At 38.2% G+C, this 72,089-nt stretch overlaps 2 protein-coding genes across 9 annotated transcripts in view; both read left to right on the forward strand.

The window, feature by feature from the left end:
- Nucleotides 1-3,519, forward strand: part of LOC128639494 (protein TsetseEP-like) — a 6,049-nt gene extending 2,530 nt beyond the window's left edge. The window contains exons 2-3 of one of the 2 annotated variants that reach the window (XM_053691635.1): nt 2,074-2,103; nt 3,299-3,519. In XM_053691635.1, the coding sequence (XP_053547610.1) occupies nt 2,074-2,103; nt 3,299-3,354 (86 nt within the window). In that variant the 3' untranslated portion in view covers nt 3,355-3,519. The remainder of the gene's footprint in view (nt 1-2,073; nt 2,104-3,298) is intronic. The other variant, XM_053691636.1, reaches the window with a different exon arrangement.
- Nucleotides 3,520-11,162: 7,643 nt separating this feature from the next.
- LOC128639845 (sperm-specific protein Don juan-like) lies at nt 11,163-39,381 on the forward strand. Of its 7 annotated transcripts, none has more exons than XM_053692052.1 (4): nt 11,163-11,309; nt 36,454-36,625; nt 37,494-37,550; nt 39,191-39,381. In XM_053692052.1, the coding sequence occupies exons 2-4, from the start codon at nt 36,524-36,526 to the stop codon at nt 39,287-39,289; spliced, it is 258 nt and encodes an 85-aa protein (XP_053548027.1). In that variant the 5' UTR covers nt 11,163-11,309; nt 36,454-36,523; the 3' UTR covers nt 39,290-39,381. The 7 variants fall into 7 exon arrangements, with proteins under 7 accessions (XP_053548027.1, XP_053548025.1, XP_053548026.1 ...); XM_053692050.1 differs by lacking the exon at nt 39,191-39,381 and adding an exon at nt 37,852-38,894; XM_053692055.1 differs by lacking the exon at nt 11,163-11,309 and adding an exon at nt 14,836-14,862.
- Nucleotides 39,382-72,089: the final 32,708 nt, after the last annotated feature.

The raw sequence follows: 72,089 nt of genomic DNA on the forward strand, positions 1-72,089 counted from the left end.
GGGTGTGGCTATGCATGATAGGACAGTGGTAGGGATGGACAATAAACATGCTCTTCCTGAGCACAAAAGGGGCGTAAATAAAAAGATTTGGGTGTTTTGAACTTCTGCGCACCCTAACAAAACTACCTTCTGACTGACAGCTCTTAAATGTGCAGGTGTAATTTCCCCAACTTCTAGTCCACCACCAGATGCCATAGCGTAGATTCACTAAAACACCTTCCATTTTATATGGTTTATGGAGACACAATTTACTAAATTTTATTTAATGGGTTCCATGCAATAACTTAAGTAGACAGGATACTTAAATGGACAGTAATGTCATAATCAAATTTCATTGTATAGAGCGTGACATTTTAAACAACTTTCCAATGTATTTCTATCATCAATTTTGCTTAGTTCTCTTGGTATCCTCTATTAAAGAGTAATCCTCTGTGAGCTCAGGAGTGTGCAGCAGTGTTTGCAACTATGTATAACATTTCTATAAACATTGTTGCAAACACTGCTTCCAGATGGCTAAACACACGCGCAAGCTCCTGAACTCACCTAAGATTACACTTTAACAAAGGGATACCAAGGCAACTAGGCAACACTGGTAATAGACATAAATTGGAAATTTCTATCTATTGCATGTTCTATCTGAGTCATGGATGTTTAATGTTGACTTTACTGTCCTTGTAACTTGTAGGGACCTTTATTGAATCTACATCATAGGCTCTAAAGATATATATTTTAAAACCGACCCCTCCTTTAGTAGTGTTTATATTTTAACTTATATTTTTATTTTGACACAATATTATTTATCCTAAAGGAATGTTATTTTAGAACAATTGCTAAGTGTCAAACGGAGTAAAGTCTTCACTAATTACAAAATCATTTAACTTATGAAAGTAGTATTAGGATATATTTGTTCATTCTTATAACAAGAATTATGATATTTGAAAACAGAGCAATTTTTACAAATATAAATAAAAAATAGACCTAATTAAAGGGATATGTAAGTAAAAAATGAGTGTTATGATTAAAGTAAAGTTGTATGAATAAAGTAGCGTGAACAATAAAAAAAAAATCTTTCCAGTTTACTTCTATTATCAGATACACCTTTCTCTTGATATCCTGAAATATGTCCCCTTCCATGAGAGCATACTGAGTTAAGATCAGAAGTGTGCATGTGTCTTAAAGGGTTATTAAAGTCACAATTAAAATGTTATGGTTCAGTCAACACATGTGAATTTTAACAACTTTCCAATTTACTTCTATTAAAAAAAAATATGCATTATTCTCTTGGTATCCTTTGTTGAAGAGCATACCTAGGTAGACTGATGATTAGAAATGCACTAATGGAGGCTAGATGCTAACTGGTGGCTGCACATATATGCCTCTTGTCATTGGCTCATATGATGTGTTCAGCTAGCTCCGAGTTGTGCATTGCTGCTCCTGATCCTACCTAAAATTAGGCTTCAGCCAAGGATACCAAGAGAACGAAGCCAATTTGATAGTAGAATCATAAAAGTTTCATTTTGACTGCATTGTCCCCTTAAGCACTATAACAGTAGTATGTTTATAGTATAGTCTTTCTAAATCATAAAACTTTAGTTTTTACTTCTATGTCTTTGTGTCTAAGCAAAATAAATGCTAATATTTGTAGTTATTAAAGATAGTGTTTTATTTCCACTAGGAAACTAAAACAATTTTCTTCTTATTTTCCACTAATAAAAAAATACCACCCATCTTTTCCCAGGCCAGGGAGTTGAGGTGACCTGTGGTCGGTATCCTCCTGGTGTTTGTGGGCAGGGCCAGTGATGTCATGGGCAGGATCAGGTTGTGTTTGACGTGTTCTGGGCTGGGCTACATTCCAATAAACTGGGGGGGGGGGGTAACTAATAAATATATAAAGTAATTGATTTATCCATTAACTCTACACTGCTAAAAAAAATGAATAAAGCAGATTAGACATTTGGTATTTGCTTTTATAATTGATGCTTTTATGTAAATAAAGAGGTAAAAAATTTCTGTTTGAAACCCAATGCCCCAAAACATGTTATTTATTAACTATATTTCTCTTCTCTTTCTCAGAAGTCAACCCTGTGCCTGTTGTGACACCAGGTAATATAAAGCAGCTCTTAAAGTTTAGAATCTCTTGTTTCTATATATAAGATACATTTTTAAATACAGCTCACTATAGAGTCTATACATTCAGTATACCCAGCCTCTCCAATGTTTACTAATTCCTATGCTATATTATACACTGATGCATGCTCATGTATCCATTCTTTAGTGAATCAGTTGCATAGAATTAACATAGGAATTGATGGAGCTAAAACAACTGGTGAAGTTAGAGACACTGGAGAAACCGCTTAGTGAATTTGGTCCAGTATCACAAAAAATGGAGCTTAAGCATAAGATTATTTCTGTACTCAGAAGGAGGTCAAATATTTATTTGTTTACAATATCTTTAAAGGGAATCAACATTCTGTAGTTATAGAGAACAATCAATATCCTTATTTATTTTCTTAGGTAACATTGACCCAAGTTAGTATAGCCAAAAAACCTCACTCTTCTTTTCATTAGTTTTTGCCTTAAATCTAAATTATGAGGTACTGTTAGACCCTTTCATAAAATGATACAGCACTGGTACCATCAAATTCTTATTTTTAATATGTACTTTGCTCTTAACCTCACACATTGTATGTGTGGTCTAACCTACATAAATTATTCCACACAGGCATTTAATTGAACATAATCAGTGGTGTAGATAAAAGGGTGCATTATTATGGACCCCTAACAATAATATTAGAGATAGGAAACATCCATTGTGTTCAATTTATTAATTCTTTCGCATGTAGAATAATGGAGCACTAACCTAGACAGCTGGGACCATTCATCTGTGCACAAGTGTTGACCATTGCTATTGTTTATTTTCATTTTCTTTATCAGCATATTAATTCATCTTTCAACTCCCATATAACAAATGAACACACAAAACAGTAAGAAATCATTGACAAAGCAACCTTGATATACCTCAAGTCTCCATCAAAACTGGAGACCCCAGTTAAAATAAACTATTATTGCATCCACTAAATGATAAATAAATAAAAATATGAAAGGACAAAGGAAAGTTTAAGACTTATAATCAAAGACTTTTACTTTGATATGAGAGATAATACATTTTAATTGTGTTTAATTCCATATTTCATGCAAAATATTTACGTTTCACTCAGATATCAGGTTACTATAAATTATTGAATGTAAACTTTATGTTTTTCATATGATGTATAATCTGTATTTTTTTTTATTGTAGCACCTACTCCAGTGCAACCTCCTAAGGGTCAAACCAAGACTGGAGTTAAGAAATAAAGACGCTTTGTGAACACGTCTGAGGACGGATTGAACAAGCTATAAACAATATATAATAATTATAGCTTTGTATTGCATGTCTGCTGATTAATTTCATTAAATTATGTTGTGTGCAACTCTGTAAAGATAGAGCTCACAGCTCATTAAATAAATCATATCGCTGCATCTCGTTGGCTCCTGTCCTATATTTGTGCATTGAAAATATTGTCTCTTAAATGCTCTTTTTCTGCTTGGTAATCAAAAGAAAACACATGACTTCTTTCTAGAGTTCTTGTATATAGATCAAATATTGTTTTCTTGTTATTCAATAGTAGAAAATAAATTCCCCACAAATAGATAGATAGATGACAGATAGATAGATAGATAGATAGATATATGATAGATAGATAGATAGATAGATAGATAGATATAGATAGATTATATTTATACTATTTTCTACACTCATTATTCTACACTATAACTTTATTCTTTATACTACACACACCATAAGGAATAGTGTAATATCATTGATAAGTGTTGAATAAGAGGGGTCAGCTGAGGATACCCATAGATAGATTTACACTTGGATAGGTGATACCCAATCAAATTGTGTTTACAGAATCATAATTGTGTTTATTTCAAATTATCCTACTGCATTGTATCCATATTTTTGTATGCACAGCCATCAGACACATTTTTATCATGAAACAATTAAGCCCCTATCTATTTGCTGTATTTTTGGTGTTTCCACACATATACACAAAATAGCCCAAAGACAATTTACACAAAGGACTTTTGCTGTGTGAAAACTCCAATTAATAATTTTAAGCTTTCAACAGCAGAAATGTAATTCAACAGAACCGTAGTTTGCACAGCTTTTCTCTTAAAGGGACACTGAGCCCAATTTTTTTCTTTCATGATTCAGATAGAGCATGCAATTTTAAGCAGCTTTCTAATTTACTTCTATTATCAATTTTTCTTCATTCTCTTGTTATCTTTATTTGAAAAAGAAGGCATCTATGCTAAGGAGCCAGCAAATTGTTGGTTCAGAACCTTGGACAGCACTTGTTTATTGGTGTTGTCCAATTAGCAAGTACTACCCAGGTTGTTCACCAAAAAAGCATCTAAACTTACATTCTTGCTTTTTCAAATAAACATACCAGGAGAATGAAGAAAATTTGATAATAGGAGTAAATTAGAAAGTTGCTTAAAATTGCATACTCTATCTGAATCACGAAAGAAAAAATTTGGGTTCAGTGTCCCTTTAACACTAGGATATACCTTATCTAATCATTGACTACTTGAAAATCCACTTGTCCCTACTTCAAAATACATAACTTAGCTGTTCACCTGACTTTTTTCATGTTAACATTTTTACACAAGCTCTGTTCAACTTTATATAAACACAATTATTCCCCAGTGTGACTAAATACACTACTACTTTGTAACCACTGAAAAGCAATACAAGACCCAAAAACTTCAGAACATACAGTGTGGTTATGTTAAAAAAGCAATTTTAGTAAATATACAATTATTTATAAATAAATCATCCTATTTACTGATTAACACACTGGTATCAATTTAAGATGTTTAAAAGTTCACAAGACCAATTTTAAAAGTGATATTACATGTACTGTACACAAACACATAAAAATTGTATGCTTCAAAGATTTCTAAATATAAAATACCACATAAAAAACATTTAATCCTAAAAATTCCATTTATTGCCAAAAATAAATATTCAAAAGTCTATAAAAGTCTCACTATTCAGCAGTGCTATATTTTGAGTGGAGAAGCAGTAAAAATATCCAAACCTCCCTTTTCAAAATTCAGTAAGGTCACAGAACTTAGTTTCCACCAATCAATGACCAGAAAAGATAGTCGTATGAAAACATGAATGGATAGTCGGTTTTAGACTACACTTTTGTGTCATGTGACCTCTATGTAATCAATCATTAATTAGATACAGCATATGAATGAAAAAGTCAACAACTTTTGATGTAATTGTTGAAATGTCTATTATGTGCACATAATGTGTATGCAGTGATGCTATAGCATAAGGGGAGTCTGCCTAAAAGCAGGCTGAAGTAAAAAAGTGAGTCATTGTGAACCTCATTTGCATATTGTACCCAGAATCATTTGCTGCATTGGAAACAATGTATTCAGAGGTTTTCTGTGGGAAAAGCAAGTCCTCTGACTTGTCTAGATTTGTAAATTAACTACGCAATGAGTTATTTTCTCTACATTTTGTGCTTAGTGGAGGATTTTAAACTCACTTTTCGCCTTCTCATAATTTTAATTGTAGAAAATATTCATAACTACCTTTGGGTTAAGCTGTACCATTCATTATTTTATGTGCACATAATAGACATATCAATTATTAAATCAAAAGTTGCAACTCATTGATTCATATTCATTGACTGTTTTTTCATTCATACTCTGTATCTAATTAATGATTGGCTACATAAAGTTCATGTGACTGTAGTAAACACCAATGAGGTGTCTGGAAACAACTAGACATTCATTTTTTTTCACATGTCCGTCTTTTCTGGTCATTGATTTATTTCAGGCTATAAACAGTTTTTAGGATTAATCATTTGTAAGCGGTATTTCGGGCTAGATTACAAGTGAAGCGCAAACTGTTTTGTGCAAGCGATGTCTTTTTAAAAAGCCATTTTTCATTGTGCTGATATTACAAGTTGAGCGAAATCGTGACTGCGCTAGCGCAATTGACATTTACACTTCAATCCTTACAGCAATCTCAGAGCTGTGGTTAAATTTTTTCTGAGACAAAAAAGTTGCACAAAACATATCAAAAATACATTGCAAAGTACACTTACACTCATATTAACACATATTAAAAAAATATTGCACAAAAAAGTTAAAAGGGTTCAAAGACATGAGGCAGGCAAATGGCTTTAAAATTGAGACACATACATATATATTGTTAAAGATGTATTTATATATATATATATATTTATAAATGTGTAATATACAGTATATTAATGTATTTATATTATTATTTGTGTATATATTTATTTACACTCTATATACACATGTAAAAACATTAATTATATGTACACATATATAGACCTATATGTTAGTGCATTAGAGCCCATTGCCATTAAAGGGTCAGTGTAGTCAAAATTAAACTTTCATGATTCAGATAGGGCATGCAATTTTAAACAACTTTCCAATTTACTTCTATTATCTAATTTGCTCAATTCTTTAGATATCCTTTGTTGAAGAAATAGCAATGCACATGTGTGAGCCAATCACACAAGGCCTTTATGTGCAGCAACCAATCAGCAGCTACTGAGCATATCTAGATATGCTTTTCAGCAAGTGATATCAAGAGAATGAAGCAAATTAGATAATAGAAGTAAATTAGAAAGTGGTTTAAAATTACATGCTCTTTCTAAATCACAAAAGAAAAAAATTGGGTTTCATGTCCCTTTAAGTAGATGAAAACATGATAAAAGATATTAATGCAATTTTCATATTTAATAAAGATTTTAACTATGTATTCACTGTAAATATTTCATATTTGCTACAGCGAATATGCTATGTTATTTGCGAGATGGGTGTTTTTTTTTAACAATTTCTTTTTCTCCATTGACTATGGGAAATGCAATCGTGTTTGTGTGATCTCGGGTGTTAGTTTTTTTCTCTACTTTTTTTTTGCTTTGATTTATATGGGGGAAAACCTGAACGCGCACGCAAAAAATTAAGCTAGGAGTTTCGCTATATTGGGGTTAACGCTAGCGCAAAATACGTTTTTGGGGGACTTGCTATTACGAATGCAACCTAATTAGCAAAAAAAAATGCCTAATTCGGAGTATTTGCGATCGCGCTGCTAGTAATCTAGCCCTAAATGTTTAGAAATCTTTGTAGCATACATTTTTTATGTGTTTGCTGTGTTTATGTATGACTTTTTTTTTACTTTGTAAACATCTTAAACTGACACAGGTATCTTCAGTAAAACATGCAATATGTGCTCTATTAATATATGATTAATTAATAAATAATCATATGATATTAGCAGAATCTGTATGTTTGTGAAGGCTGTTGAATTAACACTATTTCCTGGAGTTTAGTGTTTTACAGATCTGCAACATTTGAGATAGACACAACTAGGGTTTGATCTATTTTTTATTAACAGTGGGGTAATGTCGCCACCTGCAGTTTAAAGAAGGAATATTCTCTATAGAAAACAGATCCAGTGGAAACTGGAGAAATATGCCTCAAAAAATATCTAAAAAGAAATCTGTAATATTTAAAAGGCTATCCTAAAGAATAATGTTCTAATTCATTAGAACGTGTCATTTTAGCACTACTGACCCTGCAAGTGTTTAACCCCTACAAAGGTGTTATAAACATAGTTGCTGGTCCAAAGTAGAAACTACTGGTGACCCAATTAGCAACAGTAGCTATAGGACACAGTTGTGCAATTGCCGCTGGTCCAGAGTGATATTGCAGGGGTTAAACACATAGCAATGCAGGGTCTCTAGTCCTAAAATTACATGTATGTGATTTTTTAACTATAATGGTTCTTTAAATTGTAGATATATTAGATATATAGATAGATAGATAGATAGATAGATAGATAGATAGATAGATAGATAAAAAGCTAGATAGATAATATATAGAGAATAGACAGAAAGAGAGAAAGATAAATAGAAAGATAGATAATATATAGAGAATCGACAATTAATAGATAGATAAATAGATAGATAGATAGATAGATATAGATTATAGATAGATAGATAGATAGATAGATATATTATATTTATACTATTTTATACACTCATTAAATTACACTATATACTACACTATATACTACACTATATACTACACTATACACTACACTATATACTACACTATATACTACACTATATACTACACTATATACTACACTATATACTACAATATATACTACACTATATACTACACTATACACTACACTATATACTACACTATATACTACACTATATACTACACTATATACTACACTATACACTACACTATATACTACACTATATACTACACTATATACTACACTATATACTACTCTATACACTACACTATATACTACACTATATACTACACTATATACTACACTATAACTTTGTTATTTGTACCACAGACACTATAAGGCAATAAGGAGTTGATGATCGAAAGCTCTTGTCTAATGAGGTTATCTACAAAGTCTCATGGACACCTCAATGTCCCACAAACATTTTTAGAAAAACTAATTTTAGCCTGACAGTTTATCCCACCATGCGGGTTATGGATGTAGAGAGACATATACAATACAATAATACTCAACTAAGAACTCTAAAAATGTTGCGTCATTTCTTTCCATGATGCCTAGTTTTTAATCATCAGGCCTGAGCCATTTTCACACTCCTGCACTAAAGTTATTTGGCACTCCATATTTTGTTTATTTAAAATATCTCATGCAATTTAAATTATTTTCTGATTTCCAATTAATATGCTAATTATACATTGTATGCGTGTGTGCCTCTCTCTTTATCTCTCTCTCTCTCTCTCTTTCTATGGGGCAAGCAGAAGTTATGAAGCAGTGGTCTGCTCTGAGCCCGCGGACAGAAATCAACCCAATCTAATACGATCGGGTTGATTGAGACCCCCTGCTAGCGGCCGATTGGCCGCAAATCTGCAGGGGGCGGCATTGCGCCAGTAGTTCACAAGAACTGCTGGTGCAATGATAAATGCAGACAGCGTATGCTGTCGGCATTTATCAATGTGCAGTGGACATGATACGCTACATCGTATAATGTCCGCTCGCACCATGTTAAATATACCCCTATATATTTATTCTTCAGTCACATTTACATTTTACCTGTTACAGTTAAGCCCCTGTTAATATGCTGCATTTTGGGTGCTCCCAAGCACATAAAAAAATGCCCAACCCTGCTCTAACCTACAGTTTTATAGCAATAAATCAGTTGCCATTCTATAATAATACCTTATGAAAAGAAAACTTGTAGCTCAGCTTGTTATTGGCAGATAAAGTTTCCAAGGAAGTTAATATTGAAAACCTGTAAACAAAAAAATATTTATTTGTTCAAATCTTCCATCTTCAGTCTTCTGGGCTGTCTGCCCATTTTATTTAGGGTGGGCGCATGTGCACTTGTGCACTTGCTCTGTCCTTACATCTAGTAGTGCTCACTTGCTACTTACTGTAAGCTCTGTCACAGAGTGACCAAATACCAACCTCATATTGCGCTGAGCACCCATATCTGCCCCAAGACCAGCCAGACCCAGTTGATAGCCACTCTCCTCAAGCCCCAGTCCTGGTTACTGAGATCTGGATGTTTCAGTGTAGGAGCAAAATTGTAATGTTTCACTGTACGGAACAGGATCCTGTAAAATCTTTGGAAAAGGGTGTTATTTCTGCATCATAGTAATTCAAAGGACCGTTGTATTCAAAATGTCCCTTTCATCCATATCATATAGCAGCATTTAACCCCTTAAGGACCAGGCATTTCAGACTAAAACTTCCCCAAAAGACCAGAGCATTTTTAGCATTTTTGTCATCACTACATTTAAACAGAGCCTTTTTTATATTTACATATCAAAACTATATATTTTTTAGTAGACAACCCAAAGTATTGCTCTAGGCCAATTTTGGTATATTTCATGCCACCATTTCACTACCAAATGAGATTAAATAAAAAAAAATGTTAACTTTTTCACAAACTTTAGGTTTCTCACTGAAATTATTTACAAATAACTTTTGCAATCATGGCACAAATGGTTGTAAAAGCTTCTCTGGGATCCCTTTGTTCATAAATAGCAGACATATTTGGCTTTGCCATTGCTCTTTGGTAATTAGAAGGCCACTAATTGCAGCTGTGCCCCACACATTCATTATTCCCAGCAGTGAAGGGGTTGATAAGGTAGTTTGTAAGGTTCATTTTAGCTTTAGTGTAGAGATTACCCTCCCATCTGACACTTCCCCCCCCCTGATCCCTAGCTGACCCCTCTCAAACAGCTCTCTTCCCTCCACACCCCCCAATGGTCACCCCCATCTTAAATGGACACTCAAGTCAAAATTAAACTTTCATGATTCAGATAGAGCAGCAATTTTAAACAACTTTCCAATTTACTTTCAGTAAAAAAATTTGCACAATCTTTTTATATTTACACTTTTTGAGTCACCAGATCCTACTGAGCATGTGCAAGAATTCACAGAATATACGTATATGCATTTGTGATTAGCTGATGGCTGTCACATGATACAGGGGGAGTGGAAATAGAGATAACTTTGAAATTTGTCAGAAAAAAAAAAATCTACTACTACTGTCTTTTTATCATGTATTTGTGCAAATCTACTTTATGTACTGGTCCTTTAAGTACTGGCAGAAAGTCTGCCAGTATGAAAATATAAGGATTTTTTTAATACATTTTTATTTTTATATTTTCTGCAGTGTAGGATCCCCCCAGCCTCCCTGACCCCGCCCCCCAAACAGCTCTCTAAACCTCCCCCCTCTACCTATTAGCTGCCATTTTAGGTACTGGCAGCTGTCTGTCAGTACCCAGTTTGCTATAAAAAAAAAAAAAAAAAAATCTGTATTGTAGCTGCCTCCCCTCATTACCCTCCCCCTCCCAGATCACTTTCCCACCCTCTTATCTCCTTTCCACTGTAGGAGCCCCCTCTCCCTCCTTCCCCCCTTCTTCCCACTCACTGCCTCTGTAAACTTTTTTTCCATAACGTAGTGGTCCCACACGCTCCTGCCCCCTCCAGCGATGGGCCACCCACCCGCCTCGCTCCTAACCCTCCCACGCCACCAACGATTGGCACCACAGCTGTCTGATGCAGAGAGGAACACAGAGTGGCCCTTTCTGCATCGGTAACTCTGCCCGTCTATTTCTGCACTGCCACACTCATGGGACATACAGAAATAGTACAACGCTGGTCCTTAAGGGCATAATGACCAGCATCGTACAGGGTAAGTCGCTGGCCGTTAAGGGGTTAAAGAGACATGAAACACAAATATTTTATTTCCTGATAGAGCATACAAATGTAAACAACTTTCTAATTTACTTCTATTATCTAATTTGCTTAATTATTTTGTATCCTTTGTTGAAAGAGCATCAATGCACTACTGGGAGCTAGCTAGCTGAACGCAAATCGAGGCACATATTTGCAACCACCAGTCAGCAGCTTCTGAGCCTACCTAGGTATTCTTTTCAACAAAAGATACAAAAAGGAATAACAGAAATTAAATAATAGAACTACATTGAAAAGGTATTTAAAATTGCATGGTCTATATGAATCTTGAATTAAAAAAAAGATGTGGGTTTCATGTCCCTTGAAACATGAACTCAAATCTATTTAAATGTAACTAATATATTGGTATCAGTTATGTACTACCTACTAATTTATTGGTTTATAGGTTTTTCATACTAATGCCCAATGAGAATTAGTAGGAAGCCAGTGAGTATAATCAGTACATATAGTATAGATATATTTCTGTTGATGAGATAAATAAATACATCTTAAATGGACACTAAAGTCAATATATTTTTTTTAACTAGCTACAATGTAACTATTAGTTATATTGTAACTAGCTTATGGTTTATTTTATAGGTAAGTATTTAGTTTTAAATAGGAATCATTTAGTTAATGATAGTTATTTTATTTATATTTATTTAAATTATATTTCAGTTGGGGGGTTTAGGGTTAGACTTAGGTTTAGGGGTTAATAACTTTAATATATTGGCGGCGACATTGGGGGTGGCAGATTAGGGGTTAATAAGTGTAGGTAGGTTGCGGCGACATTGGGGGTTCATAAGTATAATGTAGGTGGCGGCGGTGTCCGGAGCAGCAGATTAGTGGTTAATAATATAATGTAGGTGTCGGCGATGTCGGGGGCGGCAGATTAAGGGTTAATAAGTATAAGATTAGGGGTGTTTAGACTCGGGGTTCATGTTAGGGTGTTAGGTGTAGACATAACTTTTGTTTCCCCATAGGAATCAATGGGGCTGCGTTAGGAGCTTTACGCTGCTTTTTTGCAGGTGTTAGGGTTTTTTTTCAGCCGGCTCTCCCCCATTGATTCCTATGGGGAAATCGCGCACAAGCACGTTCAGCCAGCTCACTGCTAACGTAAGCATCGCTGGTATTGAGGTGAGATATGGAACAAAATTTTGCTCTTCGATCACTTTTTTGCGGTTAACGCCGGGTTTGGAAAAACACATAATACCAGCGCTGTCTGTAAGTGAGCAGTGAGCATAAACTGCTTGTTAGCACCGCACAGCCTCTAACGCAAAACTCGTAATATAGCAGTTTATTTTTTAATCCCTTAACAACCTGCGGCGTACCTTGTATGACGCTGGTCGTTATGCCCTTAAGGATCTGGGAGGGGGTAAATGAAAAGGGGGCAGCTACACTGCAGAAAAAATGTGTGTGGTTTTTTTTACTAAGTAAAATTGCCAAATTTTGGAATACTGGGTGCTGACAGACAGCTGCCAGTACCTAAGAAGGCGGATCTAGTTAGAGTGGGGAGGGTTAGAGAGCTTTTTGGGAGGGATCAGGGAGGTGGGAAGGTAAGGGGGTTAATCCTACACTTAAGAAAATATTAAAAAATAAATATATATATATATATATATATATATATATAATGTATAAAACTGCATACTGGCACACTGTCTGCCAGTACTTACGATGGGGTGACCAGTGGAGGGATGGGGGAGGGAAGAGAGCTATTTGAGAGGGATCAGGGAATGTGAAGTGTCAGGTGGGAGGCTAACCACTACACTAAAGCTAAAATTAACCTTACAAATAACCTAAATAACCCCTTCACTGCTGGGAATAATAAAAGTGTGGTGTGCAGCTGCAATTAGCAGCCTTCTAATTAGTAAAGAGCAATGGCAAAGTCAAATATGTCTGCTATTTCGGAAAAAGGTGATCCCATAAAAGATTTTACATTAATTTGTGCCATTATTGCACAAGCTGTTTGTAAACAATTTAAGTGAGAAACCTAAAGTTTGTGACAAAATTAATGATTTTTTTTTTTACTTAATCGCATTTGGTGGTGAAATGGTGGCATGAAATATACCAAAATGGGCCTAGATCAATACTTTGGGTTGTCTACTAGAAAAAAATATATAGTTTTGATAGGTAAATAAAAAAAAAACAAGGCTCTATTTCTGTTTAAATGGAGTGATGGTAAAAATGCTATAAATGCTCTTGTCTTTGGGGGAAGTTTTAGTCTGAAATTCCCGGTCCTTAAGGGGTTTAAAGGATAGATAAACCCTTTATGACCAATTCCCCAGTTTTGCATAACCAACACTGTTATATTAATATACATTTTACTTCTGTAATTGCCTGTATATAAGCCTTCTCAGACTGCCTCCTTATCGTAATTCTATTTACAAACTTACATTGTAGCCAATCAGTGCTGGCTCATGAATAACTCCACAGGTGTGAGCACAATGTTATCTAATATGGCACCCATGAACGACCAGTTTCTTGCTGTGAAAAGCATTAAAAATGCTCTGTATTAAAGGTTCCCTGAAGGGGCTTAGAAACAGACAGAAATTTAGATGTTTAAAGTTTACAAAGTATATTAATATAACAATATTGGTTGTGCAAAGCTGAGGAATGGGTAGAAAAGGCTTTATCTTTCTTTTTAAACAATAACAATTTTGGAGCATGCTGTCCCTTTAAAGGAATAGTCTAGTCAAAAAAAATAAACTTTCATGATTTAGATAGAGCATGCAATTTTAAGCAACGTTCTAATTTACTCCTATAATCAAATTTCCTCTGTTCTCTTGGTATCTTTATATGAATGTAAGCTTAGGAGCCAGCCCATTTTAAGTTCAGCACCTGGGTAGCGCTTGCTGATTGGTGGCTACATTTAGACACCAATCAGAAAGCGCTACCTAGGTTCTGAACAAAAAATGGTCCGGCTCCTATGCTTACATTCTTGCTTTTTGAAATATAGATACCAAGAGAACGAAGAAAAATTGCATGCTCTATCTAAATCATGAAAGTTTATTTTTGGCTAGACTATCCCTTTAAGAGAAGGTGCCTTGGTAATTTACCATTGTATAGGACAGCTGCCCCTACAGCACTCACAGAGTCCTCTCTGTGATCTGTAATAGTGTATATTGCCGAGAGGATTAGCAGATTTGAGAATTATTGTATCTAATTGTGGAAAAATATTATGCTTGATTTAAACACAAACAAATCACTAGAGAAGACAATTGATGAAGAGAGTTTATACATATCACCAACTACACCTATAGAATTTATTTTGTCATGTATCCTTATTATAGAAAGGAAAGCTCAGATTTCGTTATGTGACTCACAATGTACCCCCCCTCTTTTACATGGTACTGATCTGTTATAACAGGTGTTGGAGAAGATCTGCAGCAAATAGCAGAACCTTATAGCGGATTTCAATCTGTTCTCAATCCACTTCCTTTCCCCTCTTTTCACTCCCCCTTTCCCCATCCAAGATGTATTTGAAGCTGTTCATGGCCTGTCCAGTGAAGAGGGTTTGTTTTGTTTTTTTACATTAGGATTGTGATTGTAATGAACTACAGAAATAGGAAATGCTGCCGGCATTTAAAAAATAAACAGAAAACTAAATTATCATGCGGCAACATGGAAAACAGATTGTGCCGCCATCTTGTATAATGTCATAGTACCAGCACCATTATGTACTTGCTACATTGTCTAATGAGAAATCCGCTCCTAGGGGTCAATTTATCAAGCTCCGTATGAGCTTGATGCCCCTTGTCTAAAGACCGCTGCTCCATAACTTGTCCGCCTGCTCTGAGGCGGTGGACAAAAGTCAACCCGATCAAATACGATCAGGTTGATTGACATCCCCTGATAGCGGCCGATTGGCCTCGAATCTGCAGGGGGCGGCATTGCACCAGCAGTTCACAAGATGTGCAGCGGACATGATACGCTACATCGTATCATGTCCATTCGCACAATAATACATAGATTCCCTAGTTTCTATACTTATTGATGTTTAATTTGTGGTGTTGCAGATATGATTCTAATAGCAATAATATTATTTATAATATCAGAGAGGCAATGATTCTGGTACCTTATGCGCAGAGGAAGGTAAATTAATTGTGCATGATATTAATTGTTAAAGGGACACTCAAGTCAAAATAAACTTTTATGATTCAGACAGAGCAGCAGTTTTAAGACACTTTCCAGTTTACTTCCATTATCAAATTTTGCACATTCTTTTTATATTCACACTTTCTGGGGAACAAGATCCTACTGAGCATGTGCACAAGCTCACAGGGTATACGTATACTGGTCTGTGATTGGCTGATGTCTGTCACATGACACAGGGGGCCGGAAAATGGGAGAAAAAATAAGGATGTCAGAAAAAAATCTACTGCTTATTTGAAAATCAGAGTAGGTGTTAAATCATTGTCATTTTATTGTGCACTTGTTAATTATGCAATTCTACTGCATTAAATGGTCCTTTAATTGTAAGAATATAACATTTGCCGAATAATTTGATGAATAAAGTTTTTTAAAACTTTTAGGAACATACTGTACGGTGTTTTATCAACTACTGATCCTTTGTGAAATCAGTGGAGAAGTTACCTATCAGCTTCTCCAACTTCTCCAGTCTCACCAATAATTGACCAATTTATAATTTTATGGAGTTCATTTAATAATAATCTGTGAGCTTTAGAGCAAGGGTTCCATATAATAACGCAGTAACTGAAGAGAATAAGGAGGTTGCAGACCATTTTAGTAACTGATCCAGTGAGCAGAATACATTAGAGAGCCATCCCAGCCTCACCAGCCTGCCCAACTACACCAGTTTCTGTGTCATTTAGGGGTTCTGATTCTCTAAATCATGGAGTAATTTGTGAGGTTTTGGTTAATCGAATAAATAAAATAACCCAGGAACTGATAAGAATCTGAAAAGACCCCATAGAAAAAAATCTGTCCAGTGTCTCTAGTGCAAAAAAAGAAATGTCAAGAATGAATCAGAGCTGTGATCGTTATGCAAAAGAATTACAATAACGACAATAAAACAAGATTTATTAATGTTTTACATTTTTACAAGGTGACATTATGCTGACAGTTATTCATTATTATTAATATCCTCATTCCTACCCTATCTTATTACATTTACAGCTAATCATAAATTAATTTGAACACATGGCAATAAATCAAAACAGGATTTCCTGGAAAAAAAAGAAGAATAAGCATAAAGATGTTGCTCGTTGCTTTAGTGTAAGTGGCACTCATTGTAAATTTTACTCCAGTGGTGATCTGTTGGCTGGCAAATTAACATAACTATGATTTCTGTAGGTCTGCAATGAGGTTACAACAGCGCCACCTGTGAATGAGCCCTAAACCTAGACCTAGACTTAACCCTTACCATAGCCCTAACCCTAACCCTAGGTCTAGAGTGAACCCTAACCCTATCCCTAACCCTATAACTAACCCTTACCCTAGCTCTAAACCTAGGCCTAGCTTTATCCTTTACCATAGCCATAAATCTAACCATAGGCCTAGCCCTTAACCCTTACCCTAGCCCTAACACTAACCCTATCCCTAACCCTAGCCTTTAACCTTAGCCTAGCCCTAACCCTAGGCCTAGCCTTAAACCTAACCCTAGCCTTAAACCTTACTCTAGCCCTAACACTAGGCCTCACCCTAACCCAAGCCCTAACACTTACCCTAGTCTTAACCTTAATTCTAAGCCTATCCCTTACCCTTACCATTACCCTTACCCCCAGCCCTACCCTAACCCCAACACTAACCTTAACCCTAGACGTAGCATTTACCCTAGCCCTAGCCTTAGCACTTAACCTTGCCCTACCCTTAAATCTAGCCCTAACCTTACCATAAACTTTACTCTAGCCCTAACCTTTACCCTAGCCCTAATTCTAACCGTTGCCTTAATCATTGCCCTAGCCCTAACCCTTACCCTTGCACTAACTAATATCCTTGCCATAATCCTAACCCAAACCTTACTCTAGCCCTCACCCTAACCTTTACACTAAACCCTTACTTTAACCCTAATCCCTAGCTCTAACCCTCACCTTAACCTTTACCCTAACCCTTATTCTAACCCTATCCCTAGCTCTAACCCTCACCCTAACCTTTACACTAATCCTTACTCTAACCCTCACCCTAACCTTTACACTAACCTTTACTCTAACCCTATCCCTATTTCTGACCCTCACCTAACTTTTACAGTAACCCTTATTCTAACTCTATCCCTAGCTCTAACCCTCACCCTATCCTTTACACTAACCCTTACTCTAACCCTATCTCTGACCCTCACCCTAACTTTTACACTAACCCTTACTCTAACCCTCACCTTTACACTAACCCTTACTCTAACCCTATCCCTATCTCTGACCCTCACCCTAACTTTTACCCTAACCCTTAATCTAACTCTAGCTCTAACTCTCACACTAACCTTTACACTAACCATTACTCTAACTCTATCCCTATGTCTGACCCTCACCCTAACTTTTACACTAACCCTTACTCTAACCCTATCCCTATCTCTGACCCTCATCCTAACCTTTATTTACACTAACCCTTACTCTAAACCCTATACCTATCTCTGACCCTTCACCCTAACCTTTACACTAACCCTTACTCTAACCCTATCCCTAGCTCTAACCCTCACCCTATCCTTTACATTAACCCTTACTCTAACCCTATCCCTATCTCTGACCCTCACTCCTAACATTTACACTAACCCTTGCTCTAACCCTATCCCTAGCTCTAACCCTCACCCTAACCTTTACACTAACCCTTACTCTAACCCTATCCTTTACACTAACCCTTACTCTAACCCTATCCCTAGCTCTTACCCTCACCCTAACCTTTACACTAACCCTTACTCTAGCCCTATCCCTAGCTCTAACCCTCACCCTAACCTTTACATTAACCCTTACTCTAACCATATCCCTATCTCTGACCCTCACCCTAACATTTACACTAACCTTACTCTAACCCTATCCCTAGCTCTAACCCTCACCCTAACCTTTACATTAACCCTTACTCTAATCCTATCCCTAGCTCTAACCCTCACCCTAACATTATTTACATTAACCCTTACTCTAACCCTATCCCTACCTCTGACCCTCACCCTAACTTTTACACTAACCCTTACTCTAACCCTATCCCTATCTCTGACCCTCACCCTAACCTTTACACTAATCCTTACTCTAATCCTATCCCTAGCTCTTACCCTCACCCTAACCTTTACACTAACCCTTTCTCTAACCCTATCCCTAGCTCTAACCCTCACCCTAACCTTTACACTATCCCTTACTCTAACCCTATCCCTAGCTCTAACCCTATCCCTAGCTCTAACCCTCACCCTAAACCTTTACACTAACCCTTACTCTAACCCTATCCCTATCTCTAACCCTCACTCTAACCTTTACACTAACCCTATCCCTATATCTAGCCCTCACCCTAACCTTTACACTAACCCTTACTCTAACCCTATCCCTAGCTCTAACCCTCACCCTAACCTTTACACTAACCCTTTCACTAACCCTATCCCTAGCTCTAACCCTCACCCTAACCTTTACACTAACCCTTTCTCTAACTCCTATCCCTAGCTCTAACCCTCACCCTATCCTTTACACTAACCCTTACTCTAACCCTATCTCTGACCCTCACCCTAACTTTTACACTAACCCTTACTCTAACCCTCACCTTTACACTAACCCTTACTCTAACCCTATCTCTGACCCGCACCCTAACTTTTACCCCTAACCCTTAATCTAACTCTAGCTCTAACTCCTCACACTAACCTTTACACTAACCATTACTCTAACTCTATCCCTATGTCCTGACCCTCACCCTAACTTTTACACTAACCCTTACTCTAACCCTATCCCTATCTCTGACCCTCATCCTAACCTTTATTTACACTAACCCTTACTCTAACCCTATACCTATCTCTAACCCTCACCCTAACCTTTACATTAACCCTTACTCTAATCCTATCCCTAGCTCTAACCCTCACCCTAACATTATTTACATTAACCCTTACTCTAACCCTATCCCTATCTCTGACCCTCACCCTAACTTTTACACTAACCCTTACTCTAACCCTATCCCTATCTCTGACCCTCACCCTAACCTTTACACTAACCCTTACTCTAACCCTATCCCTATCTCTTACCCTCACCCTAACCTTTACACTAACCCTTTCTCTAACCCTATCCCTAGCTCTAACCCTCACCCTAACCTTTACACTATCCCTTACTCTAACCCTATCCCTAGCTCTAACCCTATCCCTAGCTCTAACCCTCACCCTAACCTTTACACTAACCCTTACTCTAACCCTATCCCTATCTCTAACCCTCACTCTAACCTTTACACTAACCCTATCCCTATATCTAGCCCTCACCCTAACCTTTACACTAACCCTTACTCTAACCCTATCCCTAGCTCTAACCCTCACCCTAACCTTTACACTAACCCTTTCACTAACCCTATCCCTATCTCTAACCCTCACCCTAACCTCTACACTAACCCTTACTCTAACCCTATCCCTAGCTCTAACCCTCACCCTAACCTTTACACTAACCCTTTCTCTAACTCTATCCCTAGCTCTAACCCTCACCCTATCCTTTACACTAACCCTTACTCTAACCCTATCTCTGACCCTCACCCTAACTTTTACACTAACCCTTACTCTAACCCTCACCTTTACACTAACCCTTACTCTAACCCTATCTCTGACCCGCACCCTAACTTTTACCCTAACCCTTAATCTAACTCTAGCTCTAACTCTCACACTAAACCTTTACACTAACCATTACTCTAACTCTATCCCTATGTCTGACCCTCACCCTAACTTTTACACTAACCCTTACTCTAACCCTATCCCTATCTCTGACCCTCATCCTAACCTTTATTTACACTAACCCTTACTCTAACCCTATACCTATCTCTGACCCTCACCCTAACCTTTACACTAACCCTTACTCTAACCCTATCCCTAGCTCTAACCCTCACCCTATCCTTTACATTAACCCTTACGCTAACCCTATCCCTATCTCTGACCCTCACCCTAACATTTACACTAACCCTTGCTCTAACCCTATCCCTAGCTCTAACCCTCACCCTAACCATACCCTAACCCTTACTCTAACCCTATCCCTATCTCTGACCCTCACCCTAACCTTTACACTAACCCTTACTCTAACCCTATCCCTAGCTCTTACCCTCACCCTAACCTTTACACTAACCCTTACTCTAGCCCTATCCCTAGCTCTAACCCTCACCCTAACCTTTACATTAACCCTTACTCTAACCATATCCCTATCTCTGACCCTCACCCTAACATTTACACTAACCCTTACTCTAACCCTATCCCTAGCTCTAACCCTCACCCTAACCTTTACATTAACCCTTACTCTAATCCTATCCCTAGCTCTAACCCTCACCCTAACATTATTTACATTAACCCTTACTCTAACCCTATCCCTATCTCTGACCCTCACTCTAACTTTTACACTAACCCTTACTCTAACCCTATCCCTATCTCTGACCCTCACCCTAACCTTTACACTAATCCTTACTCTAATCCTATCCCTAGCTCTTACCCTCAACCCTAACCTTTACACTAACCCTTTCTCTAACCCTATCCCTCACCCTAAACCTTTACACTATCCCTTACTCTAACCCTATCCCTAGCTCTAACCCTATCCCTAGCTCTAACCCTCACCCTAACCTTTACACTAACCCTTACTCTAACCCTATCCCTATCTCTAACCCTCACTCTAACCTTTACACTAACCCTATCCCTATATCTAACCCTCACCCTAACCTTTACACTAACCCTTACTCTAACCCTATCCCTAGCTCTAACCCTCACACTAACCTTTACACTAACCCTTTCTCTAACCCTATCCCTATCTCTAACCCTCACCCTAACTTTTACACTAACCCTTACTCTAATCGTATCCCTATCTCTAACCCTCACCCTAACCTTTACACTAATCCTTACTCTAACCCTATCCCTAGCTCTAACCCTTACCCTAACTTTTACACTAACCCTTACTCTAACCCTCACCCTAACCTTTACACTAATGCTTACTCTACCCTCACCCTAACCCTTGCCAATAACCTTAACAAAACATTACATTTAAAATTAAACTTTCATGATTCAGAAGTAGCACTCAATTTTAAAAAACACTTCCTGGTTTACCTCAAATTTACCTTAATCTCTTGGTATTCTTTGGTAAAGAGCATATAAAGCTCTAAAGAGTGCAGGTGTCTCGAGCACTGTATGGGATCAGAGTTATCACATTTCACAGTTTCATCACACCTCATACACTTGGATTTTTTTTTTTATTTGCTTAGTTTTTAGATTCTGTAAAAGCGCTAGTGCAAAAGGACAGCTGTTCATTCTTGGAGAAGTGTGTACACTTTCTAAGGCAACAGCCCCTACTGATCATGTGCAAGACTTCATATCTCCTATATGTCAGTAATTGGCTGACAGCTATCATGGGGTACAGGGAACTGGGAAAGAAAGAACATTTTCAAATTTGCCTTGCTTGTTTGAAAATCAGAATAAGTATTATTGCATTATCTTCTTATTTTGCATTTGTTGATTATAAACTTATTGATACACAAAAGTACAAAAAATGTACTTGGTGGGTAAGCAAATAAATAATAAAAAGTGAATAACACAAACTAAAAAAGTATATTAGGAAAAGTGTATATTCAATTATAAGGATATATATGATCCGTGTAGTCCTCCTCACTTAGGTAAGTCAAAGGTTAACTCCAAATTCGATGTTAATTTGTTTTAAAAATGTTTAAAATTGGTTGATGTTTAATTCTTTAGTAAGGCAACAGAAATTTCTTGTAATTACAAGGAGAATATGGTCCATCTAACTATAACACTAACCCTTACCCTAGCTCAAACCTTAACTCTAGCCCTAATCCTTACATTTACACTTACCCATAACCCTAAGCCTTACCCATACCCTAGCCCTAAACCTTACTTTACCCTTACCCATAACCTAAGCCATACCCATATCCTAGCCCTAACCTGTACCCTAGCCCTTACCTTTACCCTTACTCATACCCTAGCCCTAAAGCTTACCTTTACCCTTACCCTTAACCTAAGTCATACCATACCCTAGCCCTAACCTGTACCTTAAGCCTTACCCATAGCCTAGCCCTAACCCATACCCTAAGCCATACCATACCCTAGCCCTAAACCTTATCTTTACACGTACCCGTACCCTAGGCCATACCCATAGCCTAGCCCTAGCCCTTACCTTTAACCTAACCATACCCTTAGCTTTACCCATACTCTAGCCCTAACCCATACCCTTCCCCTAACTCATACCCTAGCCCTAACCCTTACCATTTCCTTACCCCATACCCTAAGACTTACCCATAGCCTAGCCCTAACCCTCACCTTTACTCGTACTCATTCCCTAAGCTTATCCATACTGTAGCCCCTAACCCATACCCTAAACCTTAACCTTACCCATACCTTATCCCTAACCATTACCTTAACCCATAGCCTAGCCCTAACCCTTACCTTAACTCTAACCATACCCTATGCTTTACCCATACTCTAGCCCTAACCCACACCCTAAGCCTAACCCATACCCTAGCCCTAACCTTTAACCATTACCCTTACCAATACCCTAAGACTTAGCCATAGCCTAGGCCCTAACTCAATACCCTAATCCTTACCCATATACTAGCCCTTACAATTACCCTTACCCTAAGACTTTCCCATAGCCTACCCCTAACCGCTTACCCTAACCATACCCTAACTTTTACCCATACTCTAGCCTAACCCATAAACCTAGTCCTAGCCTACCCTTAACCATAGTTCTAACCCCAGATTTAACCCTAGCACTAACTCTTACCTAGCCCTTATCTCAGCCATTATCCTAGCCCTAACCCTAGCTCTAACCCTTACCACTTGCCATAAACCTAAATCTAGCTCTAATGAATGCTCTAGCCCCATAAACAATCTTAAAACTAACCCTAGGCCTAACTCTATCTAAACCTAGATCTAACCATAGAATATACTATAGCCCTAAAGTCAACCATTTTTCTATGTTTAACCCTAGCACAAATTTGAAGAAACCCATACCTTAGATCATGATCATTCATCCAGGGTGTCCTGGGCAGTGCAATTTCTGCATAATTGCATCTCTGCCACTACATTTTGCCCGATGAGATGGTTGTCAATGCCAGTGTAACATTTTTACTAAGTAATCTGATTTTCTTCCAGAAACTGACATTAAATGGTTACAAGGTCTACCTTATGAAAAAAAAAAATTCCTCAAACTTAGGGTCTCAATTTATTGGCTATTTTCTTTCATAATAATTTTGTTTTCTGACAATATGGTTAGATTTGGCTGCTTAAAGCCTACAGCAAAAAAATGTGCTTTCAACAGAAAAGTTCCTGAAAACGTGTTTTAAATTGGTAAAGGAATATGAAACCTCAAAACAACAATGTATTAAGTATATATATTATGTATCCTATTTGAGTTATGGTTTATGTTCATTTTGTTTATTTTTTGTTGTTTTAAGTTGGAATTTTGGGTTTGATATATAAGAGGTTGATTGCTTCTTAATGGTACTAAAGGTGTTTTGTTAGTTATGACATCAGAAGTGGGTGGGATTTTGTATGGTATATAGGTACAAGATGTTGTCATGTCATTTATTGAGCCTGAAGAAGGGGAGGTAGCCCCAAAATGTTGCTCTGTACTGTTGCCTGATGCTTTAATAAAATAATTATCTGCACAATTTGGTGTGCCTGCCACATTTTTTTCTTCTGCATTTGCATTATGACTCTGTGGAAGTCTCCCTAAGGGTGATGGGGGAAACCAGACGTGGACTCCTTGCCCAGTGGGATTAGAGGAATGTGGCTGCACCTCACTGACGAGGCTTGAAGGTCAAAACGATCGTCTGGGGTTGTCATGTTCCTTGATCAGAGAATTGCCTGGTATTTCGGGGCTGGACTGACCTTACTCGGTGGGATCAGACTGAAATACTTTAAGAAAGTTCTCCTCTGTGAAAAGCACAATTGGGCTAAAAGAGGCTGCTCCTAGGTGGCAACTCGCCATAGAACAAGCTACTGAGCTGATGTTTATTCCTGTTAGAGCGCTTCTCTCTTTGTATGAAACTTTGCAATATACTTTGATTATATATATTTCCCCCCTTTTCCTTTTATTTAGCTTAGAAAATTATTCTCTGAGCCTTAAAAGCACACTGTAGACTTCTGAAGTCTAACTCTGCTACATATGTGTTGCTTATTAGTTTCAGCAGATAACAACAACTACAAAGCAATGCACTTTATACTAACATTACGACCATAAGATAAGGGGGCACTCTGCAGAAGTTTAGATTCAAGGTAATAAAAACCCACCAAAAGCAGGGGGGCGGAGCCTACAGTTGCAGTGGCAGGATGTGTTTTTGAAGAGCTCCTGAATTTATTTTGTATTTTAAGGGATATAATATAATTTTCTCAGCAGTTTTATACTCCAGAGGTATTGAAAGATTTAGGAGGCATATTCCTAAACTCTGTGCCTGACCTATGTTCTTCAACTAAACTTTACAATCATCGAGAGAACTTTACAGCAGTGTGGCCTAAGCGGTCGATCTAGTTGTTGGCGAATGGTGGAGTTTGGGCTGCCGCACATTCCCCCCCAGATTCCTGGGTTACAAGCTCGTCACCCCCTCCCCACCCCCAGATTCCTGGGTTTCAAGCTCGTATTGAAGCACCTACCACTTCCTATAACAACTAAAGCTAGCCAACACTAGTTTTGTTATTATTTACTATCCAAAATATCTTGCCATTGATACAAGTTCTTTTTGCTGACTTTGAAATGCAATGCTCAACAGTATTGGCAGTTTGATGCAGACAAATCAATGTGGAGACATCAAAGAAATCGCCTCTACAAAACCGTCCTCAGGAGCTGCGATACCTAGAGATGGACTAAGGCAAGCTACAGGGCATACTGAGCCATTATCGGACTACCCAACAGTATGCATGTGCATTTGGAAGCATCAATTTCTCTGTGGGATCCGACCTTGTGGGCTGTGGCCGACCCCGGGGAGCTGGTTCCAGAAAATCCAGTGCATCATTGTCCCTGTCTGCCAGATATAGGTAGCGATCTACAAAATAATTCAGCGTATCTACCTGCTTTGATTGGGCTGAGAGGGAAGGGCCCTAACGACTTAACTATGAACTACCGGTTACTTGCCTGGCTAGCTGTTGATGAAGAGATTGTTAAAAATGGCTCTGGAGTAGCAATATGGTACATATCGGTTCTGTTACTGGACCCATATGCCCAGGGGACTAATGGATTTGACATACAAGTTGGGATTCAGTCAGTCCCACTGGAAAAGATGCTTGCATTCCTCGGCTTATCAGATAGCCAGAAAGTCGGAGTGGGCTAAGGGAGGTCTCCTGTTTGGATTGATGCACCAGGCTCTACATAGCAGGCTGATACTGAAAGTGAAAACTAATTCCATAATGTGATTGCTATTGACAGTAGGAACTACCTTGATATTGAAATGCTTTAAGTATATGTTTCTCTACTTGTTTTACATTCAGTGATAGTCACTATACGTTTTACCTGGTTAATGATAGATATATTAGGTATGCACCCATTTCATGCTTTTGTATGCTAAACTCTGTCTTCACTGTCAGAGGCCGAGACTGTTGAACATAACAGATTTACAGTTTACTTGTTTCTTATATTAAGATGTGTACAATGACTGTTCTATAAATGTATTTTTTTTTTAATTTTATTATTATTATTATTATTCAACATGTACACGCATTCTGCAGTTCTTAGCGTCCTATATTCTAAGGGTCAGACTCTTTGGGGTGAATAGCTAAAGTTTAATTTTACATACTCTCACACCAACCCCATCAATTATATGGCTTTCTAATATTCCATGCCACAGACTGGTTTTTAAGCCCACCATTACATAGACTATGTTTATTCCCTTAATTGATAGCTTACTTGCTACCCCTTTCTTAGCTTATTTTTTGTTTTGTTGGCTCATTTTTATACTTCCTCCCTAGTTAACCACACTATCTACACATTTTGCACACCTGTATAATGTGATGGTCTAAATTTACTGTGGATTTTGTATACTTACTTATTATCTAACAGTGGTCCCAATTTAGTTAGATGGGGTAACAGACCACAAAATGAAGAGCTATCACTATTAATAGTCTTAGATGTACTTTGCAGGTTGGCTCATATACTCCTTTGTTTCTACTAATTATTATTATTATCAGGTATTTATAAAGCGGCAGCAGATTACGTAGCGCTATAAAGAAATAATGGAACATTACAGGGATGCATTAAATACACAAACAAACAAGTACAATATTGGGGTACATTACAGTTGTAGGTGCAGTAATTGAGTTATACAAAAGGAGAGGAATGCCCTGCCCTTGAGCACAATCAGTAGTAGTTCACTTTAAAATACCAAGTGGCCTACAGGTAGAGAGGCTTAAGCTTACAATCTAAAGGAGAGGGAATGGACACAAAAGGTGAGGGAGAAGGGAAATATGTCTGATATAAGGCAGTGTAAACTGAGAGTGAGTGAAATGTGTGGTGAGTAAATTAGGGTTGGAAAAGTGTAACAGAATGTGATAAAGTGTCAGTTCAGAGGCTGTGAGTGTGAAGTAGTGTCTCTATCCTGGATCATTAGTGACAGCTGCACCTATTGCTGTTAGGTGTTTATATATTAAGGTAAACACTAGGGTGGGAGGTGGAGGGAGGCTTGGTGGGCTAGTGCGTGCAGAGAGCCTGTAGGATTGCTTGTTGCAGTAAGGTCTTCAAATGTTTGTTTGCAGAAAGGGATCTTTAATTGTATGTTTGCAGAGAGCCTGTAGGATTGCTTGTTGCAGTGAGGTCTTCAAATGTTTGTTTGCAGAAAGGGATCTTTAAATGTATTTTTGCAGAGAGCCTGTAGGATTGTAATTAGTAAAGATAAATGGCTGATTTTGTAAAATGTCTGTGAGAAGTTGTAAGTAGATTGTAATATAAGTCCACACATCCACAGTTATAACCATTTGTAGCATTTGGGTATATACCCTTTACAAGAGTTAGTTTATAGTCTAACGATCTAATAGATTGGGGTTACTCTTTCAATACTTGTTAGACATATATTGCCTTTACTATCCCTATTTTCTTATCCATATATAGTTACTCAGTATAACACCTATTTTTATCTCTTATTTCTGTTTTTCCTTTTATTGGTTTGCACCAGTTATGAGACTTGTAATTATAATCTGTTATGTAAATGATAATACTGTTTAAACTAGAATCTTACGCATTGATAGTTCGAGCATTGTTTTAATGCAGAGTTGTGTTAAGGATTCTTCCTGCTCCTATGTATAGCGTATAAGCTTATAGCTCCAAAAGTGACCTAATATTCTGGGTAGCTTTATTACACCCCGTTAACATAAATTTATAGACTAAGTGACCCAAAGGAGGCTACATTCTCTCACCGGGGGTGTGATTCTTTTACTTACATGTCTAATATATATAAGGGGAACAATATTTTTTTTCACAAGCTAGTAGTTTTTATTTGGGGTCCAAAAGTGTCCCACTTTGTTATTTTATCTTCTCCCCTAGAATTCCCCATTATGGCTTAAATTCTCCTTTAGGGGGTCCAAGAGAGGTCTCTATTTGTCATTGAGGGAAACCATTGTACCCGACTTTACACCATATTTTCAGGGGATACTCTTTAATTAAAAACCTTAGGTTAATTTTTATTCGTACAACTGGGCGATTATTTGTATGGTTATTCGGACATTCAATATGTATATTTTGTTGTGATTTTCCTATGCTTTCGGAACTGTGATATTATTTGCCTGTTTCCTTTATTTACAACCTCAATAAACAATATTTTTTTAAAAAAGACACCAAAAGCAAATAGATTGCAATCTACCCCCTAACATTTAAATGATCCATGTCACAAATTTTGCCAATGGCCACTTTGGCACTGCCGTAACATTGCAGCCAATTGTTGCCATGGTACAAAGACTGGTTAACTCGGTTGATGCTAGAAAGGGTAACAACCTTGGAAATCCTCAGCATTTTCTAAATAGCTTAGGTTAGGTATATATACTGTATATAGTTGATATAGGAAAGTCAGTGTACAGACAATAAATTATGACAGCCTTAAAGTTTCATTAAAACAGAACCTTCATTGCCAGGTTAATTTTAAATATCCAGTGTAAATTTTACAGTTCAGGTGCTGTTTTAAAATTTACACTGAATATTTTCATATACAGTTACTTTGACAGCTCTAATTAAGTGGACCACAGTATATTCAAACACTAGAGCCGCAAATCGCTTAGTGAGTATAGGTTTATCTCCTTGTATCAACAGTGCTATTATCACATCTTTTTTGTAAGCATACTCTGCCTGACCTGCATTTAATAATATGTATGTACAGGCTATGGGGCCTATCTATAAAGCTCCGAAAGGAGCTTGACGGCCCGTGTTTCTGGCGAGTCTTCAGACTCGCCAGAAACAGCAGTTATGAAGCAGCGGTCACAAAGACTGCTGCTCCATAACCCTGTCCGCCTGCTCTGAGGAGGAGGAGAACAGACATCGCCGGAAATCAACCTGATCGAGTACGATCGGGTTGATTGACAGCTCCCTGCAGGTGGCTCATTGGCCGCGAGTCTGCAGGGGGGCAGCGTTGCACCAGCAGCTCTTGTGAGCTGCTGGTGCAATGCTGAATACGGAGAGCGTATTGCTCTCCGTATTCAGCGAGGTCTGGCGGACCTGATCCGCACTGTCGGATCAGGTCCGCCAGACCTTGATAAATAGAGGCCTATGGATTAATACCTACATCCTAGGTCTGTATCTTACATGTATTGAAGTACCATTCCTGCCATATATGTTGGTTCATCTACCATTATTTCGTATCAGCAAAAACTCACTTGTGTTTTTAAGGTTTGTGTGTATGTTTTTTTTATTTTTTTAAATTATCCTAATAAAGATTACATTTTAAAACAGCTTATTTCTGCCACAATCACGTTGTTCTATACTTATTTAGCTGTTAAGGAATGAGAGTGCTATCAATGCAATAAAATTTTCTGATTTTCAAATGAGCACTAGTTTTTTTCTGACAAGTTTCTTTCATTTCCTCTGCCCCTGTATCATGTGACAGCCATCAGCCAATTAGAAATTGTATATACTGTGAACTCTTGCACATGCTCAATTGGAGCTGGTGCCTCTGAAGATGTGTATATAAAAAAGATTTTGCACATTTTGATAATGTAAGTAAATTGGAAAGTTATTTTAATTTCCTCATACTCCTCACATTCAGTCCTTGGCTAAAGCCTGCCACTTCAACCTTAAAACATCTCTAAAATTAGACATTTCCTTACACAAGACACAACTAAGATTTTAATCCACTCTCTTATCCTTTCCCACCTTGACTACTGCAACTCCATCCTCTCTGATCTCCCTAGCTGCCGTCTAGCTTCTTTACAATCCATAATGAATGCCTCTGCCAGGCTCATCTTCCTTACACGCCACTGCTGCTCAGCTCTGCCGACTCTGCTGCATATCTCTGCCAATCCCTTCACTGGCTTCCTCTTGCATCCAGGATTAAACACAAAATTCTGACGCTGACAAACAAAGCCTTCAACTGCACTGCTCCCCCCTATATCTCAGACCTTGGGGCCTATTTATGAAAGGCCTGTCGGACATGATCCGAGATTGCTGATTATGTCCAACAGACCTTGCTGAATGCGAAGAGCGATACGCTCTCCTCATTCAGCATTGCACCAGCAGCTGGTGAACTGCTGGTGCAACGCTGCCCCCTGCAGATAGCAGGGGGGGTGTTAATCCACCCGATCGTATTCGATCGGGTTGAATTGCGGCGATGTCTGTCCGCCTCCTCAAAGCAGGTGGACAGGTTATGGAGCAGCGGTCTTTAGACCGCTGCTTCATAACTGGTGTTTCTGGCGAGTCTGAAGGCTCGCCAGAAACACGGGGATTCAAGCTCCATATGGAGATTGATAGATAGGCCCCCTTGTCTCCAGATACTCTCCCTACCATCCCCTTCGCTCTGCTCACTATCTCCTCCTCTCTTGTCACCTCCTCACACTCCCGTTTACAGGACTTCTCCAGACTGGCTCCCATCTTGTGGAACTCACTGCCTCGCTCCACAAGACTCTCCCCTAGTTTTAACAGCTGCAAGCACTCCCTAAAGACTCTACAGTTCAGGGATGCGTACAACCTACACTCACCTTTCCTAATCCCAGTTCTTCTCCTCCATTGCTATCCCCTTGAACCCCTTAGCATGTAAGCCTAAGAGTCCAGCTATTTGTAGTTCTCCTTCATAAGAGCAAACTACAACAGTGCATTTCTCGGTAGGGCCCTCTACCCATTTGATCCCTATAAATGTTATCTTGTATACCAACTATGTTTATAGCACTTCGGAATCTGTTGGCGCTCTACAAATACCTGATAATAATAATAATCCAGAGGTACATTGGATTTATAGGTTAGATACTATGGAGCCCAAGGGCATGAATAGGGAAATTAATTGGTCAGTCTTGTATTAGTTAAATAGTAGCACACTGGGTCCTATTTGTAAATGTGTGTAATAGTTACTTTGTGACTAATTCTCTTGTTTTGGTGCTATGATTATTTGATGATGCTCTGTAACATTGTTTTTAAATTGTATATGTTTTTAAAAGATTGTATACATTTTTGAGTGTGATTTTTGATGCATAACTCAGGTTATAATACTCTGCTGCCCTCTAGTGACAATAGAAGATAACTGTTTAATTGAGACTAAATGATAGGGCTATATATTGGTAAGTATATTGGTGCAGAGACGCTACAACTGTTATCACATGATTAAGGGGAACACCCCCAAAATGTTGTGATGTTATCTGTATCCCCACGTTTGAATCAATAAAAGGGAATCCTCACTCTCTTTGTCTGTTCTAAATAATAATAATAATAATAATAATAATAATAATAATAATAATAATAAAATTGCATGTTCTATCCGAATAATGAAAGTTGAATTTTGACTTGAGTTTCTTTTTAAGACCAAAATATTTACATTACATTAAATAAAGAATTTATGACCCACCCTGTTGTGAAAACCACAATATTTTGTTGTTTGTGGTTTTATTAGAAGATTTGAAGACACAAATAAAAGACATTTTTATGAGTATATCTGTTCATAACTTTACATCACACCATTAAAACAGGATCAAAACTTTAAAAAGGCCAAGCACCCATTTGGTCGAGTGAACACCAAAGCTTAAAGATCCATATCAGCATTTCATTTAGTATAATAACCAGAATTCCCATATCCATTGTTAATCAGCTTTTTACTACATGAGCAACATGGAATTAAATATTTTCAGTCAATATTTCACTAAGCAGTGACTGTACGGCGGTGGACGATTTGTGGAAAAAATTCTAAAAGAAAATTTGTATTTTATTTTTATTTATGACAATTATTGAAGGAAATCAAACACTATTTACTAATTATTTGATGTCTAAGGTAAGTTAATATTTTTGGTCTTAAAAAGAAACTCAAGTCAAAATTCAACTTTCATGATTCAGATAGAACATGCAATTTTATTATTTTTATTATTTAGAACAGATTTAGATATAGTTTTGATGTATGAACGCATCATACATCAAAACTATATCTAAGTGTATCTACATGCCTCATATGTTTGAGGACTCTTAATGTGAGTTGCCATTTGTCTGTTTTTAATACCTTAATTTTTATTAAACGGTTTTACGCTATGTCCTTGCACTTTATTTCTTTTGCATAATCCTGCGGGAGCGTGAAGGGAACAGACCACCAGCCTCTATCAGGACTGAAAGTCCATACTCTAAGAGGGGAAAGGCACATACTCTGAGAGGAGAAGAACACTACCACCTGACTTTACCACTACTGCCACACCAGGACCACGGAAGTTTCACACTTACAAGAGGCGGCAACTTACCTCATATGATTGAGGTTTGTTCTAGTAAGTGTAATACCTACCAGATTTTCCTGCTTACTTTTTACCGGATATCTAGTCTCCATTAGAGACAATCTAATTGACTGTTCACTTTATGGTTTTTTTGAATCACTTGTTATCATTGTTATTACTACCGCTCTTAATACAAATGACAGCACATTGTGATTCTATATTACTTGACAGAGTTTCCTGATATAATCATGTACACCTATATTCACTTATAAATATCTTACTATCACCACAGTGAGAATAGGGATTAACACCTAGGATAAGCGCTGTTTCTCTCTCTTCCCCTTGCCATTTTTTGTTTGTCAGGATTGCTCTACTCTCTTTTGAGCAAACAATCCCTTCATTCACCCTGAATTACAGCTGCATTTCCAGGTTCCCAAAACTCATATTTCAGTTAAACAGAAATACACAGCGCTAACTTTTTGTTGTGTTGGGTTTCCTCCCTCACAATTAAACTCCCCCTCTATATATATATATTTTTTTTTTTTTTTTTTTAAAGAAAAAGAAAAAAAGGGCTTAAAAGTGTGTATGTATGAATATATATACTGTATATATATATATATATATATAGCAAAAAGAGGCTGGCACTCACTGGTCTTATATCAAAACACACTTTACTGTGACGTTTCAGAGATATAGAATCTGAGGAAGGGGATTCTATATCTCTGAAACGTCACAGTAAAGTGTGTTTTGATATAAGACCAGTGAGTGCCAGCCTCTTTTTGCTATTTGTATTCTACCTACCACTAGCACCCTGGCTGTCTGAATTTTGGAAGTGAGAGTGCTCTCCTGCGCGCTTTATATATATATGACTGGCTAAGCAAAATATGGCCATATTGTGTGACTAGATTCCCAATATTATTTAAAAAGAATAGTTGTCTCTTGATGTATTTGCAGGCAAATTTTTGCAGCAGTTCAAAAAAATACGTTGTGCTTTTGAAAATGGATGTGCGCTGATACCTTTTTTGTTTGTGTAATTACTGGGTCCTATTGGCAGCACTCCCAGATGTGGATTTAAACTTTTTGTAAGGTGTGCTAAAAAAACAAATTTTGTATTTGTATTTAACATAACCAGGGAGACTGACCATCTCCCATTGGTTTAAGCACCCCACCCAAGTTCAGGTGTGCTCATGACAGTGTTATAGAGTTTGTGAATAAAAAGCCAGGGAGTCTCATTCTATTATGAAGAGTAAAAGCAGGAATGATTCAACCATCTGTGGCAAAAGGCAGTGTTAGGACCAGTTGAATTGGGGCACCTTGTAAGTGGTGACTGGCTAAGCAAAATATGGCCATATGGTGTGACTAAGTTCCCAATATTATTTAAAAAGAATAGTTGTCTCTTGATGTATTTGCAGGCAATTTTTTGCAGCAGTTCCAAAAATATGATGTGCTTTTGAAAATGGATGTGCGCTGATACCTTATTGTTTGTGTGAATATATATATATATATATATATATATATATATACACATGCATATACATATATATCTGGAATAGAGAGTAAAACAGCACTAGATATAGATAAACTAGGAATGAGTACCAATATGTGTATGTCACAGACTCTGTGTGGTGATATAGTGTATTGTAGGTGCACAAGGATGTAGATACCACAGGTTGATAATACAATATATATATCTATATGTTGTCTGGTAATGCATCTAGAATATGCCAGATCCACTGAATACATAAAATACATTTACACAAGCAAAACTAGTATGGTAACAGCAAGTGAATATAACTATTTAGGTGACCAGTCCTTTGGAGAGAATGTCTAATAGGTTTCCTTAGGCTCTGTTCCAAACAATCTCCACGGAGTGCAGCTCAGTTCATGCAAAAAAGATTCACCTCTTCCGGAGAGGATCCTCCCAGGTATTCTATGGAATAGAGAAAAGACAAGTGCACAGGGGGCGCACCTAGTGCAATAAACAACAGACTAGGTGACTTTAAATAAAAAAATATGCAGCACACTCACGTGGTTCCACCACAAACGTATGAGGCATGTTAAAGGCACTTGTAGTATAGTAGCAGATGCTCCTCCTCCGGGAAATCTCCTGCCTGGATCAAACTTCTCCCTTGGACACACTCAGACTGCATGCGAGTTCACCTCCACGTGTACAGCTAGTCAGAAGTCCTTAAACCTTAGGTAAAAAGGGGCAGGACCAGGGGCTACTATATACAAAGGATGTTTATTCAGACATGTAATTATATACAAATGTCAGTAAAAATGTAACAAAGCAGGAAGGTCACATACGACCATAAAGTATATAAAACCACATAAAAAAAACGTATCAGAAATGAATAAAAACAACCATTTACATAGACTTGCTAACAGCACGAGCCTGATCTACAGCTGCTGCAGAAGATAAACCACATGCAGCTGATCAGCTATTTCACTGTTTAGCAAGCAAGTAATGAATACTGAATGGCAGGGGGCGGAGCCTGATGCGTTTCGTAGCACTATTGACTACTTCTTCAGAGGTAGAGGCCGCCCCCCCCAACACTCTCTCTATATAAAAAAAACACTCCTGGCAATTAGATGCTATGGTAGCCATTTTTCTTACTGATACGTTTTTTATGTGGTTTTATATACTTTATGGTCATATGTGACCTTCCTGCTTTGTTACATTTTTACTGACATTTGTATACAATTACATGTCTGAATAAATATCCTTTTTTATATAGTAGCCCCTGGTCCTGCCCTTTTTTTCCTAAGGCTTAAGGGCTTCTGACTACCTGTACACGTGCAGGTGTACTCGCATGCAGTCTGAGTGTGTCCAAGGGAGCAGTTTGATCCAGGCAGGAGATTTCCCGGAGGAGCATCTGCTACTATACCACAAGTGCCTTTAACATGCCTCATACGTTTGTGGTGGAACCACGTGAATGTGCTGCATATCTTTTTATTTAAAGTCACCTAGTCTGTCGTTTATTGCACTAGGTGCGCCCCCTGTGCACCTGTCTTTTCTCTATTCCATATAATATGCATATATATGTCTATACATTTGTTTATATGTGTATATGTGTATGCATGTGTACACATACATATTTTCACATAACACACATGTGTACACATACATATTTTCACATAACACACATGTGTACACATACATATTTACACATAACACACATGTGTACACATACATATTTACACATAACACACATGTGTACACATACATATTTACACATAACACACATGTGTACACATACATATTTACACATAACACACATGTGTACACATACATATTTACACATAACACACATGTGTACACATACATATTTACACATAACACACATGTGTACACATACATATTTACACATAACACACATGTGTACACATACATATTTACACCTAACACACATGTGTACACATACATATTTACACATAACACACATGTGTACACATACATATTTACACATAACACACATGTGTACACATACATATTTACACATAACACACATGTGTACACATACATATTTACACATAACACACATGTGTACACATACATATTTACACATATAAACACATAAATACACATGTGTGTGTGTATATATATATATATATATATAGTCATGTATACACACACACATAAGCCTATTTAGACAGATATATATATATATATATATATATATATATATATATATATATATATATATATACATATATATATATATATATATATTGTAGCCCTTTCCAGACACCTTGCCATATACCATATCCCTTTTAACCCTTTTAAAAACTTTTAATAATATTAATATGATATATTTTTATTAAAAAGTGTATATATGAGTGTAATAGTTTATTTTTTTGTGTGTTTCTGAGTCATTTCAGGAAAATACAGAAATTGGGTGTAAGCAGGTGTGGAATCATTAACAAAAGAGTTTACACCCTTCTTTATAGAAATATATAAAATAATTTAAAAATGTATCCCTATAACATTTTATTCAAATTGTTTGTAATAAAGCAACGCAAACTAGTTTATCAAGATTTTTTTATGATAGACAGCAACTAAAAAGTGTATAAATGCAGAATCTTCAAAGCAGTGCCTAACACAATTTGGAGAATTTTCATTGAATTATTCCAGAAGCCAATTTGACAGCTCAAAACCCCAATCATGTCTGGAGTAAAGGGCGGACAGAGTCAATGTCATCAGAATGTCCAGTGTCATGACCCATGCAAGGACCCGTGCCAAAAGCATGACCCATGCAAGGACCTGTGCAACGACCCGTGCCAAAAGCATGACCCATGCAAAGACTGTGAGTTCTCTTTTATCATCAAATATTCTTACCATAAAATCATAACATCTTATTTGTCCTAGAAGCAAATTGGTTTTTGGTCCAACAACCAATAATTTGTAGTTACAAAATGTTTTTTTTTTTTTTAGAAATGTCACCAGCCAGTCATTCAAAAACAAATCAACAGAAGAAAAACACATAATTCTATATTTTGGCTATTCTAATTTGAAAAGAAGAAAATTTATAAATCGGGACAAACTTTTGCTGGAATTAAAGAGATCAATAATTAAAGGGATAGAAAGTCAACTTGATTCAGATAGAGCATGTCATTTTAAATTGACTTCTATTTTCAAAATTACATTTGTCTCATGTCATTGGCTCAGCAGATGTGATCAGCTAGATCCCAGTAGTGCATTGTTCTGCATAGACTTTCATGAAGGATTGATCCCACAGTTATAATAAAATGATGTGGCAAATTAGAACATTTTCTTTCTGCACTTTATATTCCTTTAGAAGCTTATAGTTAGTTCTAGAGCTGAACACAGCCACTGATTGGCTGATACACACATATGCCACCCTTGATTGGCTCAGCAGCGGTGTTCTGTTTTTTTGACTGTGACTTTATACTCAAATCAAAATGACTATAATTGAAATACAACTTCTATAATATCTAAAAAAGGATATTGTTAACATTTACAGTATGTTGCTCTGAATCTATTGGAGCTCAGAATTCGTCTGAAAGAACTAATCAGAACAGAATCACCAAGAATTCTATAGGGGGTAGTAAAATATTCATCTTAAACATCAGTAAATAGCTCTCTGTGTATAAAACCTATTGATCTTTTGGAGATGGTGAAGCAAATGATTGACAGATTTATTTATTTTTTAGCATGCCACCCTGTGCAACAGCACTGCCAGGATCATAGCCAGAAATGCTACAAGCAAGGTAAGCAAAACAAGATGTCTCATGCTATCTTACAAACCCAACTATAACACACTTGCTAGAGATGACTTACAGCAAACACATTTAGCAGAAAATAAGGAATTTAATTGGACGCTTGCAAAAATGACATATTATTGCTAGCGTTAGTGTTAGTGTAGAGCAAAACAATTGTGTTACTCATCATTAATGATAGCTGTGAGTGAATATTATTATAAATATAATCTTGTAAAAGGAGATGATGTCATGTCTATTCAAATCCATTATCAATGCAGACGCTCTAATAAATATGATTTCTGTGTTACAGAACCAAAGGGTCCAACTGTTCCATATTTTGCAGGACAGTACAGAATTTGTATTGGTTCACTACCAAGAATATAACCCATGGCCATAATATTGCAGGCGCCACAATGTGGTCTATACAATGCCGACTGAGTATTAGCGGGCCCTAACTACTTAGAAACCAGAGAGAACTGCCAATCACTGCTTCACACTTTGTTGCTGCCCGATCTCTGGTATACAAATGGTTAATTCTAAATCTAGCCCTAACCTTAGCTATAACCTTAAAGGGACAGTCTAGTCAAAATTAAACTTTCATGAATCAGACAGGGCATGCAATTTTAAACAACTTTCCAGTTTACTTTTATCATCAGATTTGATTTGTTCTCTTGGCATTCTTAAATGAAAGCTAAACCTAGGTATCCTCATAAGCTAATTTCTAAGTCCTTGAAGGCCACCTCTTATCTGAATGCATTAGATAGTTAGACACTGCTAGATCATGTGTGCCATAAGATAACACATAAAGATAACATTGTGCTCACTCCCATGGAGTCAGCACAGATTGGCTAAAATGCAAGTCTGTTAAAAGCACTGAGATAAGGGGCAGTCTACAAAGGCTTATATACAAGGTAATCACAGAGGTAAAAAGTATATTAATATATGGTTATGCAAAACTGGGGAATGGGTTATAAAGGGATTATCTATCTTTTTTAAACAATACCAATTCTGAAGTAGACTGTCCCTTTAACCATAAACCTAATCTTAACCCTTAGTCTAGTTTAAAAGGACATGAAACACAAAAAATGATTTCATGATTCAGATAGAGAATACAATTTTAAACAACTTTACAATTTACTTCTATTATTTCATTTGCTTCCTTCTCTTGTTATCCTTTGCTGAAAGGTTTATCTAGACAAGCTCGGGAGCAGCAGAGAACCTAGGTCCTAGCTGTTGATTGGTGCATATATATATATTGATTGTGATTGGCTCACCCATGTGTTCAGTTAGAAACCAGTAGTGCATTGCTGCTCCTTCAACAAATGATACCAAGAGAATGAAACAGATTAGATAATATAAGTAAATTAGAAAGTTGTTTAAAATTGTATTCTCTATCTGAATCATGAAATAAATGTTTTGGGTTTCATGTCCCTTTAAGAGGCTATCATTTCTAACCTATTTATGGGCTTCTGGGTATTGTATCCAGTATTGTTCATAATAGCCAGACAAGTACTTTATTAAACAGAATACTACATTGTTTTCTTCTGCTGCCTACACAACCTAGCACTGTTTGCCTTCCTGCATAACATCTGATATAATAAGTAGATCTTCTTTCACCTGTTGTTATAACTGACGTTCATTATTTACAGATCCCTGTGACCCGTGCCAGACGCAGACCCACTGTTGTAAAAAGTGAGGACTCATCGTATCTACAACTCCAGTCTGCTACAACACTTTGCTTACTATAAATAACATTGATTTATATCTCTTTTTCTTACATTAAATCATGTATCAATCATGCTTTCTGAAATGCCTCAATAAAAGCTATAGATCCTGCAAATCTTCCAGCTGTCTCTGATTTTTACAATTATTTGGCTGATAACACTGTTCTTTAGTTGTATATTTCTGTTGTCAAGAAGTGGAACAAATACCTATAAGGGATACTGTACCGTACAATATTCTCCTCCTTTGCTGAAGTGTATTACATTATTTGCAGACAGTTCCTTTAACATTATTTTGCCATGTGAAATAGCTGTTTTGATTGTCAATACTATAATCTACACTGAAAATATGATTACTGCAGTATCCTATTTAGAAACTAGTCAAACATGCTAACCAGCCTCTTAGTGGGGGTAAGAGAGAGAGAAAAAAAGAAAATAGAGGGGGTTTTGCATCTGAAATAGCTGGTTTAGCTAACTGACCCCCTTACCGATAATTAACATTCCAGTACCTAGCTATTGGCATTTGTGTATAGGGGGAGATAACATGAGCAGGTCTGCTCTTTCTGCAGAGTCAAGCCCTTTAAATGGGCATGAGTAATGAGTGACAATGTTAACAAGCAAAATTAGCTAATTCAAATACAAAAATTAACATAAAGGAGAATGAATAACAAGTGATTAGCAACACATTACGGGGAAACAATATTTACAGTACAGTGTCCCTTTAAATATGTGTTGTTGTTTTTTCCTGAAAATTGACTACCTGAAATTTAGAAAACAAGAATTAATTAAAACTGCAGGACAGTTTATAGGCCATAATGCAGTGGGTATGATCTGAGATCTGATGTGGGCATAAAGCTAGTAGGAACTGAAGTACAATAAGATCTGATAAGCGCTCTAGTATGAGAGTACAACCAATTGTGACTGCAATACAATAATAATTGTCTGAGATCTGATGTGAACATGTAACTAGATGGGGCTGCAGGGCAATAGGGTCTGATCTGAGCTCTGGTGTGAGCTTATAACTGGATGGTGCTGCAGGGCAATAGGGTCTGATCTGAGCTCTGGTGTGAGCTTATAACTAGATGGGGCTGCAGGGCAATAGGGTCTGATCTGAGCTCTGGTGTGAGTTTATAACTAGATGGGGCTGCAGGGCAATAGGGTCTGATCTGATCTCTGGTGTGAGTTTATAACTAGATGGGGCTGCAAGGCAATAGGGTCTGATCTGAGCTCTGGTGTGAGTTTATAACTAGATGGGGCTGCAGGGCAATAGGGTCTGATCTGAGCTCTGGCGTGAGCTTATAAATAGATGGGGCTGCAGGGCAATAGGGTCTGATCTGAGCTCTGGTGTGAGCTTATAACTGGATGGGGCTGCAGGGCAATAGGGTCTGATCTGAGCTCTAGTGTGAGCTGACAACTAGATGTGGCTGCAGGGCAATAGGGTCTGATCTGTGCTCTGGTGTGAGCTTATAACTAGATGGGGCTGCAGGGTTATAGGGTCTGATCTGAGCTCTGGTGTGAGTTTATAACTAGATGGGGCTGCAGGGCAATAGGGTCTGATCTGAGCTCTGGTGTGAGCTTATAACTGGATGGTGCTGCAGGGCAATAGGGTCTGATCTGAGCTCTGGTGTGAGCTTATAACTAGATGGGGCTGCAGGGCAATAGGGTCTGATCTGAGCTCTGGTGTGAGCTACATGGGGCTTCTGATCTGAGCTCTGGTGTGAGCTTATAACTAGATGCGACCGCAGGGCAATAGGGTCTGATCTGAGCTCTGCTGTAAGCTTATGACTAGATGGGGCTGCAGGGCAATAGGGTCTAATCTGAACTCTGGGGTGAGCTTATAACTAGATGGGCTGCAGGGCAATAGGGTCTGATCTGATCTCTGGTGTGAGCTTATAACTAGATGGGGCTGCAGGGCAATAGGGTCTGATCTGAACTCTGGTGTGAGCTTATAACTAGATGGGCTGCAGGACAATAGGGTCTGACCTGAGCTCTGGTGTAAGCTTATAACTAGATGGGCTGCAGGGCAATAGGTTCTTATCTGAGCTCTGGTGTGAGCTTATAACTAGATAGGCTGCAGTATAATATGGTCTGATCTGAGCTCTGGGGTGGGCATATAACTAGATGGGGCTGCAGGGCAATATGGTTTGATCTGAGCTCTGGTGTGAGTTTATAACTAGATGGGGCTGCAGGGCAATAGGGTCTGATCTGAGCTCTGGTGTGAGTTTATAACTAGATGGGGCTGCAGGGCAATAGGATCTGATCTGAGCTCTGGTGTGAGCTTATAACAGGAATGGGCTGCAGTATAAAAGGGTCTGATCTGAGCTCTGGGGTGAGCTTATAACTAGATGGGGCTGCAGTATACTAGGGTCTGATCTGTGCTCTGGGGTGGGCATATAATTGGTTGGGGCTGCAGGGCAATATGGTCTGATCTGAGCTTGGTCTGGGGTGCCCATATAACTACTATGCCCATAGAGCTTTGGTGTGAGCTTATAACTAGATGGGGCCGCAGGACAATAGGGACTGATCTTAGCCGTGGTGTGAGCTTCTGCAGGGCAATATGGTCTGATCTGAGCTCTGGTGTGAGCTTATAACTAGATGGGGCTGCAGTATAAAAGGGTCTGATCTGAGCTCTGGGGCGAGCTTTTAACTAGATGGGGCTGCAGTATAATAGGGTCTGATCTGTGCTCTGGGGTGGGCATATAATTGGTTGGGGATGCGGGGCAATAGGATATGATTTGTGCTCTGAGTTGGGCTTATACCTGGATGGGGCTGCAGGGCAATAGGGTCTGATCTGAGCTCTGGGGTTGGCATATAATTGGTTGGAGATGCAGGGCAATAGGATCTGATCTGAGCTCTGGGGTGGGCATATAATTGGCTGGGGATGCAGGGCAATAGGATCTGATCTGCGCTCCGGTGTGAGCTTATAACTACTAGGGCTGCAGGGCAATAGGGTCAGATCTGCGCTCCGGTGTGAGCTTATAACTAGATGGGGCTGCAAGGTTATAGGGTCTGATCTGAGCTCTGGTGTGAGCTTATAACTAGATGGGGCTGCAGGGCAATAGGGTCTGATCTGAGCTCTGCTGTGAGTTTATAACTGGATGGGGCTGCAGGGCAATAGGGTCTGATCTGAGCTCTGGTGTGAGCTTATAACTAGATGGGGCTGCAGGGCAATAGGGTCTGATCTGATCTCTGGTGTGAGCTAGATGGGGCTTCTGATCTGAGCTCTGGTGTGAGCTTATAACAAGATGCGACCGCAGGGCAATAGGGTGTGATCTGAGCTCTGCTGTAAGCTTATGACTAGATGGGGCTGCAGGGCAATAGGGTCTGATCTGAACTCTGGGGTGAGCTTATAACTAGATGGGCTGCAGGGCAATAGGGTCTGATCAGAGCTCTGGTGTGAGCTTATAACTAGATGGGGCTGCAGGGCAAAAGAGTCTGATCTGAGTTCTAGTGTGAGCTTATAACTGGATGGGGCTGCAGGGCAATAGGGTCTGATCTGAGCTCTGGTGGGAGCTTATAACTAGATGGGCTGCATGGCAATAGGGTCTGATCTGAGCTCTGGTGTGAGCTTATAACTAGATGGGGCTGCAGCGCAATAGGTTCTGATCTGAGCTCTGGTGTGAGCTTATAACTAGATGGGGCTGCAGGGCAATAGGGTTTGATCTGAGCTCTGGTGTGAGCTGATAACTGGATGGGGCTGCAGGGCAATAAGGTCTGATCTGAGCTCTGGTGTGAGCTTATAACTAGATTGGGCTGAAGGGCAATAGGATCTGATCTGAGCTCTGGTGTGAGTTTATAACTAGATGGGGCTGCAGGGCAATAGGGTCTGATCTGAGCTCTTGTGTGAGCTTATAACTGGAATGGGCTGCAGTATAAAAGGGTCTGATCTGAGCTCTGGGGTGAGCTTATAACTAGATGGGGCTGCAGTATAATAGGGTCTACTCTGATCTGTGCACTGGGGTGGGCATATAATTGGTTGGGGCTGCAGGGCAATATGGTCTGATCTGAGCTTGGTCTGGGGTGCCCATGTAACTACTATGCCCATAGAGCTCTGGTGTGAGCTTATAACTAGATGGGACCGCAGGGCAATAGGGTCTGATCTGAGCTCTGGTGTGAGCTTATAACTAGATGGGGCTGCAGGGCAATATGGTCTGATCTGAGCTCTGGTGTGAGCTTATAACTAGATGGGGCCGCAGGGCAATAGGGTCTGATCTGAGTTCTGTTGTGAGCTTATAACTAGATGGGGCTGCAGTATAAAAGTGTCTGATCTGAGCTCTGGGGTGAGCTTTTAACTAGATGGGGCTGCAGTATAATAGGGTTTGATCTGTTCTCTGGGGTGGGCATATAATTGGTTGTGGCTGCAGGGCAATATGGTCTTATCTGAGCTCGGTCTGGGGTGCCCATATAACTGGCTGGGGCTGCAGGGCAATAGGGTCTGATCTGAGTTCTGGGGTGCGCATATAACTGGATGGGGAATGGGATGCAGGGCAATATAATCTGATCTGTGCTCTGGGGTGGCCATATAATTGGTTGGAGATGCGGGGCAATAGGATCTGATCTGAGCTCTGGGGTGGGCATATAATTAGTTGGGGATGCATGGCAATATGATCTGATCTGAACTCTGGGGTGAGCTTATAACTAGATGGGCTGCAGGGCAATATGGTCTGATTTGAGCTCTGATGTGAGCTCATACCTGTATGGGGCTGCAGGGCAATAGGGTCTGATCTGAGCTCTGGGGTTGGCATATTATTGGTTGGGGATGCAGGGCAATAGGTGTGGTCTGAGATCTGATGTGGGCATGAAGCTAACAGGGACTGAAGAACAATAGGATCTCATATGAGTTCTGATAAGAATATATGCCTGACAGAGGTCTCAGAGGAATTTGGTGGGATCTGATGTCTAAGCACAGCTCTACTTGCTAAATCCCATGGTTAAAGGGATAGTCAACCATAGAATTGTTATTGTTTTAAAAGATAGATAATCCCTTTATTACTCATTCCCCAGTTTTGCATAACCAACACAGTTATATTAATGTACTTTTTACCTTTGTGATTACCTTGTATCTAGGAACATTCTTCCAGCCCCCTGATCACATGACTGTGACTGTTTATTATCTATTGTCTTGCATTTAGCATTGTTTTGTGCTAGATCTTAAATAACTTTCTGTGCCTGAACACAGTGTTATCTATGTAGCCCACGTGTACTTTCTGTCTCTTTGTGTTGAAAAGAGATTTAAAAAGCATGTGATAAGAGGCAACCCTCAAAGGCTTAGAAATTAGCATATGAGTCTACCTATGTTTAGTTTAAACTAAGAATACCAAGAGAAAAAAGCAAATGATAAAAGTAAATTGGAAAGTCAATTAAAATTAAAAGTCCTATCGGAATAATGAAAGTTTAATTTATACTTGACTGTCCCTTTAAGCTTTGGTCATAGAGTATTTTCCTGGAGAACAGCTGGTAACCTTTATTGTGTATGTGTGAGAGAGAGCAGAATAAGCTGGGTAGGGGAAGCTCATGGATAGTGCAGATGTTTTATAGACTGTAAAATAAATATGTTATAGGAGGTAAAAATAGGACATTCTTTACTGCTCTGGGTGAAAGGATTGAGTATACAAGAGAGAAACACAGAGTGTCATATACAGCCACCAATGAGACATGACTAAGAACCAGTGTGTGGTTTGAAACGTTGTCGTATTGCTTTATGGACCCTGTGAAAAAGAAATAAAGGTCTTTTAAATTATTCCCTGGAGGCTGGAAATTCATTCATTTATATACAGCAACCAAACCTGCTCCTTACCTATCACTGCATATAAGGATTGTTTATTTAGTCTTTTGCTGCTCCCTAGTGGTCATATTTGGAATTTAAAGTGATGTTAATTGTTAAACAGTAAATACATGCAAGACATAATGATGTAATATAAAGCAAAGATTATCTTTAGAATAATATTTAGATTTGTTTTTACAACCATATTAGTTGTTTAAATATTTAAAATATAAATGTAAAGGTTTATTTCTATAAAGTACTTTAGTATCTATAAAGTAATGTGCTCTGCCATGTTTGAATTTGTTTTCTACTTATCTCTTTTTGTGCAAACAAGGCTGTGTGGAAACCCTTTTAAATAATCCTATGTTCCACACACCCTTGTTTGCACAGTCTCTTTTATTGTCTGTTGTATATCTGTCACTAATAGTCCTAAGCAGGAAACATAGAAAAGGGGAAACTTTAGATGAAACATGGTGGCACCCATTTCTTCACAGAAAACCAGCAATTTCAGAGTAAAATTACAGGAAAAGGGGACTAAATAGAGTAAATTGCAAACAGATTTTTAACTACAAATAATTAAACATTTTCCATTACAATCACATAGACCTAGATTTGGAGTTTGGCGTTAGCCGTGAAAACCAGCGTTAGAGGCTCCTAACGCTGGTTTTAGGCTACCGCCGGTATTTGGAGTCACTCAAAATAGGGTCTAACGCTCACTTTTCAGCCGCGACTTTTCCATACCGCAGATCCCCTTACGTCAATTGCGTATCCTATCTTTTCAATGGGATCTTTCTAACTCCGGTATTTCGAGTTGTTTCTGAAGTGAGCGTTAGACATCTAACGACAAAACTCCAGCCGCAGGAAAAAAGTCAGTAGTTAAGAGCTTTCTGGGCTAACGCCGGTTTATAAAGCTCTTAACTACTGTACTCTAAAGTACACTAACACCCATAAACTACCTATGTACCCCTAAACCGAGGTCCCCCCACATCGCCGCAACTCGATTACATTTTTTTAACCCCTAATCTGCCGACCGCCACCTACGTTATCCTTATGTACCCTTAATCTGCTGCCCCTAACACCGCCGACCCCTGTATTATATTTATTAACCCCTAACCTGCCCCCCACAACGTCGCCTCCACCTACCTACACTTATTAACCCCTAATCTGCCAACCGCAAAGCGCCGCCACCTACGTTATCCTTATGTACCCCTAATCTGCTGCCCCTAACACCGCCGACCCCTATATTATATTTATTAACCCCTAATCTGCCCCCCTCAACGTCGCCTCCACCTGCCTACACTTATTAACCCCTAATCTGCCGAGCGGACCTGAGCGCTACTATAATAAAGTTATTAACCCCTAATCCGCCTCACTAACCCTATAATAAATAGTATTAACCCCTAATCTGCCCTCCCTAACATCGCCGACACCTAACTTCAATTATTAACCCCTAATCTGCCGACCGGAGCTCACCGCTATTCTAATAAATGTATTAACCCCTAAAGCTAAGTCTAACCCTAACACTAACACCCCCCTAAATTAAATATAATTTAAATCTAACGAAATTAATTATCTCTTATTAAATAAATTATTCCTATTTAAAGCTAAATACTTACCTGTAAAATAAATCCTAATATAGCTACAATATAAATTATAATTATATTATAGCTATTTTAGGATTAATATTTATTTTACAGGTAACTTTGTATTTATTTTAACCAGGTACAATAGCTATTAAATAGTTAAGAACTATTTAATAGCTAAAATAGTTAAAATAATTACAAATTTACCTGTAAAAGAAATCCTAACCTAAGTTACAATTAAACCTAACACTATACTATCAATAAATTAATTAAATAAACTACCTACAATTACCTACAATTAACCTAACACTACACTATCAATAAATTAATTAAATACAATTGCTACAAATAAATACAATTAAATAAACTTGCTAAAGTACAAAAAATAAAAAAGAACTAAGTTACAAAAAATAAAAAAATATTTACAAACATAAGAAAAATATTACAACAATTTTAAACTAATTACACCTACTCTAAGCCCCCTAATAAAATAACAAAGCCCCCCAAAATAAAAAAATGCCCTACCCTATTCTAAATAACTAAAGTTCAAAGCTCTTTTACCTTACCAGCCCTGAACAGGGCCCGCATTCTATTGGCTGATCGGAACAGCCAATAGATTGCGAGCTCAATCTGATTGGCTGATTGAATCAGCCAATCGGATTCAACTTGAATCTGATTGTCTGATTCCATCAGCCAATCAGAATATTCCTACCTTAATTCCGATTGGCTGATAGAATCCTATCAGCCAATCGGAATTCGAGGGACGCCATCTTGGATGACGTCCCTTAAAGGAACCGTCATTCGTCTTTAGTCCGTCGGCCCAGCAGGATGTTCCGCGTCGGAGGTCTGCAAGATGGATCCGGAAGAAAGAAGATTGAAGATGCCGTTGATAGAAGACTTCATCCGGATCATGGACCTCTTCAGCTCCCGCTTGGATGAAGACTTCAGCCGGATCATGGACCTCTTCAGCCCCCCGCTTGGGCTTGGATCAGGACATCGGAGGAGCTCTTCAGGACGGATCAGTGAAACTTGGTATGGTGAATACAAGGTAGGGAGATCTTCAGGGGCTTAGTGTTAGGTTTATTTAAGGGGGGTTTGGGTTAGATTAGGGGTATGTGGGTGGTGGGTTGTAATGTTGGGGGGCTTGGGTATTGTATTTTTTCTTTTACAGGCAAAAGAGCTGAACTTCTTGGGGCATGCCCCGCAAAGGGCCCTGTTCAGGGCTGGTAAGGTAAAAGAGCTTTGAACTTTAGTTATTTAGAATAGGGTAGGGCATTTTTTTATTTTGGGGGGCTTTGTTATTTTATTAGGGGGCTTAGAGTAGGTGTAATTAGTTTAAAATTGTTGTAATATTTTTCTTATGTTTGTAAATATTTTTTTATTTTTTGTACTTTAGCAAGTTTATTTAATTGTATTTATTTGTAGCAATTGTATTTAATTAATTTATTGATAGTGTAGTGTTAGGTTAATTGTAGGTAATTGTAGGTAGTTTATTTAATTAATTTATTGATAGTATAGTGTTAGGTTTAATTGTAACTTAGGTTAGGATTTCTTTTACAGGTAAATTTGTAATTATTTTAACTATTTTAGCTATTAAATAGTTCTTAACTATTTAATAGCTATTGTACCTGGTTAAAATAAATACAAAGTTACCTGTAAAATAAATATTAATCCTAAAATAGCTATAATATAATTATAATTTATATTGTAGCTATATTAGGATTTATTTTACAGGTAAGTATTTAGCTTTAAATAGGAATAATTTATTTAATAAGAGATAATTAATTTCGTTAGATTTAAATTATATTTAACTTAGGGGGGTGTTAGTGTTAGGGTTAGACTTAGCTTTAGGGGTTAATACATTTATTAGAATAGCGGTGAGCTCCGGTCGGCAGATTAGGGGTTAATAATTGAAGTTAGGTGTCGGCGATGTTAGGGAGGGCAGATTAGGGGTTAATACTATTTATGATAGGGTTAGTGAGGCGGATTAGGGGTTAATAACTTTATTATAGTAGCGCTCAGGTCCGGTCGGCAGATTAGGGATTAATAAGTGTAGGTAGGTGCGGGGTGGCGGTGACGTTGTGGGGGGCAGATTAGGGGTTAATAAATATAATATAGGGGTCGGCGATGTTAGGGCAGCAGATTAGGGGTACATAGGGATAATGTAAGTAGCGGCGGTTTACGGAGCGGCAGATTAGGGGTTAAAAATAATATGCAGGTGTCAGCAATAGCGGGGGCGGCAGATTAGGGGTTAATAAGTGTAATGCTAGGGGTGTTTAGACTCGGGGTACATGTTAGGGTGTTAGGTGCAGACGTAGAAGTGTTTCCCCATAGCAAACAATGGGGCTGCGTTAAGAGCTGAACGCTGCTTTTTTGCAGGTGTTAGGGTTTTTTTCAGCTCAAACTGCCCCATTGTTTCCTATGGGGGAATCGTGCACGAGCACGTTTTTGAGGCTGGCCGCTTGCGTAAGCAACTCTGGTATTGAGAGTTGAAGCTGCGTTAAAAATGCTCTACGCTCCTTTTTTGGAGCCTAACGCAGCCTTTATGTGGACTCTCAATACCAGAGTTATTTTTATGGTGCGGCCAGAAAAAAGCCGGCGTTAGTTTTTCGGGTTGTTACCGACAAAACTCCAAATCTAGACGATTATGTTTAATATCTCTTTTAACAGCACCAAACATGCGAATGCTGCCCTTGTCCCTGTACTTTGTTTGGTCGTCAGTGATTATGCTTCTCCGTTAAAATTCATTAAAACCCAATTCCACTCTGCAGAGTAACTTTCAAATAATAATATTTTTTGTAATGAATATTAGAGATTTGCATTCATCTGAATTTTTATAATTTGTCAAGCCATGCGATACATGAACAGACAAAATAGTTTATTGGACAAAATGGAAGAAGAACAAATAATTGTTTGACAAAATGCATTTGTTCATTCCTTAGTGCAGTTTGACACAAAAAGAAAAAGGTGCAGAAAGGGGGGAAGGAGTTATACTGTTTGATTAATCAGCTCCATTATTTGTAATGATTTACAGGGGATGAGTGTCCATCATCCCCTGTCCGATCCTGCCATAGTATTACTAATGACTGATGTTGGGGACAGCCAATCAGGCAGATTTTAGTCATACAAGCTTGTCCAATCAAGCCTTAACCTAGCAAAGGGAGGCGGGAGACTAGAGGAGGCTCAGACATTTTCATTCACTTTGACTAGAGCTATTGGAACATGCAAGTGTGTGCTTCTGTGAGTTAGACATTGACTCAATTTCAATCAGAGAGTTGTATGTTCTATTAACATTAAATGATAGGTTCTTTTAATTGTTTGCATAATGGATATACACATGTTCCAACTGTTGGAGTTGGTGGACGCCGAGCTATGCTTTGAAATTGTTTTGTATTCACCTGATGAAACGGTCATTGAGGACCGAGAAATATGCTGTGAGACATTTTTATTAAAGTTTATGTTTTAACCTAGACGATTCCAGCACGGCTTATTTTTAATATTACAATCCCACTAGTTTGATCAGAGTATTTGATATACTACTATTATCATTCACACTATCATAGTGACTTTCCTGGATTTTGGATTTAGACACGCGTTATCCCACAGGGATCAGTGCAAAAGCGAGCATATCCTTACAGACTTCAGAGACCAATTGGCTACCGAATATCGGAGGGTGAGCATTCTAGACGACTCCTAAAGGTTTATCATGCTGTTGTGACTCTTCTCAAGTGCTTTGAAATTTGTGTGTATGATACAACTTCATATGATTCTGATTATAGTTGATCTTGCACCATTGTGGCGCCTTCTTCTCTTTTTGCAATTCTTCAGATCGATTCAGGCTCCACATCCTACGGAGCTTTTGGAATGAGTATTCCGGCCGCTATTCTGTGAAAACAGATACCTTTCATGTTGAACAAATAATCAGTCATCCCTTGTACACTTTTGGGACTGTAAATAATTATTGTTCACTTTTTTACGTGTTTTATGTATTATATGTCATATTTATATCATAGTTAGTTATATTTTTAATCACAGTATATTAATTCATACACAGTTTTTGATGCATCCAATTTTATCCTATATATTTTTTTTTCACATTCTCAGGATATGCAATTGTCTTTTGCATTCTATGGCAGCAGTGTTTGCAACAATGTATAACATTGCCACAAATATGAATACAAGAACATTTTCATTCAGTGCAGGAACTATTTTTTAAACTGTAGCAATATTTTAAAATATCATTTTAATTATGCAAAAGTGGAGAGAAAAAAAAATCAGAACGATGCGTGCGCACATGTATCAAGCCAAAAGTATTTTCATGCCTATACAAACAACCAATGAACACCTCATTTACCTGTATGAACAGGTATTGTATACAACAGAGAATTCAGTTCTAAGCATTAAAAGTGTGTTTTTTTAAGCAAATATTTTAGTGAAATTCAGAATTAATTTATACAACGATGTTCACCTGTTCCCTTTTATACAGCAGTCATATGCGCTCTCTGTGCTGGGTGATGATTGGTCAGCGCCATAAATAAAATCGAAATACTTCTGTATGTGTCACTTAGCTGTGTTTGCCACTTACAATAGAGTAAAGAAGGAAGCAGATGGAGAACTTTTGTAGAATTGGACCGGTCCAAGTAAAGTCCATGGGGCATATTTATCAAGCTCCTTATGGAGTTTGATGCCCCTTTTCGCCGGAAACAGAACCTATGAAGCCGCAGTCTAAAAACCGCTGCTCCATAACTTGTCCACCTGCTCTGAGGTGGCGGACAGAAATCAACTCGAACGAATACGATCAGGTTGATTGACACCCCCTGCTAGTGGTCGATTTGCCGCAAATCTGCAGGGGGTGGCATTGCACCAGCAGTTCACAAGAACTGCTGGTGCAATGATAAATGCCGACAGTGTATGCTGTCAGCATTTATCGATGTGTGGCGGACATGATATGCTACTTCGTATAATGTCCACTCACACATTGATAAATATGCCCCCATGTGTTTTTTAAATAACAGCCAGACAATATGGCAGCCTGAGGTATGAATAATTGCAAGCCACTCCCCCTTTATTGTTTTGTGAAATAATTAACATGTCTGGTGAAGATCCACAAGTGTAACAACATAGAGAAATGAGTTCTGCCATTACACTTAAAGTCAATGTGTAGTATTGAACTGTTGCAATAGAGAATATCAAATAGAGAATACAATTTAAAAAAGGTTTCCATTTTAATTATTTTATCAAATTTGTTTTGTTCTCTTGTTATTCTTTGTTGAAAAGATATCTAGCGTGCACATGTCTGGAGCACTACGACAAGATATAGTGCTGCCCTCTAGTGCTCTTGCTAATGTATAACATTAGTACTACATGACAGGAAATAGTGCTGCCATCTAGTGCTCTTGCTAATGTATAACATTAATACTACATGACAGGAAATAGTGCTGCCATCTAGTGCTCTTGCTAATGTATAACATTAGTACTACATAACAGGAAGTAGTGCTGCCATCTAGTGCTCTTGCTAATGTATAACATTAGTACTACATGACAGGAAATAGTGCTGCCATCTAGTGCTCTTGCTAATGTATAACATTAGTACTACATGACAGGAAATAGTGCTGCCATCTAGTGCTCTTGCTTATGTATAAGATTAGTACTACATGACAGGAAATAGTGCTGCCATCTAGTGCTCTTGCTTATGTATAAGATTAGTACTACATGACAGGAAATAGTGCTGCCCTCTAGTGCTCTTGCTAATGTATAACATTAGTACTACATGACAGGAAATAGTGCTGCCATCTAGTGCTCTTGCTAATATATAACATTAGTACTACATGACAGGAAATAGTGCTGCCATCTAGTGCTCTTGCTAATGTATAACATTAGTACTACATGACAGGAAATAGTGCTGCCATCTAGTGCTCTTGCTAATGTATAACATTAGTACTACATGACAAGAAATAGTGCTGCCATCTAGTGCTCTTGCTAATGTATAACATTAGTACTACATGACAGGAAATAGTGCTGCCATCTAGTGCTCTTGCTAATGTATAATATTAGCACTACAAACAGGAAGTAGTGCTGCCATCTAGTGCTCTTGCTAATGTATAACATTAGTACTACATGACAGGAAATAGTGCTACCATCTAGTGCTCTTGCTAATGTATAACATTAGTACTACATGACAGGAAATAGTGCTGCCATCTAGTGCTCTTGCTAATGTATAATATTAGTACTACAAACAGGAAGTAGTGCTGCCATCTAGTGCTCTTGCTAATGTATAACATTAGTACTACATGACAGGAAATAGTGCTGCCATCTAGTGCTCTTGCTAATGTATAACATTAGTACTACATGACAAGAAATAGTGCTGCCATCTAGTGCTCTTGCTAATGTATAACATTAGTACTACATGACAGGAAATAGTGCTACCATCTAGTGCTCTTGCTAATGTATAACATTAGTACTACATGACAGGAAATAGTGCTGCCATCTAGTGCTCTTGCTAATGTATAATATTAGTACTACAAACAGGAAGTAGTGCTGCCATCTAGTGCTCTTGCTAATGTATAACATTAGTACTACATGACAGGAAATAGTGCTGCCATCTAGTGCTCTTGCTTATGTATAAGATTAGTACTACATGACAGGAAATAGTGCTGCCCTCTAGTGCTCTTGCTAATGTATAACATTAGTACTACATGACAGGAAATAGTGCTGCCATCTAGTGCTCTTGCTAATATATAACATTAGTACTACATGACAGGAAATAGTGCTGCCATCTAGTGCTCTTGCTAATGTATAACATTAGTACTACATGACAGGAAATAGTGCTGCCATCTAGTGCTCTTGCTAATGTATAACATTAGTACTACATGACAAGAAATAGTGCTGCCATCTAGTGCTCTTGCTAATGTATAACATTAGTACTACATGACAGGAAATAGTGCTGCCATCTAGTGCTCTTGCTAATGTATAATATTAGTACTACATAACAGGAAGTAGTGCTGCCATCTAGTGCTCTTGCTAATGTATAACATTAGTACTACATGACAGGAAATAGTGCTGCCATCTAGTGCTCTTGCTAATGTATAATATTAGTACTACAAACAGGAAGTAGTGCTGCCATCTAGTGCTCTTGCTAATGTATAAAATTAGTACTACATGACAGGAAATAATGCTGCCATCTAGTGCTCTTGCTAAAATGTAACATTAGTACTACATGACAGGAAATAGTGCTGCCATCTAGTGCTCTTGCTAATGTATAACATTAGTACTACATGACAGAAAATAGTGCTGCCATCAAGTGCTCTTGCTAATGTATAACATTAGTACTACATGACAGGAAATAGTGCTGCCCTCTAGTGCTCTTGCTAATGTATAAGATTAGTACTACATGACAGGAAATAGTGCTGCCCTCTAGTGCTCTTGCTAATGTAGAACATTAGTACTACATGACAGGAAATAGTGCTGCCATCTAGGGCTCTTGCTAATGTTTAACATTAGTACTACATGACAGGAAATAGTACTGCCATCTAGTGCTCTTGCTAATGTATAAGATTAGTACTACATGACAGGAAATAGTGCTGACATCTAGTGCTCTTGCTAATGTATAACATTAGTACTACATGACAGGAAATAGTGCTGCCATTTAGCACTCCTGCTAATGTATAAGATTAGTACTACATAACAGGAAATAGTGCTGCCATCTAGTGCTCTTGCTAATGTATAATATTAGTACTACAAACAGGAAGTAGTGCTGCCATCTAGTGCTCTTGCTAATGTATAACATTAGTACTACATGACAGGAAATAGTGCTGCCATCTAGTGCTCTTGCTAAAATGTAACATTAGTACTACATGACAGGAAATAGTGCTGCCATCTAGTGCTCTTGCTAATGTATAACATTAGTACTACATGACAGAAAATAGTGCTGCCATCTAGTGCTCTTGCTAATGTATAACATTAGTACTACATGACAGGAAATAGTGCTGCCCTCTAGTGCTCTTGCTAATGTATAAGATTAGTACTACATGACAGGAAATAGTGCTGCCCTCTAGTGCTCTTGCTAATGTAGAACATTAGTACTACATGACAGGAAATAGTGCTGCCATCTAGGGCTCTTGCTAATGTTTAACATTAGTACTACATGACAGGAAATAGTACTGCCATCTAGTGCTCTTGCTAATGTATAAGATTAGTACTACATGACAGGAAATAGTGCTACCATCTAGAGCTCTTGCTAATGTATAACATTAGTACTACATGACAGGAAATAGCAAAAAACTGACAGATAGGATATGTCACCCTATCTGAAATAGACTACATTTGTAGCACTCAGGGGATTGTTTAATTAAATAACTTGTGGTAACAGAGATAGACGTGCAAAGATGTGCAGAGAACAAAGACAAAACTGTCTGAGTAAACTAAATACCATTAAAAATTAACTTTTATTAAGGCTTGGTTAAAATTGGAAAACACACACTTAAAAACACTCTTAGGAGCCAAGATAATATTACTTGTTAATCGTATAATGGTTGGTGTGGTGGGTAAGAAATTATCTATGAATAGATAACTTATAAGTTAACTATAACTCAATTGATTTTATAACCTCAACATTATAATAAAGTTACTTTTATTATTAGCAACAAATTAAACAACTTTAAAACTCCAACCGTAATGATAGGCGGTCTCTACACTGTAGAGGATGAGGATTGGCTGTCAGAAACAATCGTCACCCAGGAGGTGTGACCATTAGGCTTTAAAAGACCAGTATGTGAGCGGCGCGCTCACCCTTTGAAAAAGCCGCGAGGCGAAACATGTTAGGGACGTTAGGGACGCTAGGGTACTGGTGATGAGCCCTTGGAGCTCATGTATTTTTAGCTAGCCTTAGGAACCTCGATAGATTAAGATAAATTTAACCGCTATATACCTTAACAGTTGTGAGTGGTTAATGGGGGCAGAACGCTGACGTTCACATAAGCTGCTGGAGAATTTAACCGTTAGCAGTACTCACACCACTTGTAGTAAATTGTGACTACACAGGGCTCAATACCGCACTAATAATGTCTCATTTTGTTATGCTAAATTGAAATCTTATATATATTTTTTACCAAATATGTCTGTAGTGTTATAACATTACGCAGGTACCGTGCAGCTTATAAAATAGCGGTCATTTTTGTTACCACTTAGAGCAGTTGATAATTTGCCATTTACTTAAAGGCATATCTTGAACTAAGTTACTAGATCTGTCTGCTCTATATAAGAACAGGAACGCTATTTACCCAGTGTCTATCACCCTGCAATAAACATTAATATCGAAATACCTTACTACTAACGGTGATAACACCACAATAAGGGGTGATCTCCAATATCACAGATACTCTATATAACAAAGTATATACCCGCCGGACTTTGTATATCTAATATAAAAGACATTATTAAATATAAAGCATTGAGCCTTTATTTTCGTAGTGCAGGCTTGAACATAGCCTCATATACAAGATACGTATAGAAAATTAAGTGAAAGCTAAAGGGATCATATATAAAGTCCCTGACTGTACGCACAATGAATATAAGAGTATAATTACTTAAGCCTCTTAATTATATATGTACAAGTGTACTGTAACGTATTGAGTTAATCCCACAGCAAATTCACAAAATTTAACTGCAGTGAACCTAAGTATAAAACTATTCAATAAATTACCAGCAACAACATACTGATCAATCATATTTTGAGTTGCCACCTCCGGTATATATTGAATATATAGAATTGTTACTAGCCCCCATACCTTATAAGTTATCTATTCATAGATAATTTCTTACCCACCACACCAACCATTATACGATTAACAAGTAATATTATCTTGGCTCCTAAGAGTGTTTTTAAGTGTGTGTTTTCCAATTTTAACCAAGCCTTAATAAAAGTTAATTTTTAATGGTATTTAGTTTACTCAGACAGTTTTGTCTTTGTTCTCTGCACATCTTTGCACGTCTATCTCTGTTACCACAAGTTATTTAATTAAACAATCCCCTGAGTGCTACAAATGTAGTCTATTTCAGATAGGGTGACATATCCTATCTGTCAGTTTTTTGCTTAAATTCTGCTCTACTACATAGCACCGTTTTCCTTTACTATACTAATGTGCTGTATGCACATAAGTTAATTAAGAATAAAGGGGATAATTTTATTACATTGAAAGTAGTGCCATTGGACCCTATCCTCCTTTTTTTCAAGTATAGTTTAGCCTGGCAACAGGTTTCTAATCCAATAGAGCACGCAACAGGTAGTATTATACCAAATTAATAAACATGAGTTCAAAGTGGGAAACAGATAGAAAATCTAGACAAGAAAAGAGAGAAATAGATCTAAATTCTGTGTTTGAGAATCAATCAGAAAATACTACAATTAGCCCAGACTCCATGAACCAAGCACTAAAAGATATTCACAAGCTTATGTTTAAACAGGACAAACTGTGGTGGAACCATCACTTTTTCGAAAAATATATAGAACTCAAACTCATACCTAGAGGTCTGAGAATTCAGCTCTTTCCTGCTTTTGAGTTTCGCAATCCAGAACATAATCAAGAATGGGAAACAGCACTTTCAGAATGTTCGGTAAAATTAATGCGAATCTTAATTAAACATGACAAAGAAGAATATGAGCTATTAGAAACTAAAGTACAAGAACTACACACAAAATTACAAGAATATGAAACACTTAAAGAATTCGAATCATCATATAAACAGTACCAGAAAGAGTTAGACAAATATGAGGCAGAAATTAAACTCACGAAACAAGGCAAACTAGGCAGAGATAAATCTGATTATGCCAATAACAGAGTCTACAAATGGAAAAAGAGATTCAATGCGAACAATCCTAAACCATCGAAAGTTACTATCATACAAAGTGATGTCTCGGATACAGAAGGGGAAGACTCAGAAACCCCTGAATCTGATACCGAACCACAAACCTCGACAAGGGGGACTAATATAAGAATCACAAGGGGCAAAAGGAAGGATTTTTTAGGACAAAGTGCCTCTTCCGATTTAGACACACCAGAAGAGGCAGGGGGAAGACCAAAAAGGAACAACAAAAGTCAGCCACCAAACAAAATCAACAAAAAGGGCTGGAAACCATATCAGAGACCCCCAAGTCCGTTCTCACAGATGAGAATGACTCATTGAGGATAATCAACCTTTCCCAAAAACTACTGACTGAGGATCACAAAAAAGTACTTTCTAAAGGCATGACCTTCTGCCCAACTCCTGAAATAGATAAATTTGAATTAGTCAAAGATGTACAATTGTACATCCGCAAAATTGCCTTAAAAAGACTCTTTCTGAACAAATCACAAGCAATAACTCATTCAGAAAATAATTCACTCTCAGCAGAAGAGAGAACTACTCTGACCAATCTAGAGGACTTACTTGCAGAAAATGAGACTATAGACAGCACAATACCTGACTATACAAATGAGACAAGATGGCGTGATAAAATTAAAAATAAATCTAAATTCATGCCTAACATCAACCAATGTTCTCAACTGCAAGTTTTCAGTGATATCATATGTGAGAAAATCCTACAAATCCCAGAGACAAAAACTAATGGGAACTTAACAACTAAGGAACGCAAAGCACTAAAAGAGATGCAAATGTGGAAAGACACGATCATTAGAAATTCTGATAAAGGAGGCAATATTGTTTTATGGCCACTTAAAATGTATCGTCTAGAAACAGACAAACAACTAAGGGATAATTCTTGTTATACCAAACTGAATTATAACCCTACAAATGAATATCTTCAAATATATTCAAACCTAATAGAAGGAGCCAAAAATGACAATATTATTAACAACAAAGAATATCAATTTCTAAAAGTATCCAATCCAACTGTTGCTACTTTTTACCTAATTCCAAAGATACACAAAAACCAAACCCATCCTCCAGGGCGTCCTATAGTATCCGGAATAAATAGCCTTACTGAAAAGGCGAGTAAATATGTAGACTACAGACTTAGGAATTATCTCACTCAAATTACTTCTTATGTTCAAGATACCACTGATGTCCTAAATCAACTGGATAATATTCATATTTCTGAACAAACATGGCTTGTGACAGCAGATGTCGAATCTTTGTACACTTGTATTAAACATGAGCTTGGCATCGAGGCAGTACGTTGGTTCCTAGAAATGGGCTCAGAAGAAGAACCGATTCATGATGAATTCACACTTGCACTATTACAATTTGTTTTAAAACATAATTATTTCACTTTCAATAACGGGTTCTATCTACAAACAAGAGGTACCGCGATGGGTACAGCATGTGCTCCCACCTATGCCAACCTTTTTTTAGGGTGGTGGGAGCAAAAACACGTCTTTTCAGACACTAATTCACAGTACCTGGAGAAAATCCCCTTTTGGGTAAGATATATAGACGACGTGCTGTTCCTATGGGAGGGTTCAAAAGAAGAACTAGATTCTTTCCTTCTTGACCTAAATACAAACCAATTTAATGTCAAATTGACCTATGAAGCCAGTCAAGTGAAAGTAAACTTTTTAGATTTAGAAATTTCAAAATCAGAGGATGGAACATTATCCATGGATGTACACAGGAAAATAACAGCCACAAACAGTGTTCTACATAGCTCTAGTGCCCATGCCCCAAATACCACACAGGCACTTCCTATAGGTGAATTCTTAAGAATGAGGAGAAACTGCTCTTCTGAATCTAACTACAACAAGAGAGCAAAAGAACTCACTGAACGTTTACTATCAAGAGGTTATAGCAAAAGGGCAATTAAAAGGGCAGAATTTAGAGCGAGAACAACAGATCGAAAAGAACTACTCCAAAAAAGAGTAAAACCAAAGGATGATCAGATAAGGTTCATATCAACCTATAATCCAAAAAGTAACTACATAAAATCCCTGTTTCAATCCAACTGGCACATACTAATGTCTGACCCCAAATTGAAAACAATCTTGGGTGAGAAAATACAGACAGGATATAGAAGAACCCGTAATCTTAAGGACATTATTAGTCCTAGCCACCTTGCTAGTGAAAAAACTAAAAGTGCTTTTTCTAACGGTTCCTTTAAATGTGGAACCTGTACCACATGCAGCTTTATGCTGAAATTACACACAATACATGATCGGTTCAACAAACCACACAAAGTAAATGCACACATCAACTGCCAAACTGAAGGGGTAATATACGCATTACGCTGCAATTGTAATCTGTTCTATGTTGGCATGACAACCAGAAAAATAAGAGTAAGGTTGCAAGAACACTTGAGGAACATCAAAAATGCCAAAAAGGACTTACAAGCAGGTAAACAACTCACCTCGGTGGCCAGACACTTTTTGTATAAACACAATTCAAAACAAAGTAATTTAAAATGTTTTGGAATACAGAGAGTTAAGCTGGGGATCAGAGGTGGGGATCTAGAAAAAACCCTTCAAAAAGCTGAAAGTAAATGGATTTTTCTCCTTAACACAGTTTACCCATCAGGGTTAAATGAGTGTAACAATCTCTCCCCTTTTCTGTAAAAAATGTGAAAAAATGTGCAATGAATAGCACAAATTCATGATAATACAGCCTAACCCTCAAAAAAAATTCTATCAAACGCCAGTATCTCAAGATCTAATTTTAACCAAGTTATCTGTATGTTGAAGGTAGAAGTAATCCTTACCTCTTGCCTTATAAATTAAATTCAAATTCAATCCTATCATCACCATATACTAAAAAACGTTCATAATTAAAATAAGGACATACAGAATCTCATTCTAGTGTACAACTATATGCACCAGCTATCTAAGGACTAGCTTATGTTAGTCATCTAGAATCATAATCAAGTGCACAACAGTATGAACAAGTTATTTAAGTATTAGTTTATAATAGTCCTTATTAATACTACATAGGTCTTAAGCACATAATTCATTGCAACTTTTATACACTAGTGGTGTTTATTATTCATAAAAATTCATCGTTCTTACATGCTTCACAGTCTGCACACAATACACACCAATTCACTATTACTTTTAAATAATTTCAGTAATATCTATTTATTTTTAGCACTGTTTTACAATCAAAATCACAAGTAGTTATTTCAAAACACAGCACAATAGCATTTTTCACTAAACACTCATTATTTTCATTTAATATTACACAATATTGTGGTATATACAGCATAAGTAATCAAGTCATAATATAAATAAAGCAGTCACAATGTAATATATAGCACTAGTTCACGGTGGCACCTACAGGGTTAATTCACTACGTAGTATCACATAGTTTAGGGAATTCAGTGCTTTAACTTAAGGATAAAATAAAATGAATTTGTAAATTTATGGCTGAGCATTAAGCCCTGTTATAAGGCTATGAGAACTCATTTGTCCTGATTACTCCAACATAATTCATTTGATCTTATAACTCAATTGATTTTATAACCTCAACATTATAATAAAGTTACTTTTATTATTAGCAACAAATTAAACAACTTTAAAACTCCAACCGTAATGATAGGCGGTCTCTACACTGTAGAGGATGAGGATTGGCTGTCAGAAACAATCGTCACCCAGGAGGTGTGACCATTAGGCTTTAAAAGACCAGTATGTGAGCGGCGCGCTCACCCTTTGAAAAAGCCGCGAGGCGAAACATGTTAGGGACGTTAGGGACGCTAGGGTACTGGTGATGAGCCCTTGGAGCTCATGTATTTTTAGCTAGCCTTAGGAACCTCGATAGATTAAGATAAATTTAACCGCTATATACCTTAACAGTTGTGAGTGGTTAATGGGGGCAGAACGCTGACGTTCACATAAGCTGCTGGAGAATTTAACCGTTAGCAGTACTCACACCACTTGTAGTAAATTGTGACTACACAGGGCTCAATACCGCACTAATAATGTCTCATTTTGTTATGCTAAATTGAAATCTTATATATATTTTTTACCAAATATGTCTGTAGTGTTATAACATTACGCAGGTACCGTGCAGCTTATAAAATAGCGGTCATTTTTGTTACCACTTAGAGCAGTTGATAATTTGCCATTTACTTAAAGGCATATCTTGAACTAAGTTACTAGATCTGTCTGCTCTATATAAGAACAGGAACGCTATTTACCCAGTGTCTATCACCCTGCAATAAACATTAATATCGAAATACCTTACTACTAACGGTGATAACACCACAATAAGGGGTGATCTCCAATATCACAGATACTCTATATAACAAAGTATATACCCGCCGGACTTTGTATATCTAATATAAAAGACATTATTAAATATAAAGCATTGAGCCTTTATTTTCGTAGTGCAGGCTTGAACATAGCCTCATATACAAGATACGTATAGAAAATTAAGTGAAAGCTAAAGGGATCATATATAAAGTCCCTGACTGTACGCACAATGAATATAAGAGTATAATTACTTAAGCCTCTTAATTATATATGTACAAGTGTACTGTAACGTATTGAGTTAATCCCACAGCAAATTCACAAAATTTAACTGCAGTGAACCTAAGTATAAAACTATTCAATAAATTACCAGCAACAACATACTGATCAATCATATTTTGAGTTGCCACCTCCGGTATATATTGAATATATAGAATTGTTACTAGCCCCCATACCTTATAAGTTATCTATTCATAGATAATTTCTTACCCACCACACCAACCATTATACGATTAACAAGTAATATTATCTTGGCTCCTAAGAGTGTTTTTAAGTGTGTGTTTTCCAATTTTAACCAAGCCTTAATAAAAGTTAATTTTTAATGGTATTTAGTTTACTCAGACAGTTTTGTCTTTGTTCTCTGCACATCTTTGCACGTCTATCTCTGTTACCACAAGTTATTTAATTAAACAATCCCCTGAGTGCTACAAATGTAGTCTATTTCAGATAGGGTGACATATCCTATCTGTCAGTTTTTTGCTTAAATTCTGCTCTACTACATAGCACCGTTTTCCTTTACTATACTAATGTGCTGTATGCACATAAGTTAATTAAGAATAAAGGGGATAATTTTATTACATTGAAAGTAGTGCCATTGGACCCTATCCTCCTTTTTTTCAATGACAGGAAATAGTGCTGCCATCTAGTGATCTTGCTAATGTATAACATTAGTACTACATGACAGGAAATAGTTGTGCCCTCTAGTGCTCTTGCTAATGTATAACATTAATACTACATGACAGGAAATAGTGCTGCCATCTAGTGCTCTTGCTAATGTATAACATTAGTATTACATGACAGGAAATAGTGCTGCCATCTAGTGCTCTTGCTAATGTATAACATTAGTACTACATGACAGGAAATAGTGCTGCCATCTAGTGCTCTTGCTAATGTATAACATTGTTGCAAAACTGCTGCCATATAGTGCTGCAGAAACGTGCGCACTCCTGAACTTACGTTTCTGCTTTTCAACAAAGGATAACAAGAATACCAAAACAATTTGTGATAATAGCAGTAAATAAGAAAGTTGTTTAAAACTGTATGCTCTATCTGAATCATAAAAGAAACATTTTGGGCTTATGTTCCTTTAAAGTCTTTTTAAAGGGACAGTAAACACCTTGTAATTACAAAACATTTCTTTGGTGCTCTATCGAAGGACCTATCAGCCAAGTCTCAACACTTTTAAAACATATTGACATCCTTTTTATTGCCATTACTCCTCCCATTATTGCCTTATTTGTGGGAGCCAGTCTGCAGACAAGGCTAGCCACAGTCATGCAGGTTTAATAAAATGCATTCGGCTAGATTACGAGTTGTGCGTTAGGGTTAAAAAGCAGCGTTGTCCGGTCCCAACACTGCTTTTAAATGCCCGCTGGTATTACAAGTCTTGGAGGTACAGGTGTACCGCTCACTTTTTTGGCCAGACTCGGAAATACAGCAAATCCACTTACAACAATTGCGTATCCTATATTTTCAATGGGACTTGCATAGCGCCGGTATTACGACTCTTCCAAAAAGTGAGCAGTAGACCTTCTCCTGTCAAGCCTGGTACCGCATTTAAAAGTCAGTAGTTAAGAGTTTACACTACAACGCTGTAGCATAAAACTCTTAACTAAAGTGCTAAAAAGTACTTAACACCCATAAACTACCTATTAACCCCTAAACCGAGGCCCTCCCACATTGCAAACACTAAAATACATTTTTTAACCCCTAATCTGCTGAACCGGACATCGCCGCCACTATAATAAACATATTAACCCCTAAACCGCCACACTCACGCATCGCAAACACTATTTAAATATTATTAACCCCTAATCTGCCAGCACTAACATCGCCGACACCTACTATTAACCCCTAATCTGCCGCCCCCAACATCGCCGCCACTAAATTAAATGTATTAACCCCTCAACCTAAGTCTAACCCTAACCCCCCTAACTTAAATATAATTACAATAAATCTAAATAAAATTACTACAATTCACTAAATTATTCCTATTTAAAACTAAATACTTACCTATAAAATAAACCCTAAGCTAGCTACAATATAACTAATAGTTTATTTTTTATTTTACAGGCAAGTTTGTATTTATTTTAACTAGGTAGAATAGTTACTAAATAGTTATTAACTATTTAATAAACTACCTAGCTTAAATAAATACAAATTTACCTGTAAAATAAAACCTAACCTAAGTTACACTAACACATAACACTACACTATAATTAAATTAATTACCTAAACTAAATACAATTAATTACAATTTTAAAAAATTATCTAAAGTACGAAAAAAAACCCACTAAATTACAGAAAATATTAAAATAATTACAAGATTTTTAAACTAATTACACCTACTCTAATCCCCCTAACAAAATTAAAAAAGGGCATTTTGCGGGGCATTGCCCCAAAGTAATCAGCTCTTTTACCTGTAAAAAAAATTACAAATACCCCCCCCAACATTAAAACCCACCACCCACACAACCAACCCTACTCTAAAACCCACCCAATCCCCCCTTAAAAAACCTAACACTAACCCCTTGAATATCACCCTACCGTGAGACGTCTTCACCCAACCGGGCAGAAGTGGTCCTCCAGACGGGCAGAAGTCTTCATCCAGATGGCATCTTCTATCTTCATCCATCTGGGGCGGAGCGGGTCCATCTTCAAGACATACGACGCGGAGCATCCTTCTCGGCCGACGACTACCCGACGAATGAAGGTTCCTTTAAATGACATCATCCAAGATGGTGTCCCTTCAATTCCGATTGGCTGATAGAATTCTATCAGCCAATCGGAATTAAGGTAGGAAAAATCCTATTGGCTGATGCAATCAGCCAATAGGATTGAACTTCAATCCTATTGGCTGATCCAATCAGCCAATAGGATTGAGCTTGCATTCTATTGGCTGATTGGATCAGCCAATAGGATTGAAGTTCAATCCTATTGGCTGATTGTATCAGCCAATAGGATTTTTCCTACCTTAATTCCGATTGACTGAATTCTATCAGCCAATCGGAATTGAAGGGACGCCATCTTGGATGACGTCACTTAAAGGAACCTTCATTCGTCGGGTAGTCGCCAGTCGAGAAGGATGCTCCGCGTCGGATGTCTTGAAGATGGACCCGCTCCGCGCCGGATGGATGAAGATAGAAGATGCCGTCTGGAAGAAGACTTCTGCCCGTCTGGAGGACCTCTTCTGCCCGGCTTGGATGAAGACTTCTGCCCGTCTGGAGGACCACTTCTGCCCGGTTGGGTGAAGACGTCTCACAGTAGGGTGATCTTCAAGGGGTTAGTGTTAGGTTTTTTTAAGGGGGGATTGGGTGGGTTTTATAGTAGGGTTGGTTGTGTGGGAGGTGGGTTTTAATGTTGGGGGGGTATTTGTAATTTTTTTTGCAGGTAAAAGAGCTGATTACTTTGGGGCAATGCCCCGCAAATGGCCCTTTTAAGGGCTATTTGTAATTTAGTGTAGGGTAGGGCTTTATTTTATTTTGGGGGGCTTTTTTATTTTGTTAAGGGGATTAGAGTAGGTGTAATTAGTTTAAAAATCTTGTAATTCTTTTATTATTTTCTGTTATTTAGTGCTTGTTTTTTTTCATACTTTAGATAATTTTTTTAAATTGTAATTAATTGTATTTAGTTTAGGTTATTAATTTAATTATAGTGTAGTGTTAGGTGTAATTGTAACTTAGTTTAGGTTTTATTTTACAGGTAAATTTGTCTTTATTTTAACTAGGAAGTTATTAAATAGTTAATAACTATTGTACCTAGTTAAAATAAATACAAAGTTGCCTGTAAAATAAAAATAACCCCTAAAATAGCTACAATGTAACTATTAGTTATATTGTAGCTAGCTTAGGGTTTATTTTATAGGTAAGTATTTAGTTTTAAATAGGAATAATTTAGTGAATTGTATTTATGTTATTTAGATTTATTTTAATTATATTTAAGTTAGGGGGTGTTAGGGTTAGGGTTAGACTTGGGTTTAGGGGTTAAAAACTTTATTATAGTGGTGGCGACGTTGGGGGCAGCAGATTAAGGGTTAATAAATGTAGTTAGGTTGCGGCGACATTGGTTGCAGCAGATTAGGGGTTAATAAATATAATGTAGGGTTCGGCGATGTTGGGGGCGGCAGATTAGGGGTTCATAAGTATAATGTAGGTTGCGGCGGTGTCCGGAGCGGCAGATTAGGGGTTAATAATATAATGCAGGTGTCGGCGATGTCGGGGGCGGCAGATTAGGGGTTAATAAGTGTAATATTAGGGGTGTTTAGACTCGGGGTTCATGTTAAGGTGTTAGGTGTAGACAAAAATGTATTTTCCCCATAGGAATCAATGGGGCTGCGTTAGAAGCTGAACGCTGCTTTTTTGCAGGTGTTCGGTTTTTTTTCAGCCGGCTCTCCCCCATTGATTCGTATGGGGAAATCATGCACGAGCACGTTTTACCTGCTCACCGCTAACGTAAGCGGAGCTGGTATTGAGGTGAGATGTGGAGCTAAATTTTGCTCTTCGCTAACTTTTTTGCGGTTAACGCCGGGTTTGTAAAAACCCGTAATACTAGACTCTGTCTGTAAGTGAGCGGTGAGCTTAAACTGCTTGTTAGCACCGCACCCCTGTTAACGCAAAACTCGTAATCTAGGTGAATGTTTTGCAAATGTTATCACTTAAATTAGGGACAGATATGCAGCAGGTTTTAAATTGAGAAGTCAGCAGGGTGCATTTCAAATTTTGAGAATTAGAAAATCCTAAAAAAAATTAGAAGTAAATTACATGAAAAGGGGGTAAAATAAATAAGTAACGTATATTGCAAAGTTGTTTCTGTGGCTGTTTTAAAACAGTCATTTAAAACAGATATTATTGGGCTTGAAATGGGAGGGGTGATAAGATTGTCTGATGATGGTAATAATGAACAACTGGAAGAATTTATACAAATCTCCTGACTGCAAAAGAAGAAAAACTTCATTCTTGTCCTTTTAGAATATTATGTGCAGTTTGAAAAGGATCATGGGAATAATACAGTTGGTTGATGATTAATTGGTGAGGAATGCAGCTAATGGTTTGTTTTGTGAAGCCAGGAGGAAAGAGCTCTCTGGATGCCAAGAGCCGAGGCAAATTTCACCATCCCGAATAGCTATCATCTATTTAGTATCAAAACAGTAAAATCTTATAAAATTATATTTATATTGCATTGGGTGGGCTCAGATAGTTACCTTGATAGACAATTATTCATTGAAGTTTAAACTGTTTTTTAGAGTATTTAATTAATCACATATTGTAAAGATTAAATGAGCTTGAAATAAAGAAAAAAAAATATAGTCAATGCACTACTGTGATCTAGGTACGCCCTGTGTGGTGTGATACTGTAAATTTGTTATAAACACAAAATGAAATGCTCTGTCTGAACCATGAAAGTTCAGAGATGAAGGAGAGGAGGGAACTACAGAGATGGTATAGAAGAGGAGAGAGAGAGGGAGAGAGGAAGGAGAGGAGAGAGAAAGAAAGGAAGGAGAGGAGGGAGAGACAGAGATGGTATATAAGAGGGGAGAAAGAGAGGAAGGAGAGGAGAGAGAAAGGAAGGAGAGGAGGGAGAAATAGAGAAGGTAGAGAAGAGGGGAGAAAGAGGAAGAGAGGAAGGAGAGACGGGACAAGCAGAGAAGAGGGGAGAGAGAGGGAGAGAGGCCGGAGAGGAGGGAGAAACAGAGATGGTAGAGAAAGGGGGAGAAAGAGGTAGAGATGAAGGAGAGGAGGGAGAAACAGAGATGGTAGATAAACGAAATGAAAGAGGCAGAGAGGAAGGAGAGGACAGAGAAACAGAGAAGGTATAGATAAGGGGAGAGAGCGGGAGAGAGGATGGAGAGGAGGGAGAAATAGAGATGGTAGAGAAGAGGGGAGGGAGAAAAGAAGGAGAGGAGGGAGAAACAGAGAAGGTAGAGAAGAGGGGAGAATGAGCGAGAGAAGAAGGAGAGGAGGGAGAAAGGAAAGAGAGGAGGGAGAAACCGAGATGGTAGAGAATAGGAGAGGGAGAGGGAGAAAGTAAGGGGATGAGGGAGAAACAGAGAAGGTAGAGAAGAGGAGAAAAAGAGGAAGAGAGGAAGTAGAGGAGGGAGAAAGGAAGGAGAGGAGGGAGAAACAGAGATGGTAGAGAAGATGGGAGAAAGAGGGTGAGAGGAAGGAGAGGAGGGAAAAACAGAGATGGTAGAGAAGAGGGGAAAGAGAGGGAGAAAGGAAGGAGAGGAGGGAGAAACAGAGAAGGGAGAGAAGAGGGGAGAGAGAGGGAGAGAGAAAGGAGAGGAGGGAGAAACAGAGAAGGTAGAGATAAGGGGAGAGAGATGGAGAGAGGAAGGAGAGGAGGGAAACACAGAAATGGTAGAGAAAAGGGGAGAAAGAGGAAGAGAGGAAGGAGAGGAGGGAGAAACATAGATGGTAGAGAAAGAGGGAGAAACAGAGAAGGTAGAGATAAGGGGGGAGAGAGAGAGAGAGAGAGAGAGAGAGAGAGAGAGAGAGAGAGAGAGAGAGAGGAAGGAGGGGAGGGAGAAACAGAGAAGGTAGTTTAGAGGAGATAAAGAGGGAGAGAGGAAGGAGAGGAAGGAGAAACAGAGAATGTAGAGAAGAGGGAAGAGAGAGAGAGAGAGAGAGGCTGGAGAGTAGGAAGAAACAGAGATGTAGAGAAGAGAGAAGGGGGAGAGAGAAAGGAAGTAGAGGAGGGAGAAACCGAGAAAGTAGAGAAGAGGGGAGAAAGAGGGAGAGAGGAAGGAGAGGAGGGGGAAAGGTAGGAGAGGAGGGGGAAAGGTAGGAGAGGAGGGGGAAAGGTAGGAGAGGAGGGATAAACAGAGATAGTAGAAAAGATGGGAGAAAGAGGGTGAGAGGAAGGAGAGGAGGGAAAAACAGAGATGGTAGAGAAGAGGGGAAAGAGAGGGAGAAAGGAAGGAGAGGAGGGAGAAACAGAGAAGGGAGAGAAGAGGGGAGAGAGAGGGAGAGAGAAAGGAGAGGAGGGAGAAACAGAGAAGGTAGAGATAAGGGGAGAGAGATGGAGAGAGGAAGGAGAGGAGGGAAACACAGAAATGGTAGAGAAAAGGGGAGAAAGAGGAAGAGAGGAAGGAGAGGAGGGAGAAACATAGATGGTAGAGAAAGAGGGAGAAACAGAGAAGGTAGAGATAAGGGGGGAGAGAGAGAGAGAGAGAGAGAGAGAGAGAGAGAGAGAGAGAGAGGAAGGAGGGGAGGGAGAAACAGAGAAGGTAGTTTAGAGGAGATAAAGAGGGAGAGAGGAAGGAGAGGAAGGAGAAACAGAGAATGTAGAGAAGAGGGAAGAGAGAGAGAGAGAGAGAGGCTGGAGAGTAGGAAGAAACAGAGATGTAGAGAAGAGAGAAGGGGGAGAGAGAAAGGAAGTAGAGGAGGGAGAAACCGAGAAAGTAGAGAAGAGGGGAGAAAGAGGGAGAGAGGAAGGAGAGGAGGGGGAAAGGTAGGAGAGGAGGGGGAAAGGTAGGAGAGGAGGGGGAAAGGTAGGAGAGGAGGGATAAACAGAGATAGTAGAAAAGATGGGAGAAAGAGGGAGAGAGGAAGGAGAGGAGGGAGAAACAGAGATGGTAGAGAAGAGGGGTAAGAGAGGGAGAGAGGAAGGAGAGGAGGGAGAAACAGAGAAGGTAGAGAAGAGGGGAGAGAGAGGGAAAGAGAAAGGAGAGGAGGAATAAAGATAGATGGTAGAGAAGAGGGGAGAAAATAAGGAGAGAGGAAGGAGAGGAGAGAAAAATAGAGATGGTAGAGAAAGGTAGATAGAAAGGAGAGGAGGAAGAAACAAAGAAGGTAGAAAAGAGGGGTGATAGAGGGAGAGAGGAAGGAGAGTAAAGAAAAACAAAACAAAAAAGAGCAGACAGAGGGGGATATCTATCAAGCCGTCAACCGCAAATACGCTGGAATTCCGCAGCGTAATTGTGGCGAGCTTGATTCAACTTAGTTATTAAAGCCTACAGACAGGCAAAAGTTGAAATTTGTGACATAACATACGATCCGCTGGTCTCAATCTGACACAGATTGATGCTTACGTCATTACAGATGTTCCGAATACACATTTGGCACTATTTGACACTTTCTAAAAGTTATCAAATAGTTAACCGGTATGCTCGCGGCTATTCCAGCCCAGCGTACCTGGTTTTCAATCCGCCACCCTGGAGTACACGGATGCCATAGGAATCAATGGGAGTCTGAAAGCAGCTAAAGCTTATGTTCGATGCTGCCAGATATCCCATTGATTTATATGGTAGAAAACCAGTTATGTTTACACCTAACACCCTAACATAAGCCCTGAGTCTAAACACCCCTAATCTGCCGCCCCGACATCACTGCCACTAAATAAAGTTATTAACCCCTATCCCACCGCTCCCGGACCCCACCTAAACTAAATTAAAGTATTAACCCCTATCCCGCTGCTCCCGGACCCCACCGCAACTAAATAAAAGTTTTAACCCCTGTCCCACTGCTCCCGGACCCCACCGCAACTAAATAAATGTATTAACCCCTAAACCTCTGGCCTCCCACATCACTACAACTAATTAAACCTATTAACCCCTAAACCGCCAGCCCCCCACATCGCCATAAACTAAATTAAGCTATTAACCCCTAAACCTAAGAACCCGCTAACTTTACATTAAAATTACAACAGCCCTATCTTATAATAAATTAAAACTTACCTGTAGTATTAAATTAAATAATATTTAACTATTAATTAACCTACCCTAACTATTATACTAAACTTACATTAAACTACCAATTAAATTAACTATATTACATATTAAAAAACCTAACCCTACTCAAATTATTTAAATCTACAATCAAAAATTAATAAATTACAAAATAAAACTTAAATAAACACTAACCCCCGAAGTTCTTGAAGTTCCGCTTGAAGGATCCATCCAGTCGGCAAGAAGTCTTTATCCGGGCGGCAAGAAGTCTTCATCCGGGCGGTCTCTTCCATCTTCATCTAGTCGGCGAAGTCTTCATCCATGCGGCCTCTTCTATCTTCATCCATCTTGCACGGAGCAGGTCCATCCTGAAGACATCCGACGAGGAGCTCCTCTTCAATATGGTCTCTGCTGTAAACTGGATCTTGAATGCAAGTTACGTCATCCAAGATGGCGTCCCTTGCATTCCTATTGGCTGAAAGGTTCCAATCAGTCAATAGGATTAGCTCTCATCCTATTGGCTGATTGGAACAGCCAATGGGATGAGAGCTGCTCAAATCCTATTGGCTGATTGGAACAGCCAATAGGATTTTAGCGGCTCTAATCCTATTGGCTGATTGGAACCTTTCAGTCACTAGGAATGCAAGGGACGCCATCTTGGATGACGTCACTTGCATTCAAGATCCAGTTTACGGCAGAGACCGCATTGAAGAGGAGCTCCTCGTCGGATGTCTTCAGGATGGACCCGCTCCACGCCGGATGGATGAAGATAGAAGAGGTCGCATGGATGAAGACTTCGCATGTTGGATGAAGATGGAAAAGGCTGCCCGAATGAAGACTTCTTGCCACCCGGATGAAGACTTCTTGCCGGCTGGATGGATCCTTAAAGCAGAACTTCAAGAACTGTAAGTGGATCATCAGGGGTTAAAGTTAGGTTTATTTAAGGGTTTTTTGGGTGGGTTTTAATTTTAGAGTAGGGTATGGGCATGTAAAAGAGCTAAATGCCCTTTTCAGGGCAATGGGGAGCTTAGGTTTTTTTAGATAGGGTTTTTATTTGGAGGGGGTTGGTTGGTTCGGTGGTGGGTTTTACTTTTGGGGGGTGTTTGTATTTTTCTTTACAGGTAAAAGAGCTGATTTCTTTGGGGCAATGCCCCGCAAAAGGCCTTTTTAAGGGCCATTGGTAGTTTATTGTAGGCTAGGGTTTTTTTTATTTTGGGGGTTTTTTTTATTTTGATTAGGTGTAATTTGTTTTTATTTTTAATACTGTGGTTTGTTTTTTTCGTATTTTTTTTATTTTTTGTGACTTAGTGTTTATTTTTTTGTAACTTAGTAATGTTTTATTGTAGATTTAAATAATTTGAGAAGGGTT

Source organism: Bombina bombina, chromosome 9 (genome assembly GCF_027579735.1).
Source record: "Bombina bombina isolate aBomBom1 chromosome 9, aBomBom1.pri, whole genome shotgun sequence".
NCBI lineage: Eukaryota > Metazoa > Chordata > Amphibia > Anura > Bombinatoridae > Bombina > Bombina bombina.

Bases quoted from the DNA above. Each gene is read 5' to 3' on its own strand.
- LOC128639845 (XM_053692050.1), top strand. From the start codon at position 36,484: ATGTCTGGAGTAAAGGGCGGACAGAGTCAATGTCATCAGAATGTCCAG. The intron at 36,626-37,493 runs GTGAGTTCTCTT...TTTATTTTTTAG, and splicing joins GCATGACCCATGCAAAGACT to CATGCCACCCTGTGCAACAG. The intron at 37,551-37,851 runs GTAAGCAAAACA...TCTGTGTTACAG, and splicing joins CCAGAAATGCTACAAGCAAG to AACCAAAGGGTCCAACTGTT.